This window comes from Hevea brasiliensis, chromosome 7 (assembly GCF_030052815.1).
Source record: "Hevea brasiliensis isolate MT/VB/25A 57/8 chromosome 7, ASM3005281v1, whole genome shotgun sequence".
NCBI lineage: Eukaryota > Viridiplantae > Streptophyta > Magnoliopsida > Malpighiales > Euphorbiaceae > Hevea > Hevea brasiliensis.
The window spans coordinates 8,509,588-8,570,535 of NC_079499.1; the positions used below are offsets into that span (position 1 = coordinate 8,509,588).

Sequence of the window (60,948 nt, forward strand, 5' to 3'; positions counted from 1 at the left end):
ATCAATTACAATTGAAAGAAGGGGTTTATAGTTCAACTATATATGTGATTGATATAATGGTAAGAAAGAAGAAACATATTCAATAACAAAAGGAACAAAGAAGAAACATATTCAATAACAAAAGGAACTTGAGCTTTAGTAGGATTACACGAGGATATCATTTAAAGAAATAAACAAATTTAGGCAACTTATCCTAACAAGTTTGAAAACATAAATTAAAATCTAGTTGAATTCAGTTAGCTAAAGTAACAAGAAAAAGGAAAATCAGCTATGTTCAACTCAGCAAACTTAAAGGTAATAATTGGTAAGTTCAAGGATATATAGAAACGGAATAAGGTTCAATTTGGCCCCTGCACTTATTGGGGAGGTTCAATTAAGCCAACTTTTGGTCCAATTTAACCTATAAATTTTGATTTATGGTCAAATTAATCCAATTAACAAAAATATTATTTTTTTAATATTAAAATATAATATAAAAATAATTTATTTAATATTTTAATTATACAAATTATATAATATAAAAATAATATTTTAAGATCATTTTTAAAATATTTAATTATTTTGTTTAAATAAAATTAAAAAATGACTTTTGTTAATATTAAAATATTATTTTTATATTGTATAATTAATTAATTAATTTGTTTTATTATTTTTCTATTTTATAATTAACAAAATAAAAATATTATTTTTATTATTCAATATTATTAATTGGAATAGTAATATTTTTTAATTTTAATTAATTATATGAAAACATAAAAATATTTTTTTATATTTTTAGTTTAATTAATAATATTGAATAATAAAAATAATATTTTTATTTTTATTAATTAATTATACAATATAAAAATAATATTTTAATATTAAAAAAATAATTAAATAATTAAATAATTGCACTTTTTTGTTAATTGGATAAATTTGAGCATAAATAAAAACTTATGGGTTAAATTGGACCAAAAGTTTAAAATGGGCTAAATTAAACCTCCCCAACAAGTACAGGGTGCCGCAATTTAAACCTTATTCGATATAGAAACTATACTATTAGTCTAAGAACCACCAAAATGGATGATGGTAAAAAAAAAAAATAATAAATATTGATAAATACTTGATATAGTGCAGCCCAAAATCCGAATCAAATTTAAAGGGTTTGGATCCCCTAGATCTGATCCAATCATAAGAGGTTTGGATCTATTACATGAGCAGACCGAACGCAAGGAGTGCAAACAACACCGAACATAAGAAGTGCGGACAACACTGTGAGAAATCTAGTTCGGATTGAGTTCGAATAAATTTAACTCAGAGTTCTGACAAAGGCCGTCGGAATCTAGATTGACGCCGAGAATATTGTTGGTGTAGTATGTTGCATTTCCGTAACATATGGAAGGGTACAGCTGGATATGAATTAGCAACATCCCATAGATTGCGCAAAGGCACTTTTCTTTGCCTTATAAATAGGTCCTGAACACTTACCAAGGTACGCAATTCATTTTTCTCATTCTCTATCAGTCATTATTCTGAGGTCTTAAGCAATCACTCGCTTAAGCGTCAGAATGGTCACATTTAGGTTACCGACCTCACTTCTCTTCTTGCTTGCAAGCCACCTCAAGTATATTCGCCAACCCGAGAATCACTGGCAACATCAATACTAAATATGCTAATTCTAGCAATTAAAATCAAGTATTATCGTGAATGAAAAGTTGGGCAAATTTATGGCTTAAAAAATAATATGTAACCAACTTGCTATGTTATCATGAAATGCCAAACCAGCAAATATGGAATCACCATTAGACTAGTTATACTTAATAATACAAATTATTGTGCCAATACACTTACATGTAACAACAAAGTGTGAGCACATATATGTATACAGGCAAATGTGCATGCACATTCAGACAAAAATGAGTGCACATTTAGAAGCACATAGTTAGGTAAGGACAATGGGAGGCCAATAAGCTATGCAAAAAATGTGCATATATGGATAACAATATAATGAGAGATCTATATCAAAGTTTAAAGGTCAATGTTTTGAATCTTCATGCAGCAGAAAAAGCTTTATTCTATATTTTCTTATCTTTATACACTTATATAATGCTGTTTATGAACAACAATTTAATGCAATCAGCACTTTAAGAATCAACACTGTAACAATATCATCCCTAATGTTCTTGGTTGTGCTAATCTCTTGTGCTGAGTTAGAATTCAGTCCATGTGAACTGAAGTGTAAGGAAGAAAAACATTGGTTCAAAATCTGATGTAAGTGATGGCCTTGATAATGAATTTATCTCCAAAACCACAGGTTGCATTAGCTTTTATTGGACTCATAATACATGTAACTATTGTTAATTAGTCCACTGTTAGCAAATCTTAATTATTTGCATGCTTTTTTTTTTTGGTAGAAGGACCTACATGCTGTAGCATCAATTTTTTTTTTTTTTTTGACACTTCAACAACATATGGAGCATTAATTCAAACTCAACACTATGGAGTAGCTCAAATGAACATAAGGTATAAATTGTTATAATATTTATCGTTCAAATGCTTGATGCACGTAATTATTGTTTATGAATTGTCTGCAGAAGTTCATAATTCAAAGTAAAAATCAGAACTCATACTGGCAAAAAATGATAGAGGTTGAAGTTACATGGACTTGAGTCCGAAATAAAAAGCATGCCATCACTGGTGTGCAAGTGCCAAACACAATTGATGATGCTTAAAAGTAAGGGCTTCCAATAAATTGGGTTGAAAAATGAAAAAATACTTTTAGCTGCAAATCATTTGCACCTGTATAGACTACACTACATAAAAAGATTTATGATTTTAGTCCTAGCTAGTTTACACTTTGCTGATGTTAAGTTCAACTTTTTACCCTAAAAAAAACCAAAAAAGTAAAACATAATTTGTTCTTTCCCAATAAAGCAAATATTTATAAAAAAAAAAGGAAGAAATTTTGAGATATTGTGGATATAGAAATTGAATAACTCCATAAAGTAGCATAAGATATTAGTGAAAAACACTTTTCAGGGGTTCTCAAAACCTAATAAAAACAAAATGCTGCTAAAAGGCCAAAAAGAAAAACAAAATTAGGGCTAGGGATTCCACATGAATGACTTAGACAGACATCAGAAAAAGAAAATTGAGAATTTGGGTGGTTGATCTAGTTTTGTCCAATGGTACATACATGAGACCATTCTTTTTCAGTTCTATTTTTCAATGTTTGGAAAACTGACTTTTTAGGTCAGATTTTAGATAGGTTATAGATCAAAAGTTTATAGCTCAAATGTTGAATAGAGTTTTAATACCTAGATCTTGTATCTAGACTTTGTCAAATACAACATAGAAAATCCATTAGTATCACCATGAGTGCTAGAGTTGCTTTATTCAAATTTAATTTTTGAACAAAATTTTGGTACATCTATTTGTCATAACTAGAGTTCATGAAAGATCACACACAAAACTATATTAGCATGACAATGAATCCTCCTATTGCTTTTTCAAAGATTCAATTCAAGACATAATACAAGAAAAAACAAAACTCTAGCTTATGTATGTTACAATAAGAATTATCACAAGCAATGTAACTCTCATAACTAGATAAAAAAATATAACAGCCATGCTTGAATATTATAGACCATTGAAAGATCCCCAAGAAACCCCCTTTTTGTCTTATTAAAAAGTCTAATGATAACAAAATGGTGTTTCCTTCAATTTTTAGTTGTTTTCATAATTTATTTTCAGTTTTAACCATTCTCTAGATTTCTATCAAAGAAATACTAATGCTTCAAACTCCTTGCCTACTTTTTTTTTTTTTTTTTTTGATAAGCAACAAAAGAATGAGAAGCATAACTCTCAAAATTTGGGATATGGAATAGGAGAAACTCTCAAAATGAGAAGCAACAAAGTAAAAGCATAGGAGAAACTTAGTACATCACCATGAACACTAAGATACAAAGACACTTAAAACAAGGAGACTGCCAGCAACAAAATTTGGGATAAGGAATGAGAAGAGATTGCCATTTGGATGCAGGGGCTCCATTGATTACACTATTCTGATCTTTGAAAGGGAGGGCCATTTTGCTACTGCTACTTCTAGGATACTTCCAAGAATCAACACTATAATCAATAGGAGGAATAATACCCAGACATACACATGCCAGCTATGCGCGACTAAGAGCTAGAAGATGATGACCACAAACTGCAGGCGGGAGCTGATGCCAACAACTCCTTGCCTACTTTGTTCATGAAATAACATTTTATCTTGAGAAAATAATCAAACACTCTAGGGTGTAAATTATGACAAGCAAGTGCACATCCAGAAAACAAGATCCAACAAATATCTAAAATTGGCATAGCAAACAATAATTCAATTATTCAAGAAATAAAAATAGTCATAATAAAAAAATATCACATGCAATGAAACATTTGAAACCTTGAAAATTAGGCAACTAAGCCCAGGAAATTATTGAAAAGCATGTCTTAATTATATAAGTGCACAAGCATGTTACCAACATGAGAGGAAAAATTTTAAAACCTCACCAAGAAATGGAAACAAAGTTCCAGAAAACTCCAGGCACAACACCTGAAAAAGAAGAGATTTAGTTATCAGAATAACAAAAGCTGGAAAAGCAGAGAAAGAGAAACACAGAAACACTCAAAAAGAGAGGAAAATAGAGTTCAACGGAACCCTAATGAAGAAGCTCCCCTCTCTCTCTCTCTCTCTCTCTCTCTCTCTCTCTCTCGATATATATATATATATATATATATATATTTCTATTATAAAAATACCGATGAAATAAAAATAATTTAATCCAGCTTGTTGATTTAAAACTGAAACGTAAGGAAGTAGCTGATATATTCACTGAAAAAAAATTTAAAAAATTTGTTTTTTTTCCTCAGCAACCAAACAACAAGCAAAGAGATTTAAACATTAGCTAGAGCTGAAAAAGTAGTTTCCTTTCTCAACAGAGAGAAGCAGGTCCAACGAAAACCTAAAACTGAATCGATTAAGAGGACAACAATTGCACGCGTCAATCAATAAGCGAACCTACAAACTCAACATGACAAGAAGATAAAATACCAAGTAATTTTGAAACTTCAAACTTGCAACACCATTTTTATCAAACAAATCACAGATTCAAACCTAAACCTCCAAAAAAATTATACATACATATATGATGAAAGTAAAGCACAAGAGCACCGGTAAGCACCAGCTCAATGGCTTTTACAGATCCAAAAAAATGCACCATTTAAATGGAGTATACAGTGTATAAGATTCTTTAAGATGAAAGCGGGAAAGAAAGTTGCTTGCAAAGAGGAAGAAGATGATAAGACAAGAAGGGGAAGTAGCAATATTGGAAAAAAGAAAGAAAAAGCTTAGCTTAGCAAATGCGATTAGTGGTATAATGATGGGAGGCAATTGACTTCTCATCCACTCTGACAATTACGTTTCCAACGTGGAACTTTGATTGGTGACTGATTTTCCACGTATGTACCCATCTTTTATTTTTTTCAAATTGTACCCATCCTTTGTACCCATCTGTTTAGCAATTTTTTTTTTTTGGGTACTTCAAAAAGTTGAAAAATAGGTTTGTTTTTATACCTTCATAGTTCTTTTACTGTCATCTGAGTAGACATTGGTGACGATTTAATTAAATATAAGAATTCTCCAAAGTTCTCTCTTCCTTGAACCAAAAAAATTTCATTACTGGAAAGAAGATCATGATCCACTACAAGAAAATTCCCCAACTAATCTTGCAGCTCTCCAGAGGAAGGGTGCAACAACAGCAATTTCCATTGGACTTCCTTATTCTTGTCTACACAAAACAAGCTGCCCCTGAAGAGTCTGATTCTGCAGACATTAAGAAATGAGAAGTAATGCAAATCATAATATATACCAGAAACATACTCTGAATTTTGTGTTCTTGCTAGCCTTCAATATTTTAATCCAGTGCAAAATTCAATATTGATCTTTAACAACACAACCAGCACCTTCAATGCTTATTGATGAAATCAAAAACATGTTGAGGTTGTTACATGACTTGCTTCAGCTGCTAGATACAAGTAAACAGAACATGATCTATAATAATAAAGGTTTTTATCTCCTTTTACTATTCATTTTCACAAGTTTCTTGGAGCTTTACCGCCAATATGCCAATCTGAATGTACTACAAAAGCCACGTTTGTAACATGTCATGCCATCAAATATCCATAAGCAAAATCTGAAATGAAGTAATAGCAATTAAATTCTTAGAATAAACATCTAAACCTTAATCTCAAACTAGAAGGGTCAACCATATAAATCATTTTTCACCATTAGCTATACAACAAATCGGCCTCAATATCTAAACTTGTAAATCTTACTTTTCTTTTTCTTAGAACAAAAAGAAAAAAAAAATAGTTAAGAAATTCAATGCATTAACTAAATCTCTTGCTATCTCTACAAGTATCAACACACGCATAAGATAAGAATCAACAAAAACAAAGCTATTACAAATTGATGAGCTCATGAGTCAAACAAATATTAGGGGAGTTGTTATTTTAGTTGATTTGTGTCAGGTGAGATTGAATGAAAATTCATAGCTACATCAAATTAAAAAGTATTAAAGTTTTATTCCTTCAAGTTTGAATGATGACCAAGATGAAGTTATATGTATCTTCAAATCAAAGCTTTGCTCTCCTCTCCCAATGTTTTCGTGGATTTTTCCCGCGACTCAAAATCTCTAATAAGTTGGAATGCTTTTTCTTAGTGGATATATTTGTATTGGATATGTTTGCCATTTAGAGTCTTATAAAAAGTAAAAAAACTAAAAAAAAAATCATATAAGGTGATAAATACCGACGTCTAATCAATAAAACTGTCAAACCTACTACTAGCTTGCTATTCGACATTAGAAAATTTGACCCCAAAAACACTCCATTAGCTTTGAGTAGACCTTGTCATTAGGCAGGACAAGTCATGTCATGACCTAATGTCAAGGCATTCACTAAAGAATAAGAGTACCAAAAGAATGAAAAGTGACAGTTGTATTTTGTAACACCCCTATTTGTATAGCCTGGTATATTTCACTGTTCCGGTGACCGGTGTCGGTCCGGACAATTAAGGGGATTAGAACCACACTTAAGACAACTAGAGAATCCATAAACACAAATAATTAGTAATGTTCAATTAGTTAAGTATAAACAAGAAAAACAGAACATAAGAAATTAAACGAGCCGAGAGTCACAACGATGGGTGACCTTCTCGGGAACGACTGCGAAGTCGTTTTAAACTCAAATTTCGAACCGTAAAATGTGACGCCGCGGTCCTTAGGACCCTTATGAACACAGTGGAAAAGAGAAAATCACGAAAAATAACTGTTAAGCCAGTCAAATAATTAGGTCAGAGAGCCGAAAGAAATATGGAATTAATTGCAAACCGGGATGAACCGGCGAGGGGCAATTTGGTCAATTGACCTCGAGAGCTGACTCCTGACCTAACTGTCAAATAAAATCGGAGAAAAGAAAATTTCGAAATCGAGAATTAAATTAAAGAACTAATAGAAAAATAAATAGAAAAAAAAAAAGGAAAATGAAAAAGTAAAAAGGTAGTGACATCATCATGTGTGACATCAAGGATGATGTCATAATAAAAAAATTCTTTTCCTACCAAATTTGACTAAGTTAAATATCTTTTAAATAAGATAAAAACAACATAAAAAAAAAGAAATTATTCTCATCTTCACCCCCAAAACCAACTGTCCACTTTCCCTCTCCCAAAGCTCACTCTAAAACCTCCATTAGAGCCCTTAGCTCAAGCTTTATATACTCTAAATTAACCATAAGTTCCCCTAAAATTCTTCACTAAACCTCATCCTTGCATCTTGAAGAGTATAGAGGAGCAAGAAAAAGAAAGAAAATTAGAGAAAAAGGGAGTTAGAAGTTGCTACACAAAGGTGAGTGATTTAAGGTGCAAGATTAGTTTACTTGTTGTGTTTTTAGCTTGAATTAGCTTGTAATATGCTTAAAATGAAAAAAAATATGTATGAGGGACTAAATTGAAATTCGTCCAGTAGGGAGGGGAGAGTGATTTGCATGAGTTTGAGTGAGTAAAACATGTTAAAATGCTTGAATGAGTTGAAAGATTGTGTTTATATGCTTTGAATTAGTTAATTACAATGAATTAGTGTGGCTAGGGTTTGAAACCTAGGTTTTTGAGGCAAAAATTTGGAGAAATTTGTAAATGGTGTCTTTGACCTAATATAAAGTGAAAAATGGTCATTTGTGACCAAATGAGGTGTGTTAGAAGTGTTGGAATTAAAAGCCAATTCGGATTGGATAAGGTCATGTGCTGGCAGCATGACCGAAATTCCCTTTGAGGGATCAAAAATGAAATTTTACAAGTCCAATGGATATGGGACCAATTGGGGGATGAAAATAGGCACTAAATGACACAATTTTCATTTAGGAAGCCTGCCCAAAAAGTGACTAAAACCTAGTGAACAAAGTGGCCGAAGTCGGAAAATCGCAGGCTGCCTCTGCACAAACTGACCAAATGAACAGTGTTTGTTCATTTGGTCATAACTCGAGGTAGGCAGGTCAAAATGACCTGAAATTTTACCAGAAATTAGATAAGATATAGATCTAAAACTTTTATGAAGAACACCAACCCAAATTATGCCATTAACCCAATCAAAATACTGAGCAAAGTTGGTGACCTGAATCTGCAGAACTGCAGATTGCCATATAAACAGTAAAGTTTCAATGGCTATAACTCTCTCTAGAAAACTCCGATTTAGGCAATTCTTGAACCGATGGAAACCTAAGATATAGTAGAACATTTCAAAATTGGACCAAATTATGGACCTAACTTGATCAAATTGCTGAACGAAGTTGGAATCAATAATCTGCCAGAATAAAATTCTACAGCATGAACAGTAAACGTAATTTGCTTATAACTTGAGCTACAAAACTCCAATTGGGGTGATTCAAAAAGGAGAATAAACTTAAGACAATAAGGAACATTTTCTATGGAGAAAGTTTTGTCAAATTCCAACAGTAAACTGACCAATGAAACAGTAAAATTAAGGACACCAAAACTGAAAATTTGGCAATTTTGCCTAAAAGACCAAAGTTGTGAGAAAATGACCAAAACCAACAAGTTTGGTGATCAAAATGTAGTATGTGGGTAAAGTTGGAATTCCCATACCTATTAAGCTTTAGAAAGTCAATAATTTGACTTAAAAAGTATAGTGAATAGTAACCCGAAACACAAAATTTCAAGAACGTCGAATTTAGCACGTTAGAGCTAGGTAAAAGTAAAGTTAAATTTATTTTTTGATTTATGCTAAGTTATGGTACTGAAACACTGTGAAATTGTGTGTTTCAGTGGAAAGGAATACCGGAACAAAACCCGAGTCGAGTCAAGGCCAACAAGCGACTCGTTTGAGGTTTGTGCACAACGTATACTTTTTGTAATCATCTTTCGCATACTGTTTTGAATAATGTGAAATATTGGATTATGGCATTCTTATGATGTTTTGATTTAAATTGTTGAAAGTTATTATATATATTGAAATGACAATGTTTAGCAAATTGTTAAGATAAGTTTTGAAACCACAGTGTCATGACCATATATTTGAACACCTCACTAGCACGACTAGTGGAGGTAATTAGTTTTGAATTTTGATTCCTTCTCTGGAGAAGTGTTGAGGTGTGCCAGTAGAAGAGGATGTGAATGGATATCCATATATTTGAGCTAGCTAGCCTTGTGATGTGATTTCTCTTTAGCCTATGGCTATTGAGATTTTATTTGTTTCGAATGGCATGATTTAACTGTGGGTTTTATGAAATATGTTTTGATACTTTGAAATGAACTTGATTTGCATTTAAAATCTCATAATGCATGATTTGTACTTAATTCTCATGTTCAGCCAAATTTTTGAATAAATATGATTTAAGTTTTGCATAAAGATTATTTTAGTATGTTGTGCACCACTGAGTCCTAGTACTCAGCGATAGCTTTATTCTTTCATGAATCTGAAACTAGAAGAGCAAAGCGTGATGAGTGCTAAGGATTAAAGATCATTCTGCTTGAAGTTATCGGGTATAATTTATACCCTAATTGTAAATATTTCTTTTGATGTATATATTACACATAAATGTATGGAAATGTAAAAATGGGTTTTGAGCAGTTTGTATAAATTTTGTATAAAGTTGTAATATATATTGTAGTTTGAAATTCTCTTAATGTAAATTTTGTAATGATGTATATAAATTGTTTTGTTTCTAATGAAATATGAATGAAACTATTTTATTTAATTTGAATGAAATGTATTGCTAGTATTTTGATGATTATTAAATTTTGAACTTGAGAAATTGATTGAAATGATTGTGGAGTTATTGAAATGGATTGAGTTTGATTGTGAAATTGAAGTATTTGTTGAGAAAAATTTTTAGAAGTGCTTTTTACAGGTATTTGAAGAACTGTTTTCTCAAAATACAGAGGGAACTCTGTCAAAATTTTTATAAAATTTGCGAAAAAATAAAATGGACTAAAAATATTAACTAGATTTACTTTTAATCATATGTTTTAAATACCTATTAGAAAATGCTCACCACTTAACAAAAGTAAGAAAATTGTTTTAAAATCCCTTGTAGGGTACTTAATGAGTTATCGGGAGGTGAAGTGCGGTAGTTCATTAGGTATTCTATGGGATCATGTTATGCCTTACAGAGGGGTACGGTGTGACATATTTGCTAATTAAAAACCCTTGCAGCAGCTAATAACTTACTACCCTTTTTTTAACCAAGGGCGGAAATAGGTGCGAGGGTGGGGGTTGTTTTTAAAATTATAATTTTACCTATAAATTTTAGTATATTTTTTAATATTGTCCCCCAAACAAAAACAAAGCTAATAAAAACTGATGTGCTTATGAGTCAAATAAATATTAGGGAAGTTGTTATTTTGGTTGATTTGTGTCAGGTGATATTGAATGTAAATTCCTAGCTACATCAAATAAAGAAGTATTAAAGTTTTATTCCCTTGAGTTTGAATGATGACCAAGACGAAGTTATACGAATCTTCAAATCAAACCTTTGCTCTCCTCTCCTAATGTTTTCGTGGATTTTTCTTGCGATTCAGACTCTAATAAGGTGGAATGCTTATCTTTAGTAGATATGTTTGTATTAGATTAGGATTCAAGTATCATTTCCCTCCATTCATAGAGTCATTTAGAGTCTTATAAAAAGAAAACTAAAAAAAATATCATAGAAGGTGATAAATACCCAATGTCCAATTAGTGAGTCCATCAAACCTAACCACTTACTTGCTATATGACATTAGAAAATTTGATGTTGGAATCCTGTGTTTTATTCCCTGTATGAGTGTCTCAATGATTATAGAGTTTGTATGTAATTGTAATTGCCCTCTTCCTTCTGTAATTAGTCTTCTAATGTATCTTGGTTTCTTTTTTTAGTTCTAAAATTATTGTATAAATAGGAGAAAGTGTTCAGAGTTTTTTCACACATAAAAATAAAGACTTTTTCTCTCAAAATACCTACTTCAACATGGTATCAGAGCACAACCATTTATTTTTGGCATAAAACACTGCTGCAACCAAAGTTAGGGTTTGGTAGGGGTAGGCTTCTCGACACAATCACAGAGGGAGTTAACTATCACTGCCCATCCCGGAAGGAAGGATAGCCACTGATCGGTCTATCCCCAGAAAATCAGCTCCGTCTGGCCCGTTTGTGGTCACAAGTGCCGTTTGAATTCTCGCCACCGTTCACACGTGCTGATGCATGGGCCTACTCTTAAACCCAGTTTTAGGCCGTCTCCTCCTCTGGCGGTCTTCCCATGGTCCTGTGCCTCTACCCACCTATTTTCAACCTTTGGTTTGCCCCTTCGATCCCTAGATCAGTTTTTTTTTTTTTTTCCTCTTCAACTGTCGCTGCTATATTTGCAGATTGTTACTATTTTTCTTTCTTGGCTGCTTGTTTAACAAATAGTTGAGGGAAAAGATGTAACGCCCTCGCCATAGGTAGTCTGTATATTTTACTGTTCCGACGATTCATGTCTGTTCAGACAGTCAAAATGTCTGGAACTAAAACTACACTACAGTGAGGAGGCATAAATTGAAGAAATAAATGTTAAGAAAATAGAGGAAAAATGTAGAGAAAATAAATTAAAATTTAGAGAATTTATAAATTGGTATAAAAATAATAAAAGTAACTCAATATGCATTACTAAGGGCATTTTGGTCATTTCACCCCAAAGGTGAATTTTGACCTAAATGTCAAATTAAAAATTTAGAGAATTAAAATAATTAGAATGAATTAAAACTTTATAAATTGAATTAGAAAATAAAGAAGAAGAAAAGAAAAGAAAAGAAAGGAAAAGAAAAGAAAAGAAAAGAAAAGCTTATTAAAATTTAAAACAAATTAAGTACACATATAAAAATATAAATACACACTACAAGCTCCCACCCACTTCCATCTTCCACCTCCACTTCTTCTCTCTCTTTCCCCTTGGAGCCGGCACACCTCCTCCCCATTTCCTCCATTGTTGTCAAGCTTCCAAGCTTGATTTCCCAAGCTTCCACACACCGAAACCCATAGCCCACTTCACAAAAAATACTCCCCACACCCTAAGAAAGCTATAGATACAAAAAAGAAACAAGAAAATTGAAGTTTTGCAAGACACCCAAAAAGGTTAGTGCTTTAAACTTTTAATCTCTTCTTTAAACATGAATATTATGCTAAATCAAGTGAACATGTGCATGAAATAAAAAGAAAATCTCGAGGAAAGAACCCTTGAATTTTTGGCAGCCATGAATCTTGAAATTTGTTACTTTTAAGTGATGAAAAATAGTTCCATGAGAATGTGTGATGAGTTGAAATGTTTGGGTGTTTAATTATGTAGTGTTTATGAAAATTTAAAACTTTGAAAACTAGAGTTTGTGTAAATGCTTGAGGACTTGGTGTAAATGTTGAAATTGACCTATTCAGTTGAGATTGTTGCTTATAGAAGTGTATTGCATGCAAATTAAAGTAAGAAAGTTGAAGGAATTGAGATATTGGGAGTGTTCAATTTTCTGCAGGTTTGGACTCAATGAGTCCAGTGGGTTTATTGACTCATAACTAAAAATGTGTGACTCCAATTGGTATGAGGCCAATTGGAGGTGAAAATAGACTCAAAATAGCCCATTTTTCATGTAGAAACCATGCCCAAATTTTACCAAAATCATGACCAATTCTCTGTCCAAACCCGGATGACTAAACACTGAAACCCAGAAAATGACCAAATGAACACATAACTCTCTCTATACTAGTCCAAATGACCTAAAATTTACATCAATAGAAAGCTTAGACATAGGGCTACACTTTTCATGAGGACTACTTGACCCAGTTTTGCCTTTAACCAAGTCAAATTGTTAGCACAAGTTGGGTCACTAAAACTGCCAACCCAGAAATTGTCCAAAATTCTATTCCTTTGGTACGCTTGACCAGTTTTGGCAAAAATGCTATAACTTGGTCTCCAAAGCTGAAAATTGAGTGAAACGAGTGCCAAAAGTTTTATAAGATATAGCACAACAATTTTTATGTTTTGACCAAGCTCTAGAAACCATTGCATCCTAGGGAAAATATTAGCCAAAGTTAGGAATTGAAATCTGGAAAATGTTAAGTTGAACCCAAAATGCCATTTGATACCCATGTGTTCATTTGGCCATAAATCCCACTAGGAAATTCCATTTCAGATGTGCCAATATGATCTGGAAACATGATACTTAGGGCTACAACATTGATTTAGACACCTTTGCCAAATTCTAAGTGTAAAGACCCTAAAGAGAGGGTCAAACATACTGCCCTGAAGTTTGACTATTGCCTTTGTAGGATTAAGAGTCTAGGTCAATATATTGACCATAACTCACTACACCAAGCTTGAAAAATTATGAAATTATGCCCCGGGAGTCCCTAAGACATAGAGGAACAAATCTTTTGAAGGAACCCAAGTCTAAAAATGACCATAAAATGATCAAATGACTGATCAAAATTTATTGACTAGGAATTGCCAATTCTGGACAGCTTAGAGGCAAATGGACCAGTTATGGTATTTTGACCATAACTTGAGTTCTATAACCCCAAATTGAGTGATTCAAAAACTAAAATTCAAATTTAAACATAGAGGAGCAATTGTTATGAAGGAAGTGTGATCAGATAGACATCCTAACCTAGCCAAATTCCTAGATAAAGTTAATACATCAAAATGAACCTAAAAAAAGGTTCATGGAAAAATGCTATATATGATAATTAAAATACTCATAAGGCTGATTGAATATTAAAAATGATATGAATATGTAAATTGGGACTAATGTCCTATTAATATGAAATTAATGGTACCACTGAACAGTACTAGAAAATAGTGACAGTGAATAGTATTAAAATAATTAAAAATGTTTAATTGCCCATAGTATACCTAGACTTATTTATTTAGTTTGGATAAATTGGTATACCAATTAAGGACTACAGATAGCAGTAATGCCAATCGAGAAAATCATGAACTGATAATATATGTCTAATATGATTGTTCTACAGGCTATATACCTACTTACGGGCCATTGTGCCTACTTTATTTCTAGTTTTACAAGCCTGACAGCGGGTCTCGTGCCCGACAACTAGCCTCGTGCCTGACAGACATATACAAGGTAGACATATGACTGTCTAACCCATATACTCCCGTGTATCTAGCTCTTATAGTATGTTATAGGTTTTTTGGACATTGATAATGATTAATTAATACTGAATATACAATAAGTAAACAGAGAAGATCTCAATAATTTTAATTGTTTCCAAAGTGTAATAAAAATGTAAAAGACCCAGAAATTATGAATTGTAATTATTATTTCAATCGTTAAATTATTGTTATTATAAATTATGCAGCACTAAGCGTTATGCTTAGCGCGTTGATTTTCCATCGCGTAGGTATTAGAGACTAGTCCGAGCAGCCACAGCAGCAGCACCAGTAGTGCCCTGACGGAGCCCATACCAGATCTGCCATCGTCCAGTGTCACCTCACCTGTCTTTTATATTTTGGTAGGGCCAATGTAAAGACTAGTATTTTGGTTAATTATGTCTAATCATGATGTAATTACTAGTTATGATGTATTTCATTTTGGACTTATAATTAAACTTTGATATTGAAATGAAAATTTGTAATTTATTATCTATGAATTTTCATATGAATGCAATAAATGATACTTCATTTTGAGATCTCATAAATAGTTGTGAATGATATTATGAAAGAGAATATGATATGGAAATGTGTGAAATGACTATGAACATGTTAACAAATGATTTAATGTAACCCGCCAGATGCTAACAAAATAGGGGAGGCTTTATCCGGGTCTCTATAGAAATAAGTTATAAAAAAAAAAAAAAAAATTTATACATGAATTACTACTTTTAAATGATATTAAAAGTTTACAATAGATATGATAAAATAAGATAGAGTACTCCGGCACCGAATGTGACACTTCTTGCTTGGCTATACTGTAGACGGGTAAGGGGCGTCACATTTAGTGGTATCAAAGCAGAGGTTTAGACGATCCTAGACCTAGATAGTTAGAAATAGATATAGTGCATCACATGCATGTGCCTTTAAATAGAGTCAAGGTAACACTAATGCATATTTGTTCATTGTTTGTTTTATAGGATCGATGGCATCTGATCCTTCAGAGCACGGATCTCTAGGACTAATAGAGGAGGAGGTAGAGAGTCACGCACCGCACCTGCCCCTAGTCGAGGGCAAAGTAGTAGTAGAGCATAATCATCTCGAGGTGTTGTGAGTAGGTCACAACAGGCCTTCTATGAACAGATGACTCAGCTGCTCCGTCAGGTCACCGGAGCCATCCCATAGCCACAGCCACCTCCACCTCCACAACCACAACCACAGTCACCACCACCACCACCACTTGTGCAACGCCCTCACCGTAGGTAGTCCGTACATTTTACTGTTTCGACTACTAATGTCTATTCGGACAGTCATGATTTCTGGAACTACACTTAAACTATAGTGAGGAGGCATAAATTAATGAAATAAATATTAAAAAAATATAGAAAAAAATTTTAAGAAATAAAATAAAAATTTAGATAATTTATTAATTTGTAAAAAATAATAAAAATAACCCGATGAGCACCATGAAGGGCATTTTGATCATTTCACCCCTAGAAGTGAATTTTAACCTAAATGTCAAATTAAAATTAGGAAATAAAATAATTAACATAAATTAAATTTATGAATTTGAATTTGAACAATGAGAAGAGAAAGAAGAAGAAAAGAAAAGAAAAGAAAAGAAAAGAAAAGAAAAGAAAGGAAATAGACTTATGAAATTTAAAAACAATAAAGTACAATAATTATAAAAAAAATATATAAATACCCACAAGAGATAAAACCCCACCAACCATCTTCTTCTTCCTCTTCTCTCTCTCTCCTTGCCGTCTCCCTTGGTCTCTCCCTCCCCACCATTGTTATCAAACTTAAAGCTTGATTTTCTCTTCATTTACCCATCAAAACTCATAGCTCTCTTCACAAATAATTCTCCACACTCCATAAGGAAGCTAGATACCCATTTGAAGAATAGAAATTGAAGTTTGCAAGTTGGGTCACAAGGTAAGTGCAAAAATACCACTCCTTCTCTTCTTTAAATCTTGTAAGAATGATGAGATGAGTGAGTATTCTATGAAAATGAAAACAAATAAAAAGGAATTGAAGAACCCTAATTTTGGCAGCCATGAATCTTATGAGGTTTGCTGTTTTTAAACGATGAAAAATGGTTCCATAAGGATGTTTGAATAGTTGATATAATAAGAAGTGCAAAAGAGTTGAGTTTATGTAAATTGGGTAATTGGAATTAGGATTTATGTCTATGATGTGGGGACTTTATGTAAATGCTTGAAATTGACTTGGTTGAGTTGATATTGTTGCTTATAGAAGTGCTATGCCTACCCATTAGCCATTATGCCTACTTTATTTCTAGCTTTAAAAGCCTGGCAATGGGTCTCGTGCCCAACAGCTGGCCTCGTGCCTTACAGACGTATACTGGACAGACATATGGCTGTCTAACCAGTATACACCCGTGCATCCAACTTTTATAATTTGTTATAGGTTTCTTAGGCACTGATAAAAATTAATTAAGACTTAAAATACAATAAGTAATCATAAAAGATCCCAATAATGTTAATTGTTTCCAAAGAGCAATAAAAATGTAAAAGATCCAGAAATTATGATTCGTAGATATTAATTCAATCGTTTAATTATTGTTATTATAAATTATGTACCACTAAGCGTTATGCTTAGCGCGTTGATTTTCCATCGCGTAGGTACTAAAGATCAAGAATCGCCTCGCAGTTAGCCTCCACAGAGTGCTCAGATGAGTTTCGACGGATCTGCCACCAAAGTCACCTCACCAGTCTTTTATATTTTGGTAGGGCCCATGTATAGACTAGTATTTTGGTTCATTATGTATAGTCATGATGTATTTCATTTTGGACTTGTAATTTATTATCTATGAATGTCCATATGAATGCAATAGATGATACTTCATTTTGAGATCTCATAAATAGTTGTGAATGATATGATAAAAGAGAATGTGATATGGAAATGTGTGAAATGAATATGGACATGTTAACAGGTGATTAGCAGAAACTCGCCAGATTCTAATAAAACAGGGAAGGCTCTGTCCGGGTCTCCACAGAAATAAAATATATATAAAAAAAAATTCTACACATAAATTACCTGATTTAAATGACATTAAAATTTACAATAGACATGACAAGACAAGATAGGGTGCTCCGGCACCGAATGTGGCACTTCTTGCTCAGCTATAAAGTAGACGGGTAAGGGGCGTCACATTTAGTGGTATCAGATTAGAGGTTTAGGCGGTCCTAGGCCTAGTTAGATAGAAAGAAATAGTTACATCACATGCATGGGCCTTTAGATAAAGTTGAGGTGACACTAATGCAGATATGTTTTTTTTATCTGTTTTATAGGATCGATGGCGTCCGATCCGTCAGAGCACGGGTCTCCAAAATCGATAGAGGAAGAGGTAGAGAGTCATGCACCTACACCTACGTCTAGTCAGAGGCGCAGTAGCAATAGAGCAGAACCATCGTTGGGTACTTTAGTAAGGACACAGTAGGCCTTCCTAGAGCAGATGACTCAATTGCTCCGTCGGGTCACCGGAGCTATGCCACCACCTCCCCAACTAGTATATAGGACCCCAGTAGAGAGAGTTAGAAATAATGAGCAGTTCAGGAGGGACAGGCAGCGCAAGAGAGAGTGCGGACTGGCACCCAAAGGCACTACAGAGAGCAAGAGACCCAGGGGGTCTCAGGGTCAGATTCAGAGTAGAGAATAGAGGCAGAGGTTCCAATTTGCCCCGAGGAGAGGAGGTCAGACGGGTGTATCAATTGGCAATTCTGCGGGTCCTATAGCATGGAGATCAACCCCGATGCCAATTTGTACACATTGTGGGAAGAACCATAGAGGAAAGTGCATACACACTGTGGGAAGAACCACAGAGGAAAGTGCACATTGCTAACAGGTGGATGTTTCAGATGTGGGTCCATAGAGCATTTTTTGAGAGATTGTCCATGGAGGAGTGCTCCCACAGCTCCACCACAAACTCAGAAGTCTGCCCCGACAATACAGAGGGGTAGAAGACCAATGAGACCAGAGATAGCTGGTACATCACAGAGAGCTTCTAAGACTATAGAACAGCCCGAGGCTGAAGTAGCACCCCGCGTGTACACTATGGCTCGAGAGGAGCCAGACCTGGTAGACGTTGTCAGAGGTACATTTTCTAATTATAACACCTTTAAATATGTATTGAAAGACCTTAATTATGTTCACCCCTATATATGCATTGTACCCGCTATTGAAAGAGGATACCGATAGATGGGTCAGAAGATGACATACTTGTAACCAACCCTTTAGGTCACCAGGTGATTGTGGATTATCAATCGAAAAGGATCGTGTTAAAGATAATGAATGGAAATAAGAAAGACTGTATATGAGATGAAAGAACATGAATATAGAACTGGTTGAGGATTAAAAAAAAAAAAAAGAGCTAGTCTATTGGGATATACCGTGGTAACTATGCAATGCTCTTGATGTTTGTGCTGTAAGCTGCAGATTATAGTACCGACTTGGGACTATTGTGTAGAGCTACGTATTTTCAATAGTAAATTGAGATAAGGATAAGATTGTAGGACTGAGATTAATAAGACAGACTAAAGAAAAAGTAAAGTATTATAACACAAAAAGGCGAAAAGACAAGGAGATAGCGGTCCCTCGATTATTTACGCTGTGTAAATTTCGAGGACGAAATTTTATTTAGAGGGAAAAAATTGTAACGCCCTCACCGTATGTAGTCCGTACATTTTACTATTCCGATGACTAATGTCTGTTCGGACAGTCATGATGTCTGGAACTACACTTAAACTATAATGAGGAGGCATAAATTAATAAAAAAATATTAAAAAAATATTAAAAAAATTTTGAGAAATAAAATAAAAATTTAGAGAATTTATTAATTGGTAAAAAATAATAAAAATAACCCAATGAGCACCATGAAGGGCATTTTGGTCATTTCACCCCTAGAGGTGAATTTTGACCAAAATGTCAAATTAAAATTGGGAAATAAAATAATTAACATAAATTAAATTTATGAATTTGAATTTGAATTTGAATTTGAATTTGAAAAGTGAGAAGAGAAAGAAGAAGGAAAGAAAAGAAAAGAAAAGGAAAGAAAAGAAAAGAAAAGAAAAGAAATGAAATAGACTTATGAAATTTAAAAACAATAAAGTACAATAATTATAGAAAATATATAAATACCTACATGAGACAAAACCCCACCAACCATCTTATTCTTTCTCTTCTCTCTCTCTCCTTACCGTCTCCCTTGGTCTCTCCCTCCCCACCATTGTTATCAAGCTTAAAGCTTGATTTCCTCTTCAGTTACCTATCAAAACTCATAGCTCTCTTCACAAATAATTCTCCCCACTCCATAAGGAAGCTTAGATACCCATTTGAAGAATAGAAATTGAAGTTTGCAAGTAGGGTCACAAGGTAAGTGCAAAAATACCACTCCTTCTCTTCTTTAAATCTTGTAAGAATGATGAGATGAGTGAGTATTCCATGAAAATGAAAACAAATAAAAAGGAATTGAAGAACCCTCATTTTGGCAGCCATGAATCTTGTGAGGTTGGCTGTTTTTAAATGATGAAAAATGGTTCCATAAGGATGTTTGAATAGTTGATATGATAAGAAGTGTAAAATAGTTGAGTTTGTGTAAATTGGGTGATTGGAATTAGGGTTTATGTATATGATGTAGGGACTTTATGTAAATGCTTGAAATTGACTTGGTTGAGATGAGATTGTTGCTTATAGAAGTGCTATGCTTACCCATTGGCCATTGTGCCTACTTTATCTCTGGCTTTAAAAGCCTGACAGCGGGTCTCGTGCACAACAGCTGGCCTCGTGCCTGACAGACATATACTGGACAAACATATAGCTGTCTAACCAGTATACACCCGTGCATCCAACTTTTATAATTTGTTATAGGTTTCTTGAGCACTGATAAAAATTAATTAAGACTTAAAGTACAATAAATAATCATAAAAGATCCCGATAATGTTAATTGTTTCTAAAGAGCAATAAAAATGTAAAAGACCCAGAAATCATGATTCGTAGATATTAATTCAATCGTTTAATTATTGTTATTATAAATTATGCACCACCAAGCGTTATGCTTAGTGTGTTGGTTTTCCATCGCGTAGGTACTGAAGATCAACAACTGCCTCAGCAGCAGCCTCCACAGTAGTGCTCGTACAGAGTTCCGACCAGATCTGCCACCGATCAGAGTCACCTCACCAGTCTTTTGTATTTTGGTTCATTATGTATAGTCATGATGTATTTCATTTTGGACTTGTAATCAAACTTAAGATTGAAATGAAAACTTGTAATTTATTATCTATAACCTTCCATATGAATGCAATAGATGATACTTAATTTTGAGATCTCATAAATAGTTGTGAATGATATGATATGGATATGATATGGAAATGTGTGAAATGAATATGGACATGTTAACAGGTGATTAGTGGAAACTCGCCAGATGCTAATAAAACAGGGGAGGCTCTGTCCGGGTCTACACAGAAATAAGATATATAAAAAAAAAATTCTACACATAAATTACCTGATTTAAATGATATTAAAATTTATAATAGACATAACAAGACAAAAGAGGGTGCTCCGGCACCGAATGTGGCACTTCTTGCTCAACAATACAGTAAACGGGTAAGAGGCGTCATAACCTGTACAGCCACCTCCACCCCCAAAGCCGGAACTTGTAAATAAATCCCCACTAGAGAGACTGTGGAAGTATGGCACAGTTGACTTCAGAAGTAAGAGGGATGATGATCCAGCCGCAGCAGAGTATTAGCTGGAGAGGACATAAAGGGTATTCCAGCAGTTGCACTGCACCCCAAAGCAGCAGTTGGAGTGTGCTCTGTCACTGCTACAGGAGGATACTTATAGATGGTGGGTTACAGTATCTAGAGTGGTACAGCCTGCACAGATTACCTGGGAGTTCTTTCTGGCTAAATTCAGAAAGAAATATATCAATCATGTGTACTTGGAGGCCAGAAGGAGAAAATTCCTGGCGCTAAGACAGAGGCAGCTTACAGTCTCTGAATATGAGCGAAAATTTGTGAGACTCAGCGGATATGCATTGGAGTTGATGCCCACAGAAACTAATAAGTGTAGAAGGTTTGAAGACGAACTAAATGACAACATCAGGCTGATAGTGACATCTCACCACTTCACAGATTTCTCTCTCTTGATAGCATCAGAAATGAAGAGACATCTCACCAGCCTGATGTCACAGATTTCTCTCTCTCTCTCTTGCTGTGGAGAGAGTCAGAAATGAAGAGCAGTCCAAAAAGGATAGGCAACGCAAAAGGGGTTCTGGATCTAGTCAATCCAGTTCAGCAGACATGGGTAGTAAGAGGCCTAAGGAGTCTTAGGGTTGAGGCAAGAAGCAGAAGTCTCGGTTTGCTCCAAGGAGGGGAGGAGGACAGTCTGGTGCATCAGTGGGTAGTTCACCAAGTGCAGCTACACGAGAATCAACCCCACCACCTACTTGTGTACATTGTGGTAGACCCCACAGATGAGAGTGCAGATTATTGACGGGTTGATGTTTCAGATGTGGGTATACGGATCACATTCTGAAAGATTGTCCCCAGAGGAACACTTGTAACATCTCTCACCTGACTACAGTGTAGCCGAGCAAGGCATGTCACACTCGATGCCGGAGCACCCTATTTTATCTTACTTTATTCCTTTAAAGATTTTGTTCTCGTTATATTTTAAAATCAATTATTTTTCTAAGAAGAAACCAGCGAAGTTTTCCCTATTTCTATTACCATTTGGCATATTTCACTATTCACCTGCTTAAAATTTTTGATAATATATTTACAATAATAATCTCATCATTTCATGCATCATCTATACATTTCAATTCTATCTTCAAACCCATACAATCTCATTCATGCTCAAATCACATAAGCAAAATTTTCAAATTTCATTAATTTACATAATTTCATAATTTACATGATATATAAATTAATTACATATGAACTAATCAATCTATTAATTCACATCACATAAATATTACTTACAAATTCTTAGTTTACATTACAATATACGAAATATTTTTGTATACAAAATACATAATGTGATCTACATGGGCCCTACATGCATTGTTGAGGAGGTGACAACCTTGAATACTTCTGACACTTCTGCAGATTCGGACTCCAAAAATTCCAATCAAATGTCCACTAGGTTTTAGCTTCAGTACCTGCGCGAGGAAACAAATCCATCGCGCTAAGCATTACTGCTTAGTGGTGCAATAATATAACAAAAAATAATATATACAAATAAAAAAAGAATGGATCATAATTTAGATACTCTGAAAATTAATATAATTTAATATAATACTTATAGTATCAACTATCTTTTGTTTTAATTTATTCCTTTTCAGAAGCGCTTAATTCCTAAATTCACAGTAATAATGTACCATCCCCAAAAATTCCAAGAACATTATTCTTAGCTTTATATTATTATGAAAAAGTGCATTTGTATGTTTATTTAAGTTATATTTCTATTGCTATTTTTTTTATCATTTCGTTCAGTACTTTCTACTAAATAACTATTCTTATTTATTTTAAGTCATCTTACTCATTTATTTAATTTTTAATATTATTAACTTATTTCAATAAAATTCACTGCCCAAGTAACCTATGACAGGCTAACTAAATTGGATAACGGGTCGTTGGCACTGGACACCAGGGTGCCTCGGGCCGTCATACCATGGGACGCGGAACGTCAACCACGTATGTAGTCAGTATGGCTAAAAAGCCATGATAACACATAATTGGGCATAAAAGTCATGAGTGCGGGCATAAATCCATGAATACAGGCATAAAGCCTTTCGCAATACTGCTAAAACAATACCCTATTGGCATGCCAATCTATCCAATTTGACACACGTATCTTGGCAAAACAAGGGCACATAGTATCATTATTTTATTAAATATTTCGATTATATTGTAATGTAAACTAAGAATTTATAAGTAATATTTATGTGATGTAAATTAATAAATTGATTAATTCATATTTAATTAATTTATATATCATGTAAATTATGAAATTATGTGTATTAATAAAATTTGAAAATTTTGCTTATGTGATTTGAGCATGAATGAGATTGTATGGGTTTGAAGATAGAATGGAAATGTATAGATGATGCATGAAATGATGAGATTATTATTGTAAATATATTATCGAAAATTTTAAGCAGGTGAATAGTGAAATACGCCAAATGGTAATAGAAACAGGGAAAACTCCATTGATTTCTCCTTAGAAAAATGATTGATATTAAAATATTATGAGAACAAAATTTTTAAAGGAATAAAGTAAGATAAAATAGGGTGCTCTAGCACTGAGTGTGACATGCCTTACTCAGCTACACTGTAGTCGGGTGAGGGGTGTTATAACACTAGTGTTCCCACTGGTTCACCTCATATGGAGAGGTTTGGCCCAGCAGCACAGAGGGGTAGGAGACCTGTGAGGCCTGATACAGCTGGTACATCACAGAGACCTACTGCAGAGACAGTGCAGAGGCAGGAGACTAGGGTAGCACCTCATGCTTATGTTATGAGAGCTCAAGATGAGCCAGAGCCAGCTGATGTCATTAGAGGTAAATTTTCTCTACATGATTTGTTAGTATGAGCATTGATTGATCTAGGTTCCACACATTCATATGTGTGTATCACACCGCCAGTTGATAGAGGGATACAAATAGAGGAGTTAGAGGAGGACAGATAAGTCACAAACCCTTTAGGCCATAGTGTCATGGTGAAAAAGGTCTACAAGGGTTGTCCTCTGAGGATACAAGGTTATGAGTTCCCAGCTGACTTGATTGAGCCACCATTCCATGAGTTCAATGTGATATTGTGTATGGACTGGTTACCACATCATCAGGCGATGGTAGATTATAGGCTAAAGAGGATGTCACTACAGACAATAGATGGGTATAAGATTACAGTTGTGGGTGAAAGAACGGGTTGTTTTTCTACCATCATATCAGCCACAGCAGCCAAAAGATTGATAAGAAAGGGGTGTGGGGCTTTCTTAGCACATGTAGTTGACACCAGAAAGACTAGCCCAAGTATGCAGGAAATCCCCACTGTATGTGATTTTCCGGATGTGTTTCCGAAAGAGTTGCCGGATTTGCCACCTGATAGAGAAGTGGAGTTTGCTATAGAGGTTATGCTGGGAACTGCATAGATGTCCATTGCTCCATATAGGATAGCACCTACTGAATTGAGAGAGTTGAAAGTTCAGTTACAGGAGCTACTAGACAAGGGCTTCATACGCCCTAGTGTGTCACCCTGGGGAGCACCAGTGCTATTTGTGAAAAAGAAGGATGGTACCCTTCGGCTATGTATAGACTACCGGCAGCTGAATAAGGTGACTGTGAAAAACAAATACCCTTTACCTAGGGTAGATGACCTTTTTTATCAGTTGAAGGGAGCTGGAGTATTCTCCAAGATGGATCTCATATCCAGCTATCACCAGTTGAGAGTGAATGAGACAGATGTTCCAAAAACTGCTTTCAGGACTCGGTATGGACACTATGAGTTTCTAGTGATGCCATTTGGGCTGACAAATGCACCAGCAGCTTTTATGGACCTAATGAACCGCATCTTTCATCCCTACTTGGATCGATTTGTTGTGGTCTTTATAGATGATATCTTAGTGTATTCTAAGAACCGGGAGGAGCATGATGAACACTTGAGAGTGGCACTACAGACACTGCGGGAAAAGCAGTTGTATGCCAAGTTGTCCAAGTATGACTTCTGGTTGGATGAGATATCCTTCCTTGGACACATTGTATCAGCAGATGGGATAAGGGTAGATCCAAGGAAGATTGAGGCAATAGTTGAATGGAAACCTCCCAGAAATGTAACAGAGGTCAGAAGCTTTTTGGGGTTAGCAGGATACTACAGGAGATTTGTGAAGGGATTTTCCCTTATAGCAGCCCCACTAACTAAGTTACTGCATAAGAATGCAAAGTTTGACTAGAATGATAAATGTCAAACCAGCTTTGAGAAGCTGAAGGCTATGCTTACAGAAGCTCCAGTGTTGACACAGCCAGAGTCAGAAAAAGACTATGTGATCTATAGTGATACCGAAGCTCTCACAATGGGCTTGGGTGTGTTCTGATGCAGGAAGGAAAAGTAGTTGCCTATGCTTCCGAATAGCTAAGGCCACATGAAAAGAACTACCCAACTCATGATCTGGAATTGACGGTAATAATATTTGCATTGAAGGTATAGAGGCATTACCTATACGGTGAGAAATGCTACATCTATACGGATCACAAGAGTCTGAAGTATTTGCCAACCTAGAAGGAACTAGGAACTCAATTTGAGATAGAGGATATGAATTGAATTTCTTAAAGATTATGACTGTATGATCAACTATCACCCGGGAAAGGCAAATGTAGTGGCTGACACCCTAAGCAAGAAGTCCATGATGGCTTTGAGAGCATTGAATGATCGGTTGTCTTTAGCACAAGATGGGACACTTTTGGCTGAGTTACTTGTAAAGCCAAGCTTATTACAGAAAATACAAGAAGCACAGCAAAAGATGAAAAGTTGCTAACTGTTATGGGCAGAACTCAAGAGGGGAAGGAGACTGACTATGAGTTGAAAAGAGATGGGTGCCTATACTATAAAGACAGAATTTGTGTACTAGGAGATGAGGGACTGAAGAAGAATATCTTGAAAGAGGCGCACGGTAGCTTCCATGCTATGCACCCAGGAAGTACCAAGATGTACCAAGACCTAAAAACACATTATTGGTGGCCTGGAATGAAGAAAGAAATTAGTGATTTTGTGATTAGATGTTTGACATGCCTGCAGATTAAGACTGAGCATTAGGTTCCATCAGGGTTGTTACAACCTATAACCATACTAGAGTGGAAATGGGACCTCATCATCATGGATTTTGTGACTGAGCTACCATTGACACAGAGGAAGCATGATACTATAAGGGTGATTATGGATAGATTGACCAAGTCAGCTCACCTCCTACCAGTTAGAGCCGACCACTCATTGGAGAGATTAGCAGAAATTTACATAGATGAGATAGTCCAGCTACATGGAGTGCCAACTTCGATCATATCTGACCGAGACCCGAGATTTACTTTGAGGTTTTGGAAGAGGCTACAGAAGTCCTTAGGCACTCGATTACACTTCAATACGGATTTTCATCCACAGACGGATGGACAGTCAGAACGGGTGATTCAGGTAACCCTTAGAACCCAGTAAATTATTATAGATGTTAAAAGACTACTAATAATGACATGAATTACATGATAGGTATTGGAGGATATGTTAAGGAGTTGCATCATTGATTTTGAAGGAAGTTGGGAGAAGTATCTTCCTTTGATAGAGTTTGCTTACAACAATAGCTACCAAGCCAACATAAAAATGACTCCATATGAAGCATTGTATGGGAGGAGATGCAGGACTCCCTTACACTGGACATAAATGAGGAAAGAAAAGGTAGTGGGCCTAGATTTAGTGAGACAAACTGAGGAAAAAGTGAAACTCATAAGAGACAATTTGAAAGTCACCTTAGACAGACAGAAGTCATATGTAGACCTGAGGAGAAAGGATATAGAGTATGAGGTTGGCGAGAAGGTGTTTCTCAAGGTATCACCCTGGAAGAAAGTGCTGAGATTTGGTAAGAAGGGGAAGTTAAGCCCTAGGTTTATTGGTCCATACGATGTCATTGAACGTGTGGGTCCAGTAGCCAACAGGTTAGCTTTACCCCCCTGAACTGGATAAGATTCACAATGCGTTCCATGTGTCGATGCTCAAGAGATACAGATCAGATCCTTCACATGTTATTTCAACAGAGGAGATAATTGTGCAACCTGATTTGACATATGAAGAAGAACCAGTTAGAATCTTGGCACGGAAAGTGAAAGAACTCAGAAACAAGAGGATCCCACTAGTGAAAGTCTTATGGAGACACCACAACACAAAAGAAGTGACATGAGAGAGCGAGGAGACGATGAGGCAGCAGTTCCCTCAGCTCTTCACATCAGGTAAATTTCGAGGGCAAAATTTCTATTAGAGGGAAAGAATTGTAATGCCCTCATCATAGGTAGTCCATACATTTTACTGTTCCGACGACTAAAGTTTGTTCGCACAGTCAGAATATCGAGAACTACACTTAAACTATAGTGAGAGGCATAAATTGAAATAAATGTAAAGAAAATATAGGAAAAATTTAGAGAATTCATTAATTAGTACAAAAAAAATAATAAAAACAACTCATTATGCACCATGAAGGGCATTTTGGTCATTTCACCCCAGAGGTGAATTTTGACCTAAATGTTAAAATTAAAAATTTGAGAGAATAAAAATTAACATAAGTTAAAAACCTTATAAATTTAATTAGAAAAGAAAAGAAAAGAAAAAAAAAGAAAAGAAAAGACTATGGACATTTTAAAATTTAAGTACACAAAAAAATATAAATATAAATACCCATAAGAAGAGAAATCCTACCAAACCCTTTCTTCTCTTTCTCTCTCTCTCTCTATCTCTCTTTGGCCGGCTGCTAGCTTCCAAGTTCCACCATTGTTGTTAAGCTTTCAAGCTTAATTTTCCAAGCTTCTACCCATCAAAACCCATAGCTCACTTCATTAAAAATCTTCCCCACACCCTAAGGAAGCTATAGACACCCATTGGAAGCAAGAAAATTGAAGTTAGAAAAGCTCAAGTAAGGTTAGTGCACTAATCCCTCTTCTTCCCTTTATTAAACATGAAAAACATGTTTAGCGAAGTATAAATATCATGAAAATAAAAAGAAAATCTTGAAGGAAAGAACCATTGATTTTTGACAGCCATGGAACTTCAGGTTTTTCGTTTTTCATTTTTAAGTGATGAAAAATGGTTCCATGAGAATGTGTGATGAGTTGAAATGGTTGGGAGTTTGATTGTGTAGTGTTTGTATAAATTTGAAACGTTAAAAATTAGGGTTTGTGTAAATATTGAGGACCTTATGTAAAATGTTTAAATTGACTTATTGAGTTGAGATTGTTGCTTATAGAAGTGTATTGCATGCAAATTGAATTAAGAAAGTTGGAGAAATTAACATATTGGAAGTGTTCAATTTTCTTTAGGTTTGGACTCAATGAGTCCAGTGGGTTTATTGACCCATAACTAAAAATGTGTGACTCCAATTGGTATGAGGCCAACTGAAAGTGAAATTAGACTCAAAATCGCCCATTTTTCATGTAGACACCATGCTCAAATTTTGTCAAAATCATGACCAATTCTCTGCCCAAACTCGGATGACCAAACACTAAAACCCAGAAAATGACCAATGTTCATTTGGTCATAACTCTCTCTATACTGGTCCAAATGACCTAAAATTTATATAAATGGAAAGCTTAGACATAGTGAAGACCACTTGACCCAGTTTTGCCTTTAACTAAGTCAAATTGTTAGCACAATTTGGGTCACTAAAACTGCCAACACAGAAATTGACCAGAACACTGTTCCTTTGGTATGTTTGACCAGTTTTGGCAAATATGCCATAACTTGATCTCCAAAGTTGCAAATTGAGTGAAACCAGTGCCAAAAGTTTTATAAGACATAGCTCAACAATTTTTATGTTTTCACCAAGCTCCAAAACCCATTGCATCCTAGGGAAAATATTAGCCAAAATTAGAAATTGAAATCTGAAAAATGTAAAGTTGAACCAAGAATGTCATTTCATATCCGTGTGTTCATTTGGCCATAACTCCCACTAGGAAATTCCATTTGAGATGTGCCAATATGATCTAGAAACATGATACTTAGGGCTACAATATTGATTTAGACACCTTTGCCAAATTCTAAGTGTAAAGACCCTAAAAAGAGGGTCAAACATACTGCCCTAAAGTTTGACTATTGCCTTTATAGGATTTAGAGTCCAGGTCAATACATTGACCATAACTCACTATACGAAGCTTGAAAAATTATGAAATTGTACCTGGGAGTCCCTAAGACATAGAGGAAAAAATCTTATGAAGGAACCTAAGTCTAAAAATGACCATAAAACGAGCAAATGACTGATCAAATTTTATTGACCAGGAATTGCCAATTCTGGACAGCTTAGAGGCAAATGGAGCAGTTATGATATTTTGACCATAACTTGAGTTCTATAACCCCAAATTGAGTGATTCAAAAATTGAAATTTAAGTTTAAACATAGAGGAGCATTGTTATGAAGGAAGCGTGATCAGATAGACATCCTAACCTAGCCAAATTCCTAGATATAGTTAATACATCAAAATGAACCTAAAGAAAGGTTAAGAGAAAAATGCTATACATGATAATTAAAATACTCATAAGGCTGATTAAATATTAAAAATGATATGAATATGTAAATTGGGACTAATGTCCTATTAATATGAAATGAATAGTACCACTGAACAGTACTAGAAAATAGTGATAGTGAATAGTACTAAAATAATTAAAAATGTTTAATTGCCCATAATATACCTAGACTTTTTAATTTAATTTAGATAAATTGGTATACTAATTAGGGACTACAGATAGCAGTACTGCCTAACGAGAAAATCATGAACTGATAATATATGTCTGGTATGATTGTTCTACAGGCTATATGCCTAATTACTGACCATTGTGCCTACTTTTGTCTACTTTATTTCTGGCTTTACAAGCCTGACAGATGTATACAAGGTAAACATATAGCTGTCTAACCTGTATACTCCCATGTATTCAGCTCTTATAGTCTGTTATAGGTTTCTTGGGCATTAACAATCATTAATTAATACTGAATATACAATAAGTAAACAGAAAAGATCTCAATAATTTTAATTATTTCCAAAGTACAATAAAAATATAAAAAACCCAGAAATTATGAATTGCAATTATTATTTTAATTGTTAAATTATTGTTATTATAAATTATGCACCACTAAGTGTTATGCATAGCGCGTTGGTTTTCCATCGCGCAGGTAATGGAGACCAGTCCGACCAGCCGCAGCAGCAGCACCAGTAATGCCTTGACAGAGCTCAGACCAGATCTGCCATCGTCCAGAGTCACCTCACCAGTCTTTTATATTTTGGTAGGGCCCATGTATAGACTAATATTTTAGTTCATTATGTCTAATCATAATGTAATTACTAGTTATGATGTATTTCATTTTGACTTGTAATTAAACTTTGAGATTGAAATAGAAACTTGTAATTTATTATCTATGAATTTCCATATGAATGCAATAGATTATACTTCATTTTGAGATCTCATAAATAGTTATGAATGATATGATAAAAGAGAATATGATATGGAAATGTGTGAAATGACTATGAACATGTTAACAGGTGATTTAGTAAGATGCTAACAAAACAGGGAAGGCTTTGTCCGGGTCTCCATAGAAATAAGTTATAAAAAAGAAAATTTATACACACGAATTACTACTTTTAAATGATATTAAAAGTTTACAATAGATATGATAAAACAAGATAGAGTGCTCCGGCACCGAATATAGTACTTCTTGCTCGGCTATATAGTAGACGGGTAAGAGGCGTCACACAATCATCTGTACATTTTAGATGCTTTATGTTATCCTCATTAAACTGTAATGAGTCGTTATAGCTGTAATTACTAACTAAAAACCCTTGCAGCAAACTAATAACTTTCTAACTATTCCAACCACCTTTCTTCTTATAGCTACTTCTGGTACTCTTGTTCTTCCACGTATTTGAATGACAAGACCTACTTATTCGCCCAATCTTAGCCAATGTGAATAAAATTTTATATATATATATATATATATATATATATATATATATATATATAAACATAAAATGCATGTAATCATGACTCAGCCTAGCCCAACTTTAACGAACTATGAATCCGATGGACCAAGAACCCATTTTTAGAGTTGAGTCAAGTCAAGCTTAATAGACCCTAAAGCCCATGAACATGATTATTTTTTAGAAACAACTACATACATTGTAGATCACAAGGTGATACATTATATTACCTCTTTGTTAGAAAATAGTGACAATGTCATGACAAAGCCCATATAGACTACACACCCAATAATTATAATGAAGTTAGACTTGACCATGTCACCCAAAGTTAGGCTAGAACAATATCTAACTCCACCATAAGTCATGACCCACGCCCGTAGCTAGACTTGACAAAGTGACCTAAAGTTAAACTCAGCCAGTATGTAACTCCACCACCAGCCACATCATAAAAAGCCAATAATAGAAACCTTTAGAACTCATTCAAGCCATCTCTAGAATCTACATCAGCTAGTGGGTCAGGGTTCTAAACCATGTTAGCCATGACAATGATGTCAAGAATTTTGATGATTCCCCAAACTTTCCATTAGATATATTATTCATTTGATCTACATAAGTGGCCTTAGCAATTTATTACCAACAATCATTAAGAATAATAAAAATATTATAGACTTAACCCATACACAAGGGATTTTTCAAATTAAAACTAACAATCAATGGTTGACTTCAAGGCCATGAGGTTAAACTAAACCTCATCCTAGTTGTTAGCTTAGTTATTAAAGGCACGCCTCAAGCTTTAGGCTCACGAGGCTCTAGCCTTAGCGCCTCTACAAGAGAAAGGTGGGTGACATGCACTAGGCCCTCACCTTATGCGCCTAGGCGTGAGGCTAAAAATGCACGCCTTTTTAATTTCCACATTCGACGAGTATCTTATTTGACAAAAAGTATCACCACTTAACTCGAAATTTATCAATCTAAAATTTTTCAAAATTAGTATAGCTAGTGACTAAGTTGGAGATGAGTATTAAGAGGATGAAGATGTAAACAAAGATGAAGAAAATTATGATGCTACTCTTGATGAAGATTGAAGAGTAGCTATTTTATAATTGCTTGACTTTAGTTATAAAATATTAAAAGACTATTCAAGTTTTAATATATTATTACTTGAATGCTTATTAGTTATTATTAATTTTAGCTTTATGTTACTTGAAGTTTGATGGAATATTCACATTTATTTTACTTTGACTTTTTTTTTCCTTACCTCGCTCTAGCGCGTGTCTTCACCTTGCGCCTTGCACCTAGGCTCCAGGACCCCTTGGCGTCTTAGTTCGCCTTAAGCCTTTAATAACTTTAGTTTTTAGGCTAATATCCAACTCCAAATCTTGTTGCAAAAAACAATTCTTTCATAACATCTAATTTTTCAAGTTAATAACTTTCCAAGAACACTCAAGCTAAGAACATCACTTCATTTGTTGTGTTCACATAGCATGGGAAATTATCTAATAAACAACAAATATGATCATCAACATGTCTATTTTGAAGCAAGTGACAATCTCCTAGATGACGTGAAACAATATCAGCTAATAGGAACGCAAGTGAGCAATTTAATCAAGCCATCATGTTTTAAACCAATATAATATTATTAGCAGAGATCTAAAATTTAGAAAACATTTACTACTTGGTTGCAATTCATATTATACTTAAATAAAAAGATGAAGACGACAAACAAAACTACATGATATTAGAAATTTCCACTAAAAAATAAGCAGTGCAAAAATAATTCTAGGGAAGAATTATGTGAGAAATCTCAAACATGCAAAGTAGTAGTATTAAGAATTAATACAAAAAAGCAAGAGAAAACAACGTATTATGACATATAAGATATAATAATATACAATTGAAACATAGTGTATTAGGATATCAAATCATGAGTTGCTCTTATCTTATAATTTCATTTATGTTCTCTCTCTTGAAAAAAATGGGGATAGAATTCTCAATGCACTCGCAAAAACTTGCAAGGAACTCTAAAAACTAATGCAACATAAGATATTAAATGATGTCCTAAACTCATGCTCAAATGGGCATTGATTTAGAGAATATTGTTTATATGCATAGGTCACAATTCATAAAAGTTGTTAGAAAAGTAATCAACAACTCCCAAGAAAGCAATTCAAAATGGGATATGGAAAAATTAAAGGGATCTATAATACCTAAATACCAAAAACCACCAAAATTTTTAACTTCAACATCACAACATCATTTTTTTGTGAATTATAATGGGTTCATTTGGAATAAATCATTTGCAAGAAAAAAATTCTGAAGAATTCCCATACAATCATTTATAAATTCTATTTCTTTTAAAATAAATATTTTAAATTAAAAAAATTGAATTCTTTCATTCAAACATGAGAATTAGCCAAAAAGAAATCAATTGAATTGAATTCTTCCAAAATTCTACATTCCAAACAGGGGGATTAACTTTTATACTCATCAAATCATCAAATAACTAGACCTTAGACTTCCAATACTACTAAAATGGTTCAAATTTCATTGTCTTGGCATCTATTCCTATTGTAAAGTTTTTGGTAAGAAATAAGAAAAGGGAAAGAAAAGGAGAGAATTGGAACGAACCTCACAAGGTTACATCTTCATTTACTTGTGCTTGACATAATACATAAGTATCCATATTTGTAATGGAAGATATAAAATATATGGAATTCCTTAAATCACTCTTTAATACAAGGACTAATTAAGCTAATCAATCACCTCATTTTCTCATAAGCATATCCCATAAATTAAGTAAAATCTCATCAATTCAAACACTCCCCCTTGATGAAATTTTTGCTAAAGTTACGGATCCATCATCAATAATGAGAATTTGGGAGAAAATTAGCTTTGGTACTCAAACCCTAGGCTAAAATGAAGAAAAATGAGAATATGGGAGAAAAATAGCTTTGAGACTCAAACCATAGGCTTTGCTAGAGGAAAGGAAGAGAGTAGAGACTTCAACCCTAGACTCTCAAATCATGAAAAAAGAGAAGAAAAGGAAGATGAATAGTTTGGGACTAAAACCCTGAAGAAGGAAAATAACTTTTGATACTCAAAACTATAGCTTTGTAAAGAAGGAGGACAAAACAAAGAAGAAACCCTAGAATTTTTTGGCAGACTCTTATACCATGTTGAGCTTTTAGCAAGAAAGAAGAAAAGGGAGAGAAAGGGAGTGAATTGAAATGAATCTCAAAGGGTTACATCTTCATTTACTTATACTTGGCATAATATGTAACACCCCCATTTGTATAGCCTGGTACATTTCACTGTTCCGGTGACCGGAGTCGGTCCGGACAATTAAGGGGATTAGAACCACACTTCAGACAACTAGATAAACCATAAACACAAATAATTAGTAATGTTCAATTACTTGAGTATAAATAAGAAAAACATAACAGAAGAAGTTAAACGAGCCGAGAGTCACAGCGATGGGTGACCTTCTCGGGAAGGACTATGAAGTCTTTTTAAACTCAAATTTCGAACCATGAAATGTGACGCCGCGGTCCTTAGGAACCTTATAAACACAGTGGAAAAGAGAAAATCACGAAAAAGAACTGTTAAGCCAGTCAAATAATTAGGTCAGGGAGCCGGAAGAAATATGGAATTATTTGCAAACCGGGTTGAACCGGCGAAGGGCAATTTGATCAATTGACCCCGAGAGCTGACTCCTGACCTAACTGTCAAATAAAATCGGAGAAAAGAAAATTTCAAAATCCAGAATTAAATTAAAGAACTAATAGAAAAAAAAAAAAAAAAGAAGAGAAAATGAAAAAGTTAAAAAGGTGTAGGAAGATGACATCATGCATGATATCATGCATGATGCCATAAGTTATATAATTAATAAATTAATTAAATAGATTTTTGAGTCTTCCATAAGGATAAAAACAAAAGAAAAGAAAAGAAAAAAAAAAGTAAAAAGCCTCATCTTCCTCACCATTTACGTTTCTCTCTCCCTCACCATTGTAAACCTCCATTAAAACTTGCTTTAAGCTTTGAAACCACCATTAAACCCCAAATCCTCCCATACTTGCTTCACAAAAACTTGAATTAATCACTTAAGAGGAAGATTGGTCATCAAAGAATTGAAGAAAATTGAGAGCAAGTGAAAGTTCAAAGACACCTAACAAGGTAAGTAATGCAAACTTCAAGTTTTTAGTTTAATTAGTGTATGTATAGCATCAAGAGCATAGAAATAAACTTAAAACAAAAAAAAATATGTGTGAGGGACTAAACTGAAATTCGTCCAGCAGGGAGGTGAGAGTGATTTGCATGAGTTTGATTGAGTTAAACATGTTAAAATGCTTGAATGAGTTGAAAGATTGTATTTATATGCTTTGAATTAGTTAATTACAATGAATTAGTGTGGTTAGGGTTTGAGACCTAGGGTTTTGAGGCAAAAATTTTGGAGAAAATCGTAAATGATATATTTGACCTAATGTGAAGTGAAAAATGGTCACTTGTGACCAAATGAGGTGTGTTAGAAGTGTTGGAATTAAAAGCCAATTCGGATTGGATAAGGTCATGTGCTGGCAGCATGACCAAAATTTTCTTTGAGCGACCAAAAATGAAATTTTATAAGTCCAATTGATATGGGACCAATTAGGGATGAAAATAGGCACTAAATGACACAATTTTCATTTAGGAAGCATGCCCAAAAAGTGACTAAAACCTAGTGAACAAATTGATCAAAGTTGAAAAATTGCAGGCTGCCACTACACAAACTGATGTCTGTTCATTTGGTCATAACTCGAGCTAGGCAGGTCAAAATGACCTGAAATTTTACCAGTGGTTAGATGAGATATAGATCTAAAACTTTCATGAAGAACATAAACCCAAATTATGTCATTAACCCAATCAAATTACTGAGCCAAGTTTGGTCACTGAATCTGCAGACTGCAGATTTGCTATTTGAACAGTAAAGTTTCAATGGCTATAACTCTCTCTAGAAAACTCCGATTTAGGTCATTCTTGAACCGATGGAAACCTAAGGTATAGTAGAACATTTCATATGAAGAAAGTTAGACCAAATTATGGACTTAACTTGATCAAATTGCTGAATGAAGTTGGAGCAATAAATCTGCAGAACCAAATTCTGCAGCATGAACAGTAAACGTAATTTGCTTATAACTTGAGCTACAAAACTCCAATTGGCGTGATTCTAAAAGGAGAATAAACTTAAGACAATAGGGAACATTTTCTATGAAGAAAGTTTTGCCAATTTCCAACAGTAAACTGACCAATGAAACAGTACAATTAGGGACACCAAAATTGAAAATTTGGCAATTTTGCCTAAAAGACCCAAGTTTTGAGAAAATGACCAAAACCAACAAGTTTAGTGACCAAAATGTGGTATGTGGGTGAAGTTGGAGTTCCCATACCTATTAAGCCTTAGAAAGTCAACTATTTGACTTGAATAGTATAGTGAATAATAACCCGAAACACAAAAATTTCGAGAACGTTGAATTTAGCACGTTAGAGCTAGGTAAAAGTGAAGCTAAATTTATTTTGGGTTTATGTTAAGTTCTAATACTAAAACATTATAAAATTGTGTGTTTCAGTTGAAAAGAATACTGGCAAAGAACCCGAGGAATCGAGTCAAGGCCAAGAGGCGACTCGCTTGAGGTTTGTGCACAACATCACTATGCTTTAAAAATTCATTGATTAAATGAATGAAATATGCATTTTACTGTTGCTTTGAATTGTTGAAAGTATTGTGACCTTATTTATGATGTTTTAATTTAAATTGTGAAAGTTATTGTGTATATTTGAAATGACAATGTTTCGCAAATTGTTAAGATAAGTTTTGAAACCACAGTGTCATGACCATATATTTGAACACCTCACTAGCATGACTAGTGGGGGTAATTAGTTTCGAATTTTGATTCCTTCTCTGGAGAAGTGTTGAGGTGTGCCAGTAGAAGAGGATGTGAATGGATATCCATATATTTGAGCTAGCTAGCCTTGTGATGTGATTTCTCTTTAGCCTCTGGCTATTGAGATTCTATTTGTTTCGAATGGCATGATCTAATTGTGGGTTTTATGAAATGTATTTTGATACTTCGAAATGAACTTGGTTTGCATTAAATCTCATGATTCATGTTTTGTGTTTAATGCTCATGTTTAGTCAAATTTTTAAATAAATGTGATTTATATTTTGCATAAAAATTATTTTAATATGTTGTGCACCACTGAGTCCTAGTACTCAGCGATAGCTTCTATTGCTGTCGCAGATGCAGAGACTAAAGGAGCAGCAGACTGAGCTGCTGAGGTGTGAGAAGCTATCAGCTTAAAGTCATCGAGTATAATTTATACCCTAATTGTAAATATTTCTTTTGATGTATATATTGCACATAAATGTATGAACATGTAAAAATGGGTCTTGAGCAGTTTGTATAAAATTTGTATAAAGTTGTAATATATATTGTAGTTTGAAATTCTCTTAATGTAAATTTTGTAATGATGTATCTAAATTGTTTTGTTTCTAATGAAATATGAATAAAACTATTTTATTTAATTTGAATGAAATGGATTGCTAGTATTTTGATGATCATTGGATAGTGGATTTGAAATTTGAAAGTTGATAAATGTGTTGAGAAATTGATTGAGATTGAGTATGAAATTGAAGCAGTTGTTGAAAAAAATTTTTAGAAGTGCTTTTTACAGGTATTTAAAGAATTGGTTTCTCAAAATACAGACAAAATTTTGTCAAAATTTTTATAAAATTTGCGGAAAAATAAAATGGGTCAAAAGTTTTAACTAGTTTTTAATTTCAATTAAATGTTTTAAATACCTGTTAGAAAATGCTCACCACTTAACAAAAGTAAGAAAATTGTTTTAAAATCCCTTGTAGAGTACTTAATGAATTATCGGTAGGTGAAGTTTGACAGTTCATTAGGTATTCTATGGGATCATGTTATGCCTTATAGAGGGGTAAGGTGTGACATAATACATAAGAGTCCATATTTATAATGGAAGATACAAGACACATAGCATTCCTTAAATCACTCCTTAATATAAGCATTAATTAAGCTAATCAATCACATGATTTTCTCATAAGCATATCCCATAAATTAAAGAAAATCTCATCAATTCCAACACCTATTACACTTTAAAATTTATTCCTTTTATTAAATCATTGGAATTAGTTAAAAATATTAATATCATAATTCCATTGATTGACCTTGCCCCCTATTATATTGATATTGTTCTTCACCAAATAGAGCACAAGAAGAGGCATATTTGACTCTTACAAACTATTGTTTTGTTGTGTGCGGTGCGAAGAAAAAAGCATCTATCAAATATATCATATGATCCAAGACGAAAATGAGAGAATGGTGATTGTTGTGAGGACTTTTGGAGTGAAAGGAATGGATCATATACAAATTAACTAGAACCAAGTTTGGTTTCAAGTGAAGGAATAGGGACAGTGGAGTAAAACCACACAACAAGTATGCAGCTTGCTTACTTTTATGGTAGCACTCATTCGCGACATGTATGGAGGCATTTGAAAGACTATAAACCATGCAAAACTAAATCTTGGAGAGAATCCAACAAGCAAAAAAAAAAAAAAAAAAAAAGTTTGACACAAAATTGTAGCAGATTAAAATGACCAAAGAAACACCATGGGGTTGCCATATGAACATGAAACTTATATCACATAAAAAAAAAGATTTAAAAAAAAATTGCAAGTGTAAAATATTTACCATCATTCTTTGTTATAGCGTTGGCTATATTAACATTGGATACTCATGAGCCCATTTCTAAAAGTTGGGATGTTAAAATATGTGCAAAACAATAAAAGAGAAGGTATAGAGTTTCCATCCATCAATTACAATTGAAAGAAGGGTTTTATAGTTCAACTATATATGTGATTGATATAATGGTAAGAAAGAAGAAGCATATTCAATAACAAAAGGAACTTGAGCTTTAGTAGGATTACATGAGGATATCATTTAAAGAAATAAACAAATTTAAGCAACTTATCCTAACAAGTTTGAAAACATAAATTAAAATCTAGTTGAATTTAGTTAGCTAAAGCAACAAGAAAAAGGAAAATCAGCTATGTTCAACTCAGCAAACTTAAAGGTAACAATAGGTAAGTTCAAGGATATATAAAAACGGAATAAGGTTCAATTTGGCCCTGGACTTATTGGGGAGGTTCAATTTAGCCAATTTTTAACTTTTGGTCTAATTTAACTTATAAATTTTGATTTATGCTCAAATTAATCCAATTAACAAAAATATTATTTTTTAATAATAAAATATAATATAAAAATAATTTATTTAATATTTTAATTATACAAATTATATAATATAAAAATAATATTTTAATATCATTTTTAAAATATTTAATTGTTTTGTTTAAATAATATTAAAAAATGACTTTTTTAATATTAAAATATTATTTTTATATTGTATAATTAATTAATTAATTTGTTTTATTATTTTTCTATTTTATAATTAACAAAATAAAAATATTATTTTTATTATTCAATATTATTAATTGGAATAGTAATATTTTTTAATTTTAATTAATTATATGAAAATATAAAAATATTTTTTTATATTTTTAGTTTAATTAATAATATTGAATAATAAAAATAATATTTTTATTTTTATTAATTAGTTATACAATATAAAAATAATATTTTAATATTAAAAAAATAATTAAATAATTGCACATTTTTGTTAATTGGACTAATTTGAGCATAAATAAAAACTTATGGGTTAAATTGGACCAAAAGTTTAAAATGGGCTAAATTGAACCTCTCCAACAAGTACAGTGAGACCTCCCCAACAAGTACAGGGGCAATTTGAACCTTATTCCATATAGAAACTATACTATTAGTCTAAGAACCACCAAAATGGATGATGGTGAAAAAAAATAAATAAATATTGATAAATACTTGATATAGTACAGCCCAAAATCCGAATCAATTTTAAAGGATTTGGATCCCCTAGATCTGATCCAATCATAAGAGGTTTGGATCTATTACTTGAGCAGACCGAACGCAAGGAGTGCGAAAAACACCGAACATAAGAAGTGCGGACAACACTGTGAGAAATCTAGTTCGAATTGAGTTCGAATAAATTTAACTCAGAGTTTTGACAAAGGCCATCGGAATCTAGATTGATGCCGAGAATATCGTTGGTGTAGTATGTTGCATTTCCGTAACATATGGAAGGGTACAGCTGGATATGAATTAGCAACATCCCATAGATTGCGCAAAGGCACTTTTCTTTGCCTTATAAATAGGTCCTGAACACCTATCAAGGTATGCAATTCATTTTTCTCATTCTCTGTCAGTCATTATTCTGAGGTCTTAAGCAATCACTCGCTTAAGAGTCAGAACGGCCACATTTAGGTTACCGACCTCACTTCTCTTCTTGCTTGCAAGCCACCTCGAGTATATTCGCCAACCCGAGAATCACTGGCAGCATCAATACTAAATATGCTAATTCTAGCAATTAAAATCAAGTATTATCGCGAATGAAAAGCTGGGCAAATTTATGGCTTAAAAAATAATATGTAACCAACTTGCTATGTTATCATGAAATGCCAAACCAGCAAATATGGAATCACCATTAGACTAGTTATACTTAATAATACAAATTATTGTGCCAATACACTTACATGTAACAACAAAGTGTGAGCACATATATGCATATAGGCCAATGTGCATGCACATTCAGACAAAAATGAGTGCACATGTAGAAGCATATAGTTAGCTAAGGACAATGGGAGGCCAATAAGCTATGCAAAAAATGCGCATATATGGATAACAATATAATGAGAGATTTATATCAAAGTTTAAAGGTCAATGTTTTGAATCTTCATGCAGCAGAAAAAGCTTTATTCTATATTTTCTTATCTTTATACACTTATATAATGCTGTTTATGAACAACAATTTAATGCAATCAGCACTTTAAGAATCAACACTGTAACAATATCATCCCTAATGTTCTTGGTTGTGCTAATCTCTTGTGCTGAGTTAGAATTCAATCCATGTGAACTGAAGTGTAAGGAAGAAAAATATTGGTTCAAAATCTGATGTAAGTGATGGCCTTGATAATGAATTTATCTCCAAAACCACGGGTTGCATTAGTTTTTATAGGACTCATAATACATGTAACTATTGTTAATTAGTCCACTGTTAGCAAATCTTAATTATTTGCATGCATTTTTTTTTTTTTTTTTGTAGAAAGACCTACATGCTGTAGCATCAATTTTTTTTTTTTTTTGACACTTCAACAACATATGGAGCATTAATTCAAACCCAACACTATGGAGTAGCTCAAATGAACATAAGGTATAAATTGTTATAATATTTATTGTTCAAATGCTTGATGCACGTAATTATTGTTTATGAATTGTCTGCAGAAGTTCATAATTCAAAGTAAAAATCAGAACTCATACTGGCAAAAAATGATAGAGGTTGAAGTTACATGGACTTGAGTCCGAAATAAAAAGCATGCCATCACTGGTGTGCAAGTGCCAAACACAATTGATGATGCTTAAAATTAAGGGCTTCCAATAAATTGGGTTGAAAAATGAAAAAATACTTTTAGCTGCAAATCATTTGCACCTGTGTAGACTACACTACATAAAAAGATTTATGATTTTAGTCCTAGCTAGTTTACACTTTGCTGATGTTAAGTTCAACTTTTTACCCTAAAAAAAAACCAAAAAGTATAACATAATTAATTTGTTCTTTCCCAATAAAGGAAATATTTATAAAAAAAAAAGGAAGAAATTTTGAGATATTGTGGATATAGAAATTGAATAACTCCATAAAGTAGCATAAGATATTAGTGAAAAACACTTTTCAGGGGTTCTCAAAACCTAATAAAAACAAAATGCTGCTAAAAGGCCAAAAAGAAAAACAAAATTAGGGCTAGGGATTCCACATGAATGACTTAGACAGACATCAGAAAAAGAAAATTGAGAATTTGGGTGGTTGATCTAGTTTTGTCCAATGGTACATACATGAGACCATTCTTTTTCAGTTCTATTTTTCAATGTTTGGAAAACTGACTTTTTAGGTCAGATTTTAGATAGGTTATAGATCAAAAGTTTATAGCTCAAATGTTGAATAGAGTTTTAATACCTAGATCTTGTATCTAGACTTTGTCAAATACAACATAGAAAATCCATTAGTATCACCATGAGTGCTAGAGTTGCTTTATTCAAATTTAATTTTTGAACAAAATTTTGGTACATCTATTTGTCATAACTAGAGTTCATGAAAGATCACACACAAAACTATATTAGCATGACAATGAATCCTCCTATTGCTTTTTCAAAGATTCAATTCAAGACATAATACAAGAAAAAACAAAACTCTAGCTTATGTATGTTACAATAAGAATTATCACAAGCAATGTAACTCTCATAACTAGATAAAAAATATAACAGCCATGCTTGAATATTATAGACCATTGAAAGATCCCCAAGAAACCCCTTTTTGTCTTATTAAAAGTCTAATGATAACAAAATGGTGTTTCCTTCAATTTTAGTTGTTTTCATAATTTATTTTCAGTTTTAACCATTCTCTAGATTTCTATCAAAGAAATACTAATGCTTCAAACTCCTTGCCTACTTTTTTTTTTTTTTTTTGATAAGCAACAAAAGAATGAGAAGCATAACTCTCAAAATTTGGGATATGGAATAGGAGAAACTCTCAAAATGAGAAGCAACAAAGTAAAAGCATAGGAGAAACTTAGTACATCACCATGAACACTAAGATACAAAGACACTTAAAACAAGGAGACTGCCAGCAACAAAATTTGGGATATGGAATGAGAAGAGATTGCCATTTGGATGCAGGGGCTCCATTGATTACACTATTCTGATCTTTGAAAGGGAGGGCCATTTTGCTACTGCTACTTCTAGGATACTTCCAAGAATCAACACTATAATCAATAGGAGGAATAATACCCAGACATACACATGCCAGCTATGCGCGACTAAGAGCTAGAAGATGATGACCACAAACTGCAGGCGGGAGCTGATGCCAACAACTCCTTGCCTACTTTGTTCATGAAATAACATTTTATCTTGAGAAAATAATCAAACACTCTAGGGTGTAAATTATGACAAGCAAGTGCACATCCAGAAAACAAGATCCAACAAATATCTAAAATTGGCATAGCGAACAATAATTCAATTATTCAAGAAATAAAAATAGTCATAATAAAAAAATATCACATGCAATGAAACATTTGAAACCTTGAAAATTAGGCAACTAAGCCCAGGAAATTATTGAAAAGCATGTCTTAATTATATAAGTGCACAAGCATGTTACCAACATGAGAGGAAAAATTTTAAAACCTCACCAAGAAATGGAAACAAAGTTCCAGAAAACTTCAGGCACAACACCTGAAAAAGAAGAGATTTAGTTATCAGAATAAGAAAAGCTGGAAAAGCAGAGAAAGAGAAACATAGAAACACTCAAGAAGAGAGGAAAATAGAGTTCAACGGAACCCTAAAGAAGAAGCTGGGACCATATATATATATATATATATATTTTTTTTTTCTATTATAAAAATACCGATGAAATAAAAATAATTTAATCCAGCTTGTTGATTTAAAACTGAAACGTAAGGAAGTAGCTGATATATTCACTGAAAAAAAAATTTTTTTTAAATTATTTTTTTCCTCAGTAACCAAACAACAAGCAAAGAGATCTAAACATTAGCTAGAGCTGAAAAAGTAGTTTCCAACGAAAACCTAAAACTGAATCGATTAAGAGGACAACAATTGCACGCGTCAATCAATAAGCGAACCTACAAACTCAACATGACAAGAAGATAAAATACCACGTAATTTTGAAACTTCAAACTTGCAACACCATTTTTATCAAACAAATCACAGATTCAAACCTAAACCTCCAAAAAAATTATACATACATATATGATGAAAGTAAAACACAAGAGCACCGGTAAGCACCAGCTCAATGGCTTTTACAGATCCAAAAAATGCACCATTTAAATGGAGTATACAGTGTATAAGATTCTTTAAGATGAAAGCGAGAAAGAAAGTTGCTTGCAAAGAGGAAGAAGATGATAAGACATGAAGGGGAAGTAGCAATATTGGAAAAAAGAAAGAAAAAGCTTAGCTTAGCAAATGCGATTAGTGGTATAATGATGGGAGGCAATTGACTTCTCATCCACTCTGACAATTACGTTTCCAACGTGGAACTTTGATTGGTGAATGATTTTCCACGTATGTACCCATCTTTTATTTTTTTCAAATTGTACCCATCCTTTGTACCCATCTGTTTAGCAATTTTTTTTTTTTTTTTGGTACTTCAAAAAGTTGAAAAATAGGTTTGTTTTTATACCTTCATAGTTCTTTTACTGTCATCTGAGTAGACATTGGTGACGATTTAATTAAATATAAGAATTCTCCAAAGTTCTCTCTTCCTTGAACCAAAAAAATTTCATTACTGGAAAGAAGATCATGATCCACTACAAGAAAATTCCCCAACTAATCTTGCAGCTCTCCAGAGGAAGGGTGCAACAACAGCAATTTCCATTGGACTTCCTTATTCTTGTCTACACAAAACAAGCTGCCCCTGAAGAGTCTGATTCTGCAGACATTAAGAAATGAGAAGTAATGCAAATCATAATATATACCAGAAACATACTCTGAATTTTGTGTTCTTGCTAGCATTCAATATTTTAATCCAGTGCAAAATTCAATATTGATCTTTAACAACACAACCAGCACCTTTAATGCTTATTGATGAAATCAAAAACATGTTGAGGTTGTCACATGACTTGCTTCAGCAGCTAGATACAGGTAAACAGAACATGATATATAATAATAAAGGTTTTTATCTCCTTTTACTATTCATTTTCACAAGTTTCTTGGAGCTTTACCGCCAATAAGCTAATCTGAATGTACTACAAAAGCCACGTTTATAACATGTCATGCCATCTAATATCCATAAGCAAAATCTGAAATGAAGTAATAGCAATTAAATTCTTAGAATAAACATCTAAACCTTAATCTCAAACTAGAAGGGTCAACCATATAAATCATTTTTCACCATTAGCTATACAACAAATCGGCCTCAATATCTAAACTTGTAAATCTTACAATACTAAATTCATAGAACAAAAAGAAAAAAAAAATAGTTAAGAAATTCAATGCATTAACTAAATCTCTTGCTATCTCTACAAGTATAGACAAACGCATAAGATAAGAATCAACAAAAACAAAGCTATTACAAACTGATGAGCTCATGAGTCAAACAAATATTAGGGGAGTTGTTATTTTAGTTGATTTGTGTCAGGTGAGATTGAATGAAAATTCATAGCTACATCAAATTAGAAAGTATTAAAGTTTTATTCCTTTAAGTTTGAATGATGACCAAGATGAAGTTATATGTATCTTCAAATCAAAGCTTTGCTCTCCTCTCCCAACGTTTTTGTGGATTTTTCCCGCGACTCAAAATCTCTAATAAGATGGAATGCTTTTTCTTAGTGGATATATTTGATTTGGATATGTTTGTCATTTAGCGTCTTATAAAAAGTAAACAAACTAAAAAAAAAAAAATCATATAAGGTCATAAATACTCGCCGTCTAATCAATAAAACTGTCAAACCTAACTACTTGCTTGCTATTCGACATTAGAAAATTTGACCCCAAAAACACTCCATTAGCTTTGAGTAGACCTTGTCATTAGGCAGGACAGGTCATGTCATGACCTAATGTCAAGGCATTCACTAAAGAATAAGAGTACCAAAAGAATGAAAAGCCACAGTTGTATTTGCTAATTAAAAACCCTCACAGCAGCTAATAACCTACTACCCTTTTTTAACCAAGGGCGGTAATAGGTGCGAGGGTGGGGGCTGTTTTTAAAATTATAATTTTACCTATAAATTTTAGTATATTTTTTAATATTATCCCCCAAACAAAAACAAAGCTAATAAAAACTGATGTGCTTATGAGTCAAATAAATATTAGGGAAGTTGTTATTTTGGGTGATTTGTGTCAGGTGATATTGAATGTAAATTCCTAGCTACATCAAATAAAGTATTGAAGTTTTATTCCCTTGAGTGTGAATGATGACCAAGATGAAGTTATACGAATCTTCAAATCAAACCTTTGCTCTCCTCTCCTAATGTTTTCGTGGATTTTTCTTGTGATTTAGACTCTAATAAGATGGAATGCTTACCCTTAGTAGATATGTTTCTATTAGATTAGGATTCAAGTATCATTTCCCTCCATTCATAGAGTCATTTAGAGTCTTATAAAAAGCAAACTAAAAAAAAATATCATAGGAGGTGATAAATACCCAACGTCTAATTAGTGAGACCATCAAACCTAACCACTTGCTATATGACATTAGAAAATTTGATGTTGGAATCCTGTGTTTTATTCCCTGTATGAGTGTCTCAATGATTGTAGAGTTTGTATGTAATTGTAATTGCCCTCTTCCTTCTGTAATTAGTCTTCTAATGTATCTAGGTTTCTTTTTTTAGTTCTAAAATTATTGTATAAATAGAAGAAAGTGTTTAAAGTTTTTTCACACATAGAAATAAAGACTTTTTCTCTCAAAATACCTACTTCAACATGGTGTCAGAGCACAACTATTTATTTTTGGTATGAAACAATGCTGCAACCAATGTTAGAGTTTGGTAGGGGTAGGCTTCTCGACACAATCACAGAGGGAGTTAACTATCACCGCCCATCCCGGAAGGAATGACAGCCACTGATCAGTCTGTCCCCGGAAAATTAGCTCAGTCCGGCCCCCCATGTGGTCACACGTGCCGTTTGAATTCTCGCCACCGTTCGCACGTGTTGATGCATGGGACCACTCTTAAGCCCAGTTTCAGGCCGTCTCCTCCTCTGGTGGTCTTCCCATGGTCCTGTGCCTCTACCCACCAATTTTCAAACTTTAGTTTGCCCCTTCGATCCCTGGATCCCTTTTTTTTTCTTCCTCTTTAACTATCGCTGCTATATTTGCAAATTGTTACTATTTTTTTTTTCTTGACTTATTGTTTAACAAATAGTTGAGGAAAAGACCTAACTGAAATAAGGATGAGCCCAATTGGTGGCAATCCTTCTCTACAAATTAATCTTGTAAAGCTTGATGGCACTAACTATCTTGCATGGTCAAGATCCTATTTGTTATTTATTCATACTAGAGAACTATTAGGATTTGTTATGGGGAATATACAAAACCAGAAGCTATATCCAAGTTTGTCTCTTACGATTCTTTATCTCCTTTCCATGGAGCCCTTGTCTTGTATGTTTCTTCTGTTTCTATCCCACAGGATTGGAAAAAAAACATACCTTGATCCAAAATGGAAGGCTGCCATGGTAGAAGAGATGAAGGCTTTAACAAAAAATGGGACATGGGATCTTGTTAATCTTCCATTGGAAAAGAAACTGGTTAGATGCAAATGGTTATTTACTATAATGCATAAAGCAGATGGTTCCATTGAAAGATATAAAGCTAGGCTAGTGGCAAAAGGCTTTACTCAGAAATATGGGGTTGATTATCAAGAAACCTTTGCCCTTGTTGCAAAGATGAATACTGTCAAGATCTTACTATCATATGCCGTAAACCTTGAATGGGGCCTACAGCAGTTTAATGTTAAAAATGCTTTTTTGCATGGAAATTTAGAAGAGGAAGTATACATGGAGATTCCTTGAAGATTTGAGGTTGCAAAGACTAAAAGAAAAGCATGTAGATTGAAGAAGGCTTTGTATGGCTTGAAGTAGTCACCAAGAGCATGGTTTGACAGGTTTAGTAAGGTCATGATTTCCTTTGGGTACTATAAAAGCAATGCTAATCACACTCTATTTATGAAACATCGTAGAGGAAAGATCACACTACTTATTGTCTATATTGATGATATAATTGCAATAGGAGATGATAAGGAAGAAATTGCTTATCTAAAGAAATGCTTAGCCTAGGAATTTGAAATAAAAGACTTGGGCTAAATTAAGGTACTTCCTGGGAATAGAAGTTGCCAAATCAGACAAAGGGATTTTTATTTCTCAAATGAAGTACATATTGGATCTCTTAGATGAGACCGGCATGTTGAGATGTAAACCAGCATAATCTTCTATTGAAGCTAATCATAAGTTGCAAGCAGGAGTTAGGCAGTCAGTTGACACAGGGAGATATCAGAGGTTAGTTGAGAGATTGATTTATCTCTCTCATACTAAACTAGACATAGGATATGCTGTAAGCTTAGTGAGCCAATACATGCATGATCCTAGATAACCTCACTTATAGGCAGTCTTTTGCATCTTAAGGTATTTAAATTCTACACCAGGAAAGGGACTTCTTTTTTCAAAGCATGGACATCTCCAAATAAAAGCCTTTAAATATGCAGTGCAGAAGCAGAAGACAGACCTATGACACAGGATATTTGTGAGTTACTGTGGTTGCAGAAATTGATGAAAGAAATGAGACTATTAGAAACAAATAGATTGTCCTTGTTTTATGACAAAAAAGTTGTTATCGGTATAGTTCATAATCTAGTTCAACATGATCAGACCAAGCATATAGAGATTGATCCACACTTCATAAAGGAGAAAATAGTGGATGGATCTTTATGTGTCTCTCATGTTACTTCAAAGGAACAAGTGGCTAATGTGTTTACTAAAGGATAAAGCAGCAAATCATTCCATACTTTGATCTGCAAGTTGAGTATGTGTAACATATATGAACCAACTTGAGGGAGAGTGTTGGAATCCAGTGTTTTATTCCCTGTAGGAGTTTCTCAATCATTGTAGAGTTTGTACGTAATTATAATTGCCTTCTTCCTTCTGTAATTAGTTTTCTTATGTATCTAGGTTTCTTTTTTTAGTTCTAAAATTATTGTATAAATAGGAGGAAGTGTTCAGAGTTTTTCCATGCATAGAAATAAAGATTTTTTTCTCTCAAAATACCTACTTCAACATTTGACCCCAAAAACACTCTATTAGCTTTTAGTAGACCTTGTCATTAGGCGGGACATGTCATGACCTTTTATGTCAAGGCATTTATTGAAGAATAAGAGTACCAAAAGAATGAAAAGTGACAGCTGCATTTGCTAATTAAAAACCCTTACAGCAAACTAATAACCTACTACCATCTTTCTAACAAAGGGCAAAAATATGTGCAATGGTGGGGCTATTTTTAAAATTATAATTTTACCTATAAATTTTAGTATATTTTTTAATTTTGTCCCCCCTTCCCCCTCCCAAATTTTAAAATTAAATTTTACCTATAAATTTTAGTGTAATTTTTAAAAAAATTATTGTCTAACCCTTCAATATAGTCAATTTCATTTAGATTTTTTACAATATCGAATTTTAATCTCTTAATATTTTATATTTTTATTTTTATGCCTATATTTTTATCAAAATTTCATTTATTTTCTTTTTAATATTTATTCTTTGCCCCCCTAGAGTTTAATTTCTAGTTCCGCTCCTATTTCTAACTATTTGTCTTGCCTTTCTTCTCATAGCTCTTTCTAGTACTCTCAAAATACCAATTTATCCAAACTAAATAAATAAGTCTAGGTATACTATGGGCAATTAAACATTTTTAATTAATTTAGCACTATTCACTATTACTATTTTCTAGTACTGTTCGTTGGTACCATTAATTTCATATTAATAGGACATTAGTCCTAATTTACATATTCATATCATTTTTAATAGTTAATTCTCCTTATGAATATTTTAATTATCATATATAGCATTTTTCCCATGAACCTTTATTTAGGTTCATGTTGATGTGTTATCTTTATCTAGGAATTTTACTAGGTTAGGATGTCTATTTAGTCACACTTCCTTCATAACAATTGTTCCTCTATGTTTAAACTTAAATTTCAGTTTTTGAATCACTGAATTTGGGGTTATAGAACTCAAGTTATGGTCAAAATACCAAAAGAACAGTATTTTGGATAATTTCTAGGTTGGCAGTTTTAGTGACTAAACTTGTGCTAACAATTTGATTTAGTTAAAGGCAAAACTGGGTCAAGTGGTCTCCATGAAAAGTGTATCCTTATGTCTAAGCTTTCCATTGATGAAATTTTAGGTCATTTGGACTACTGTAGAGAGAGTTATGACCAAATGAACACGTACTGTTCATTTGGTCATTTTATGGTTGATAGTTTTAGTGACCCAACTTGTGATAACAATTTGAATTGGTTAAAGGCAAAACTGGGTCAAGTGGTCTTCATGAAAAGTGTAGCCCTATTTCTAAGCTTTCCATTGATGAAATTTTAGGTCATTTGGATCAGTATAGAGAGAGTTATGACCAAAAGAACACTGTTCATTTGGTCATTTTCTGGGTTGCCAGTTTTAGTGACCCAACTTTTGCTAACAATTTGAATTGGTTAAAGGCAAAACTGGGTCAAGTGGTCTTCATGAAAAGTGTATCCCTATATCTAAGCTTTCCATTAATGAAATTTTAGGTCATTTGGATCAGTATAGAGAGAGTTATGACCAAATGAACAGGTTGGTCATTTTCTGGGTTGGCTGTTTTAGTGACCCAACTTGTGCTAACAATTTGAATGGGTTAAAGGCAAAACTGGGTCAAGTGCTCCTCATTTAAAGTGTAGCCCTATATCTAAGCTTTCTATTTATGAAATTTCAGGTCATTGGGACTAGTATAGAGAGAGTTATGACTAGTGTTCATTTGGTCATTTTCTGGGTTGGCAGTGTTTGGTCATCCGGTTTTGGACAGAGAATTGGTCATGATTTTGACAGAATTTAGGTAGAGCTTCTTCTTGAAAAATGAAGGTTTGAATGTCCCAAAACACCTCCAATTGGCCTCAAACCAATTGGAGTGTCACATTGTCAGTTAGGGTTCAACAAACACACTAGACTCATTGAGTCTCAACCTGCAGAAAATTTGACACTCCCAAAATTCAATCTCCTCCTTCTCCAAACTCCAAATAAGCATACATGTCACTTCTATTATCATCAATCTCAACACAATTAGGTCAAATTCAAAAATGTCACAAAATCCCCACTTTCAAGTGTACAACCCTAATTTCAGACATCAAATTCACATATATAACCATGAAATCAATTCCCACATATAATACCTTGTTAATTAACTTCCCTAACTAAACTAAAACCAACAAAATCCATCATTTTCATGGTTCCTCTAAGGCTGCCGAATTCAAGAGTTTCTTTCCCAAATTTTTCTTTTTAATTTCAAGCAAATCTTCACTTGGTTTAGCATGATTTTCATGATTAAAGAAGAGATTAAGAGTTTTTAGCACTAACCTTTTTTTTATAACTTGTTAAACTTCGCTTTCCTTGCTTCTTTTTGGTATTTATAGCTTCCTTAGGGTATGGGGAGTATTTTTTATGAGGTGGGCTATGGGTTTTGGGTGGATTAAGCTTGCAAGCTTGAATATCAATGAAGGAAATGGGAGCATGGGCAGCCGGCAATGTAGAGGGAGAGAGAGAGAGAGAGAGAGAAAGAGTGGAGAAGAAGGTGGGTTGGTGGGGATTTGTCTCTTATGGTTATATATATATATATATATATATATATATATATATATGTATGTGTGTGTGTACTCTATTTTTTTAAAATTTTCATAAGCTTTTCTTTTCTTTTCTTTTCTTTTCCTTTCTTTTCTTTTCTTTTCTTATTTCCTAATTCAACTCATAATATTAATTTGTGTTAATTATTTTTATTATCTAAATTTTATTTTGACATTTAGGTCAAAATTCACCTCTGAGAGTGAAATGACCAAAATACCCTTCATAATGCATATCGGGTTATTTTTATTATTTTTGTACCAATTTATAAATCCTCTAAACTTTAATTTATTTTTCTCTAAATTTTTCCTATATTTTCCTAACATTTATTTCTTTAATTTATGCCTCTCACTATAGTTTAGGTGTAGTTCCAGACATTTTGACTGTCCGAACAGATATGATCCGTCGGAACAGTAAAATGTACGGACTACCTATGGTGAAGGCGTTACACATTCAAGCCACCTCTATAATCTACATCATCAACTAGTGGGTCAAGATAAAGCTATTTGTATCTTAAAAAAAAAAAAAACCTTTGGTCTCTTTTCTCCATCTCCTCTCGCAGTCATTTGGAGTCCTCCAAAAAGTAAATTAAATAAAAAAAAATTACCAATTGATAATAACTGGTGTCTAGTCAGTAAAAAGTATTATTAAACTTAACTATTTGCATAATATATAAAATCATTACTCCAGCCACTACTAGCATTCTTTCTTTAACCAATTAACTAAAAGTATAACTAATTGGATAAAAAATTGTTACAAAAGAAAATTTGACCCCAAAACAAAACTCCCTGAGCTATGACTAGCCATTGTGATTAGGCAAGCTAGGTCATGACTTATTATGCAAAGCCATACATTGAAGAATAAGAGTACTAGAAGAATGAGATAGAGGAGCTAAGAATCTTCTTATTCAATGCACAAGACTCGTATGTACATTTTAGATGCTTTATATTCTCCTCACTAAACTCTAATGAGTTGTTACAGTTTTAATTACTAACTAAAAACCCTTGCAACAAACTAACAACCTTCTAACAACTTTCTAACTATTACTCTACCTTTCTTCTTATAGCTCATTCCGATACTCTGTATCTGTATGGTAAGACCTACTTATTTCCTTGAGCTTAGCCTAGGTGAATAAATTATTCAAAAAAACAAACATTGTAATCGTGACTTAGCCTAGCCTAACTTTAAAAACTATGAATCCCTAGCCTAGCCTAACTTTAAAAACTATGAATCCCATTAACCAAGCATTCGCTTTTTAAGTTGAGCCAAGTCTGGCTTAATAGAGCCTCAAGCCCATGAACATGATTTTTTTTAAAAACAACTATATGCATTGTAGACCGCAATTTGCTCTATTATGTACCTCTTTTGTTAAGATGAGAAATAGTGACAATGTTATAAGCCAAGCCTATATAGACCACACGTCCAACAATTACAATAAGGTTAGACTTGACCATGTGACCAACGTTAGGCTCAAATGTTACCTAACTCCACCATAAGTCATGACACAAGCCTGTAAAGACTACAAAGCCAACAATTAAGATATAGCTAGACTTGGCCAGGTGACCTAAAGTTAGGCTCAAATATTATATAATTGCACCACTAGCCACACCATAAGAAAGACAATGACAAGCATCTTTAGAACTCATTCAAGCCACCTCTAGAATCTACATCAGTAAGTGGATAAAAGTTCTAGACTATATTAGCCTTGACACTAATGTCAAGAATTTGGGTGAGAGAGATTGTGATATTTCCCAAACTTTACATTAGATAATTATTGATTTAATCTATGTTTGTGGACTGTAGCAATTTGCTACTGACAATCATTAGGAATCTTATAAATATTATTCTATATACAAGGGCCTTGACAAATTAAAACCAACATTCAATTGTTGGCTTTTAGGCCATGAAGTTAAACCAAACCACACCCTAGTTGTTAGGCTAATATCCAACAACAGATCTTGTCGCAACAAACAATTCTTTCATAACATCAACAAAATTGAAAGCTAAGAACATCACTTCATTTGTTGTGTTCATATAGCATGGAGAATTATCTAATGAACAACAAATATGATTATTAACATATCTATTTTGAAGGAAGTGACAATCTCCTATATGATGTGAAGCAATCTCAGCTAATAGGAATGCTAGTTGCCAATTAAATCAAGCCAACATAGTTTAAATCAATATAATATTATTAGTAGAGATCTAAAATTTAGAAAACATTTACTACTTGGCTACAATTCATATTCTATTTAAATTAAAAGATGACACAAGAAGAAAAAACTATAAGATATTAGAAATTTCCACTAAAAAATAAGTAATGCAAAAACAATTCTAAGGAAGAAGTAAATGAAAAATCTCAAACATGCAAAATAGTCATATTATAAATTCAAAAAAAAAAAAAAAGAGAAAACAACATTTTATGGGATGTAAGAATAAATATAGTAATATGCAATTGAAATATAAATTTGACATATGAATAGAATCAATGTATTAGGATATCAAATCATGAGTCGCTTTTACCTTATAATTTCATTTGTATTCTCCCTCTTGGAAAAAAATGGGGATAGAATTCACAATGCACTCGCAGAAACTTGCAAGGAACCCTAAAAAAATAATGCAACATAAGATATTAAATTGTTCATGTTCAAATAGGCATTGATTTAGAAAATATTGTTTATATGCATAAGCAAGTAAGCAAGCTCTAACTTTGGCTACATAATCATTAAACACTAGTTCTCAAATTACATGACATTAGGTCACAATTCATAAGAATTGTTAGAAAAGAAATAAACAACTCTCAAGAAAGCAATCAATAATGGGATATGGAAAAATTAAAGGGATCTATAATACCCAAAAACCAAAATCCACCAAAGTTTTTAGCTTCAACATCACAACATCTTTTTTTGGTGGCTTATAATAACTTTCATACCCATAAAATCATCAAATGACTATGCCTTCCAATACTACTAAAATGGTTCAAATTTCATTGTCTTCGTATCTAGTCCTATTACACTTTAAAATATATTCCTTTTATTGAATCATTGGAATTAGTTAAAGTACTAATATCAAAATTTCATTGATTGACCTCAATTCCTTAAAGGTAAGTTCATGGATATATAGAAACTAGACTGTTAGTCTAAGAACCACCAAAATGGATGAAGGTAAAAAATTAAATACTAAGAAATACTAAATTATTCTATTCCAGCAATAAAAATCAAGTACTATAGGAAATGAAAAATTGGCAAATGTATAGCTTAAAAGATAATGACTTCCTTTAGAATAAATCATTTGCCACAAAAAAAATAATAATTAAATTCTCACACAATCATGCTTGATTTTTATTTTTTTTAAATAAAATTTTTGTTTAGTTAAAAGGAATTAAATTTTTTTCATTCCATACATCAGAATTGTTGAAAAAAAAATCAATTAAATTAAATTCTTATAAAATTATAGTTTCCAAACAAAGGTTATGTGTAACCAACTTGCTACATTATCATGAAATGCCAAATTGGTAAATTCAGAATCACCATTAGACTAGTTATACTTAATTATACAAATTACTACACCAATGCACTTGCATGTAACAACAAAAGGGCAAGCGCATATACATATACATACAAGTGTGCATGCACATTCAGACAAAAATGAGTGCACATATGGAAGCATATAGTTAGGTACCCAAGGACAACAGGGGGCCAATAAGCTATGCAAGAAAGGTGCATATATGTATTACAATACAATGAATCTCTAGATCAAAGTTTAATGGTCACTGGTTTGAAATCTACATGAAGCAGAAAAAGCTTTAGTCCATATTTTCTTATCTTGGTCTTTACACACTTATATAATGCAGTTTATGAACAACAATTTAATGCAATCAGCACTTGAAGAATCGAGACTGTTACAATATTCTCCCTAATGGTTGCTTAAGCTAATCTCTTGGGATGACTAAGAACTCAGTCCATGTGAACTAAAGTGTAAGGAAGAAAAACATATTGATTCAAAACTTGATGCGAGTGATGGCCTTGATAATGAATTTATCTCTAAAACTACTGGTTGCATTAGTTTTTATAGGGCCTACATGCTATAGAAGCAATTTCAATTATTTGCATGCAAATCTTAATTATTCATGCATTTCTTTAAGCAGTAGTAGGGCCTATATGCTATAGCAGCAATTTTTTTTTTTTTTTGACACTTCAGCAACATATGTAGCATTATTTCAAACTCAACGCTAAGGAGTAGCTCAAATGAACATAACGTATAAATTGTTATAATATATATTGTTCAAATGCTTGATGCATGTAATTATTGTTTGTGAACTATCTGCAAAAGTTTATAAAGTTAATAGTAAAAAACAGAACTCATACCAACTAAAAAAGATAGAGATTGAAGTTACATGGACTTGTGTCCTAAATAAAAAGTATGATATCACTTGTGTGCAAGTGCCAAACACAATTAATGATGCATAAAAGTGAGGGCTTCCAATAAATTGGATTGAACAATGAAAAAATATTTTTAATTACAAATAATTTGCACCTGCATAGAGTACACTACATAAAAAGGATTTATGATTTTAACCCTAGCTAGTGTGCACTATGCTGATGTCATCAAGTTAAAATTTTGACCCTATTAAAAACCAAAAAAGCATAAAATATTTGTTATTTTCCAATAAAGCAAATATTTAAAAAAGGAATAAATTTTGAGATATATAGAAATTGAATAACTCTGTACACTAACATAAGATATTAGTGAAAAACCCATTGTAGGGATTCTCAAAACCTAATAAAAACAAATTGCCGCTAAAAGGCCAAAAAAATTAGGGTTAGGGATTCCACATGAATGATTAGAAAGAAATCAAAAAAAGGATATTGAGAATTGGGTGGTTGATCTAGTTTTGTCCAACGTTACATAAACAAGCCCTTTCTTTTTCGGTTCTTTTTTTTTTCAAATTTTGGAAAAGTGACTTTTAGGTCAGAGTTTAGATAGCTTATAGCTCAAATATTGAATAGAGTTTTAATATGTGGATCTTGTCCTAGACTTTGTCAAATACAACATACAAAATCCATTAGTATCACCATGGGTGCTAGAGTTGCTTTATTCAAATTTAATTTTTGAACAAAATTTGATACATCTATTTGTAATAACTAAAGTTCATTAAAGACCACATAAAAATTTATATAAGTATGACAATGAGTCCTCCCATTGCTTTTTCAGTGATTCAATTCAAGACATGATGCAAGAAAAACCAAAATTCTAGCATATGTATGTTATAATAGCAGTTATCATAAATATCTCTTCTAATGACAACAAGCAACATAACTCTCATAACTATATCAAAAATATAACCACCACACTTGAATATCATATACCATTGAAAGATCCCCATGAAACCCCTTTTTTATCTTATTTAAAATGTCTTTTGACCTTAATGTTGTGTTTCCTTCAGTTTTTAGTTGTTTTCATGATTAATTTTCAGTTTTAAAATTCTCTATATTTCTAACAAAGAAAAACTAATTCTTCAAACCCCTTGACTACTTTGTTCATGAAATAACTTTTTATCTTGGAGAAAACAATAATTTTGGGTAGTTGTGAATTTGGCATTCCCCTACATTAATTGAGAATTCCCGCAACCCAACTGCTCACTCTAACATTACTTACAAAAACCTTGAACCAGGTTGATTTTGAGCTTCATCCATAAATTTAGGAAGTTGTAATATTGAAGTCCTCGAAATTTAATTTATAACATAAAACCCATTAAACTTTAATTTAGCTCGCATAAAAATCCTTTTTACCTATTATTAGAAGTGTTTCGATTAAATATGTTGACATGGTATTTTACCTATTTTGTTTAATTAAAATGAATCCATGTCACTTCTCTCTCTCTCTCTCTCTCTCTCTCTCTCTCCAATGCGGAGCATTTTTGGGTAAAGAAGCAAATCAAACAACAATGGAAGCATGCCGGTATGGAAGGGGAAAAGTAATAATTTTTAGCAAGTTTAGGCAAAGTTGATTTTTTTAATCTCCAACAGTCCTAATTCACCTAGGACATCTTGTGAAGACTTCAAGCAACTGTAGAAATTCTATTAGAATTAATTAGAAAGTTTTCTACTTTATTTAGGACTTATTAATATTTTTCAACCTTATCTAGGATTTAGATTTATTCCAATTTAATTTAGAACTCTTACTGTATTTTAGTTTGTCCAAAATTCTTATTTAGTAGTTTCATATTCCTATTAAGTTTAGGAGATTAATATCTATAAATACCTTAGATTTCATGTATTTTAGAGACAGATTATTATTAATAAAAATTCAGCAGATGTTTCTCTCCTTATTTTCACTCTTGTGTATAGAGTGTGTTTCTATTTGAGCTTCACGCTATGTCATGTGGTATCAAAGTGGGAAATCGCCCCAATCGAGATAGCTTACCTTGATGGAGGTGGCAATTACAGTGGTTCTTGCGATGGTGATTGAGTAACTAGAACCCTTTACTATAGGGACACAACATTGCAACAATGGAAACGATGTTCGGAACTACGGATGGATCTCATATTTGAGCGTATCGAGAGATGCCTTGAAGAAATTGTAGATCGTCTTGGTGCTATGGGAACTAAAACAAACAAGAATTGGGTTGACAAAAGAAGGCTAGGAGATGGTGTAACTCATAGTGACCCTATTTATTGACCAATTTCTACACATAGGCAATATGTCTACTATGATAATTCAGATGAGAAACATGACTATAAAACAATCAAGTTCAATAGGCATCAATGGTATGGTGGTGATAGGAGAAGAAGTGAGCGTTATCTTGATATTCCTAATTTTTATGGGGATCTCAATATAAAGGAATTTTTAAATTTGATAGCGAATGTGGATAGATTCTTCGACCATGTGGATATAACACCTAAAAAATGAGTCCAATTGGTGGCTTGTCAGTTGAAATTTGGTGCTTCTGCTTGGTGGAAATGGCTACAATAAAAAAGGAAGCGAGAAGGGAAAAGGCCAGTCCGTACATGGTTTACAATGAAGTATTTGTTAGAACAAGAATTTTTGCCTCTAAATTATGAGCAGATTCTATTCCAATAAAAACTTTGCCAAGAGAAGGTCCAACCGAAGCCTTTCTTGGTTGTGAAGTAAGAAAGTGAAGAACAAAAGGAGTTTTAAGATTCAACAATGCAACTTGAAGTGGATGAGCCTAAATTTGAAGAATTGAATCCTGAAATTTTAATTGAATTTCCTTCTACTATAGTTAAAGATGAGAAACTTCAATTGGAAATCATTGGGCCAACTATTTTAGAAGCTAAGACTGATGAAGATAAGCAAGAAAAGCTTCAAGAATGTGTTTTTGAAAAATATGGAATATCAAGCCTTAGAAACTTCAATGGAAGTTCAGGAAAAGAAACACATGGAGCCAATATTAGAGATTGCAAGAAATCAAGCACTGGAGATCGAATACTTTTCTAACTCCTTAATTTCTATTGTTTCCTTTGATTTTATTTGTCTAGGCGTTCTTATAGAGACAAAGGCGAGGATGAAGTTGATCAATTCAATCTCATTTGAATCTCCATTTTTTTTCCTCATCAAAGAAGGCTACATAGTGTACTTTTTCAAAGAAATTATTCATTCTTTTCCACTCTAAAATTCGAGGAAGGAATTATTCTAAGTGGGGGAGAATAGTACTAGAGTTGTTATGGCAAAGTTTTTGGATTGTTGTAAGTTATTTCAACTCAAGGACGAGTTTTTCTTTTTTTTCAAGTGGGGGAGTATGATGTGGAGCATTTTTGGGTAAAGTAACAATTTTTAGCAAGTTTGGGTAAAGTTTGCCCCTCCGAAAGCGGAATTGTTAGTGTGGCTAGCATGCAAAGGTCGCTTATGCACTAAGCAATGGCTCTATTCTATTAACGTCGTCCCTACATCAGAAATCCGGTGCCCAATTTGCTTGTCAGAGCCTGAATCTGTACCTCACATGCTTCTTCACTATTCTCAGTCTTGGAAAATTTGGAGTTGGTTTTTAAAATGGTTGGGCACTAACTTATGCCTCCCAAGCTCCATTGCTTTGCTTTTTGATGAGTGGAAAATTTTGAGTTAGGTCAAATTTCAATCCAGGTTTTGGATGTCTCTTTGTTATGCTATAACTTGGTCAATTTGGTTGGCAAGAAATGATAAACCCTTTAATGGAAAAGATGCAGATGTTCCTTCTTTATGTGCCCTCATCTTGCATCGTGTAGCAACATGGATGAAAGCAATAGATCCTTTATTTCCTTTTTTAGGTACTGACCTATTAATCACTTCAATGTCTATCAGATCATAGTCATATCCAATAAAGAAGAAATAACTAGCTTCCTGGAGCCTTCCTCCATTAAATTGCCACAAATGGAATGTTGATGGCTCGTCCATAGGAAAACCAAGGAGGAGTGGAATAGGTGGTGTTCTTAGAGATTGCAATGGAATTTTTGCTTGAATTTTTTTTTGTTTCAATAGGTATCATAGACTCTAATGTTGCTGAATTATTGGCAATAGCCAAGGCTTTGGATCTTTGTTTCTCTATCCCAATCTTTAATTTCATAAATAGGGACATTCCCATTGAATCAAACTCAAAAATTGATGTCTCTTGGGTACATAATCCTAACTCATCCCCTTGGAAACTTGCTTCGGTTATGAAATCTATTGTCCATCATTTTCAGTCCTACGTTCTGTCACCAACACCCACATTCCTCGAGTTGCAAATTTTACTACTGATGCTCTAGCAAAACAGCGTGCTTTTATATCAGAGGAATTGATCGCTTTTCTATAACTGATGCATGCCCGCTTGGTTTGTCTCGCTTGTGGTGGTGATACTAATCTGCTGTTATCCAAGATGCTTATTGATCTTATTGCAAATTAGTGTCTTCGGGTTTTAGATGCTTTATGGACTTTTTCTCTTTAATTAGTTGGGTTTTGATTGGATTGGAGTGT

At 33.3% G+C, this 60,948-nt stretch overlaps 1 long non-coding RNA gene across 1 annotated transcript; it reads right to left on the reverse strand.

Annotated features, from left to right (window-relative positions):
* Positions 1–22,594: 22,594 nt before the first annotated feature.
* Positions 22,595–44,780, reverse strand: LOC131169104 (uncharacterized). Its single transcript, XR_009150034.1, has 3 exons — positions 44,394–44,780; positions 43,821–43,863; positions 22,595–22,889 (listed from the first exon to the last, which is right to left on the reverse strand). It is a non-coding gene; the product is annotated as an uncharacterized LOC131169104 (long non-coding RNA).
* Between the last annotated feature and the right edge of the window lie 16,168 nt (positions 44,781–60,948).